Raw genomic sequence first — 72,089 nt, forward strand, 5'->3', positions numbered from 1 at the left:
GTATTTGATTTTGTACTGAGTAGTAACACAATTACCCTCAAGTGAAACTCTAAAATATTTATCAAGTGCATTGTTCATTAAAATAATAATTACCATCCAATTTTAGCATGTACTCAAGTATCTCACGACCCACATATCCAACAAAACTAGATTCGTTTACTAGTTCCTTCTTGATGTATGCACGTGTATATACTACTGTCATTTATGATTGATGAAACAATTTTACTATTAAATTGACGAAAGAAAATCCTATAGGTACGATTCTCAATCATTTAATAGAAGCAGTGCCTTTTTATTATAGCATTACCATGTGAAAAAATAGTTTAACATTAGAGGACAGAGTAGTGATGAGCAGTGGCCAGTAATAACTTTAGTTACATTACTATATTTTGACAAAACTTTATCATAACTAGTGATGGGGATCTGGTAAGACGACTTTTAATATCATTACCATGTAAGATGTCCTTTTTACCATCATCACCAAAGTTGTGGTCGAACGTTACGAGGCGGACGTGCGGCATGGTAATGGATTTTAATCCCATTACTATATATATGCTAGCCTTTTACGACCATTGACCACAGGTGAGGGTGAACCGCACGGGAGCGAGAGATTACACAGGCAATCACCGACCGGCGCGCACGATTAGGCATTCTGCGCTCCCGCTCAGTTTAGCGCCACCGTATATATATATATATTTCACAAATATAACAAAAACTATGGGCTCATATGCAATTTTTTCATGTAACTTGTTTTGAAATATCTTAGATATAGTATATGAACATATTTAAAATAATAAAATAGTATATATATATAGTACCACATGGTAGTATATGAGACATGTGGGGTAATTACCACCGGGTGGTAGGATGGATTTTCCATATATATACACACACACACACACACACACACACACACACACACACACATAAACACTATTCTGATCACGGGATCAGAATATTATTCTGATCACAACATGAACTTCCTGAGTTAGACGCTTGAACTTCCCTCTGTAGCAACCCGACCTTCGGGCTATCTTCTCAACCGTGTCTCCCCGCGCGAATTTTTTTGGTCAGTCATGTTCTATGTGATATAAGTGTAATCTACAAACGGTTTTTAGCAACTAAATGCCCGTTTTAAATAGGAATCTCGCTCAATGACGGGTTTGCTCTCGGGTCGTGATAAAACAAGCCTCTATTGCAATTTTACTGCCTGAGTTGTTTGACCTGAACTTCCCCCTGTGCCAGGTTGAACTTCCGCCAACATTGCCCAAATGGGGCTTGCGATATACCGTTGGAAAACTATGGACACCAGTATCATGACCCAAGTTAAATTTTTGGCAAAATGTAAGCGGTTTAAGAGCAGTTTTGAAAACCGTTTTTTCTTCATACAAAAAACGTGAATCGTATTTTCAATCGTATTTTAAATGGTTTATCGGAATGAGACAAATAATATGGCATTGGAAAGCTGCTGCAAAACCGTTTGTTCCACATGTTTAAAGTTTTCTCTAATTCCCTATGGTTAAAAAGGAATTTGGAAAATCGTAAAATTTTACAAACCGAACAGCCGAGTTCGTATTTTCGATGTTATTTCAAAACGGCTAATCCAATTGAGGCAAATGATATGGCGTTGGAAAGCTTATAAAAATGCGCTACTTTTTTATGTTTAAAGTGTTTTCTAATTTTGAACGGTTTAAAAGTAATTTAGAAAACGGTCCAAGTTGCACCGAGTTTGTATTTTCGAGCTAATTTTTTAACCGTACGTTCGAATGCAGCAAATGATATGGCATTGGAAAGCTTGAGTAAATGCAAAACTTTTTGGTATATATTGTTTCTCCCAATTCCTTACTGTTTTAAGTAAATTTTGAAAATGGCTAAAAATGTATTTTTGTCGTAATTTTTACAAACTTTACCGGAATGGGGCAAATAATATAACGTTTAAAAGCTACGGAAAATGCGAAACTTTTTCATGTTGATGGTTTTCTCTGGTTCCTAGCCGTTTTTAAGTAATTTCGAAAACGGAGGGATGATTCGTTCTGCCTTTATCGCGAAACAGATTCTTCGAAAATGCACCTCATGAAGAACTTGAACTTCTCAACATGTCTACTTGAACTTCACTCTGTTTGTCATGTGTTTTTTTGCTTGTAGATCTCCATCCGCTGCTCCTAACTCTCCATCCACTCACCGGAATTGAGCAAATAATATACCGATGGAAAGCTGCTGTAAACACGCAACGTTCCCGTGTTGATCATTTTTTCATACCCGCGACGATTTTAAAAGTTTTTCATCTGAAATTCATTCAGCGTAGTAGTTGAACTTCCTGCTGTTTTCACGTTGAATTTCTGTGACGTATTTTCGTTTGTAATTTTCTCATACATTCGTAAGTGTTACACAAATGATATTCCTTTTGTACAAACCTCTCTCACAATAATTTTTCTAACTTTTTCCGAGTGAGGACTTGAACTTATAACAACAAAGAAATTGGACCTTGCCTTTTAATTTATTTTTCTCATATTAAACACACACCATGTAGTACATGAACTTTTTCCATTTTTATAATTTGAATTTTTTATTTTCTTTTTGAAATCAAATTGCTCCCAAATAATAACTGAACTTCTTTGTGGATTGAGAGAATTATTTTAAAACGTAAAAAAAAACAATTTATTTTTTGTGTTTTCGAACATGGAAATACAAGGTGAACCTCTCTCACAAGAATTTTTGAACTTCCCCAAACGGAGCACTTGAACTTCTTTCAACAAACCTTTGAAGCTTTTATTTTTCTATACTTTTATCCTCAAGTGAAATGCATTCCTTGTAGTACTTGAACTTCTCGTTGTTTTCACTATGAACTTCTGTCACATTTTTGTGTATACGTCGAATTACACACAATTGAAAGTCACACATCATTTTTTTGCCATTTTAAAACATGTAATTGGAGGTCGAACGTCCCGCAATATAAATTCTGAACCGTGCACGAAGGTGCACGTGAACTTCTTGCAACAAATCTGAGTTTTTTATACACTTCGAACTTCTGTGTTATTTTAAATTAAACTTCTTAGTCTTTATTCTTAGAAAAAAATATGTTTTCAAATAAGCATCAAACATTTTTTTAAAATTGAACCCCATACTTTTATTTTTCCTATAAATGGAAAGAATTTGAGTTTTTCATAAACATCAAAGTACTCCTTTTTTTTAATTTGAACTTCTTTAATTTTATTCTTTAGTAATGAAGAAAACCTATGTTTTTTTAATAAATATCGAACTTCTCTATTTTCGTAATTTGGACTTCTTGGTTTATTTCCTTGTAGTAGCGGAAAAATCCTAGTTTTCTAATAAATATTGAACCGGCCCGTTATTTAAATATGAACTTCTAGAGTTTTTTTATAAGAAACGGTGAAAATCCTTTTTTATGAAATTTGTAGTGCTCGATTTTTAAAAGTTGAACTTCTTGTTTTCATTGTTTAATAAAGAGTAAAATCTGAATTTTGTATAACCATCGAACTGTTCCGTTTTTTAATTTGAACTTCTTGGGTATTTTAACGGATAAAATATTTTTTTATATAAATTTGTGTTGAGATGCTTTGTTTTTTTGTTTGACCTTCTTGGGGTTTGTAATAATCATTGGACTTCTTTGTCTTTTAAATTTGAAACTCTAGGTTTTCTGGAAACAGGGAAACCTATGTTTTCGTTATAATTTTTGAACTGATCAACTTTTTAAATTTGAACTTCTTGGTTATTTTAGAAATGAGGAAAATCCATTTTCCAAAGACGGGAAATCCATGAGCTTTTTTGTACAAATTTATGTGTCTCTATTTTGTTTTCTCATTTTTGTTGAACTCTTCAATTTTATTAAATATGGACTTCAAGAGTTCACACTATTCTAGGTGAGCGTTTTTTCGTTCTTCCTATAAAAATATCGTGGTGCTTTGGTTTTTTAATTTGAACTTCTTGGTTATATTTCTAGAAACAAAAAAAATCCAATTTTTTTATTAAGATCGAACTACTGTATTAGTTTAATTCAAACTTCTCAGTTTAACAACAAAAATGAAATGCTCTGTTATTCTAATTTGAGCTTCTAGGTTTTTATTTATTTCGAAAATGATTTATTTAATATCAATTTTTTATGAACGTCAAATTACTTTGTTTTTTTTTATAAAAATGAACTTCTTTCTTTTCTTAAACTTCGAGAGTAAACAATTTCTGGGTGAGGCTTTGTTTATTTTTCGTGTTTTTCATGTCATGTATGTTGTGTGTTCTTTTTCTCCTTTTTTGGACTTCCTTCTCTTCTAGTATTTGAACTTATTTGGTGTTTTGCAGTTTTTGAATTGAAACTAACATATCAAAAAAATACTTTTTTTTTGCATCCATACATACCGTTGAACTTCAGGAAATAATACGGAACAAGAAATTGTAGAACATTTGTACATGATGTTTTAGACCAATGTTTTTCTGTTTTGTGTGGGTCAACTAAGTCCTCTCTTTTTTGTACACCACATACTTTAAAATATAGAGAACAAAATCACCGAATGCTTTTTGCTATTGCTTACGCACGTGGGTACTAGCTTGGCAAATTCTATCAACTAACCGATGTATGTAGCAGACCTCGGGGTGAGATAGCTTTTGTTAGCTACTACGTGCTCGCCCTGCCTCGATCAGAAACAATCGATCAACGAATCCATTTTGTTCAACGTGCGTGCCCTGCCTCAGACCTCGGAGTGAGCTAGCTAGCATTTTGTCTGAACTTTTGATGACTGTACACATGTATCTGAAAATCTGCAAGATGTTTCAACCTCAGGTTTTACCTCTATGCACCATGCCCGAGCGGACGTACGTCGTGTTGAGTACATAGGCAATTTCTCGATTAAATTAATCCACGAGTAAATCACTAGCATGGCATTGACACATATAATCGCATACTGATATTCAGTCAAACTAGCACATACTACGCTAATTGCAGAAAGATCTACGTATAACGCTAGCATGGCTAAAACAGAAAACAGTAGGAGCGGGATAAACGAGTTATACCCTCCAGTAGGCCATGCAGAGGCCGCGGCTTTGGTAGCAGCAGCGGCGTCCTCGGCGGCCTTCTTGTCAGCTTCAGCTTTCTCGGCGGCGGCACGTTCGGCGTCGGTGGACATGGTGATGATGAAGGCGACGCGGACGTAGAGGAAGTAGACGATCGGAAGTGAGCAGTCGCGTAATCGCATCCCAAAAACCTATTCACCCCTCACCCCGTACAGGAACCAGAAGGGCGTGGTTTCGGAGACCTGCTCTCCCGTCGACTGTGTACGCGGCGGACGGGATGGAGTCATCGGTGGCAGCAGCAGCAAGGGAACGACGGTGAGCGTGCGCGTGGAGCAGATGTGATCTGTTCGTGGCGGCTAGGGTTAGGAGAGACCGCACACTTATATAGGCGCAGCCGCATGGAGAGACGTGGGCTCGACCCACGTCCGAGTCCGTGGCAGCCCACGATCCGACGTCTCAGATCGTGGCCCAGCTGTTAGAGTCCCGCAACCCGCGTCGCGTCGCGTCGCGTCGCGTCGTGACGAGGCGGGTGGCGGAGGAGGAGTGCGCGAGGGCCTCTTCTCTTCTCAAGCTCCAATAGCATGTAGAAGAGAAACCCTTATAAGGAGGTCCAACTCCTTTTCCACTTCCGGGATGGGACTAAACTTCCCACTACACCTAGTGCCATATAACCCACATGGGCCCTTAGAGATTTTTCAGAAATTGCTACATGGGCCTAGAGCCCATCTCAAATTTCAGCACGTCGTTTAGATTCTAGAACAAAGACAAGATAAATGACTAATGGGAACCAGCTTGACATAGCACTTAGCTGGAACATAGAGCGGGCAACAAAAGCGTGCAGGAAATACTCTATTCTCTCACGGTTGACACAACTAGCAGCAGAAAAAAGCAACCAAGCAGCGCCAAACTCCGGGAAGGTTGACGGCGTCGGGTGAGTTAGACAAATTCTGCTCGGACGGCATCGGGTGAGTTTGTTGAACGACACCAGTTGGTGTAGTTGAACGGCGGCCCAACAGGGTGCTCGAGGTGGCCCATTTGAACGGCGTCCCAGCAGGGTGCCCCCGAGCGGCGTGCTGTGTGGCGGAGTTGACCGGAGTAGTCTATCGGGTCTGTCCTCGATGCGGGTAGCAGCGGGTGGAGTTGACTAGGTGCGATTGGTGGTAGTCTTCTTCCACGGCCATGGGGATCGACGGTGACGGGTGGAGGCGATGGGGAGTAGCAGGAGCGGGAGGAAGTCAGGGTGCAGCGGCGGGTGGGATGCCGTGGTGCTCGTGGTGGAGTGAGGCGATGAACTCGGCGTTCCTGGACACGACGTCTGAGCTCGTCAAGGATCCAGGGGAGGGGATGGCGCGGGGATGCGTGGAGCCGGGAAAGGGAGCGCTCGCGTTGCCAGGGTGGAGCACATCGCCGGGATCCGGTCAGATTTGACCGGAAGTTCAGGGCGCGGCTCTCCGGGGGCCGGGGCTTTCGCGGGATGCAGGCGGCGGTGCAGGTTGGGAGGGGCAGCGCCGGAGGGATGCAGGCGGCGGTGAAGTTTGGGAGGGGCGGCGCCGGGCGCGGTGAAGGTTGGGACGGGCGGCGCCGGCGACGGTGAAGGTTGGGAGGGCGGCGCGTCTGAACTTTCGTGTGTACGAACCTGAACTTCGGTCTATCTTCGCAACCGTGGCTTCCCTCGCGAATTATTCCGGCCGGTTGTGTTGTCTGAGATGTGACTGTAATCCAGATACCCATACCTGCATCTAAATGCTCGTTTTTATTCGTAATTTTGCATTTTGGCGGATTCACTCTCGGGGCGGATGAACTGTGTCTGTTTACAAGTTTAATGCATTCATTGGATGTTCTATAACCTCTAACATGATGGGAATTTGGTGTAGGTACGAGTTTCGTGGACAATTTGTCGTTAATTTCAACGGATTTGATTCCGGGTTCTGTGTTCTTCGTCCGCGGGAGTGGTTCCGCGGCTTCTGTGGATTTGTTGTTTTTATTTGAATATAGAGGGCTGATTTGATTGCAGTAGTGAGATTGGACCGTTCATGCGTTGTTAATTTGGTCGGGCAGGCGAATACACCCCTGAAATCGGGCGATTGGATCTCGCGTCCGCCCGTGTTGGTTCCGGTTCTTCGATGAGACAACTTGGTGGCTTTGTCGTTTTGATGTTTGGACGTAGTAGGATATCGTTCGAGGTCGCGGACTGAGAAGGTGTAGTCACCCAAGTGATTAAATCTAAAAAACAAATTCGACAGCGTGTATTTTTCCAATAATTCTACTGTATGTCTTACGAATTGGACTTCTGCACCTTTTGTGCTAGAACTTCCGTCGTTTTTATGCATGTTTTTACTTCCGTCGTTTTTGTTTTACAGAGTACTCATAATACGTAAATGTGGAGCTGGTCCATAGACAGACAAATCATCTTTTTTATATTTATTCTGTCTTTGGGATTAGTTTTTTTGGATCATCCACATTCTGTGGTATTGGTTGGACTTCTATGGTACCAGTGATTGAACTTCCCGGTTTCCACATTGCAAGGCGGTGCAGCATCGCGCTCTTTTTTTTCTTTTTCCTTTTTGTTTTTTTGTAATTTTCAAATTTCTAATTTGGGTTTGAGTTTGTTCCGTGGGCAACTATGGGATTATTCCCAAATATAAATGCGTATCTTACTTATTTTTTTGTAACATGATTGCATAGTTCGAACAGTGGTAGAACTTCAGTATGTGTTTAACGTGAAACTTACAAGATCTTTGCCCAAGTATGCATGCACTTTTTCCAGATCATGTAAGGGTCGTTGTAGAAGCTGGACTTCTATGTTGTTTATACGTGAACTTCTGCTTTTCCTTCTTTGCAAAGTAATAAAGCAAGTCCTCTGTATTTCCTTCTTTTTTATGTTACTTTTCATTCTTTGCATTGGTTTGGATTTTTTTGACTTAGTCCCATGAATAGCCATGTAATTGGGCGATGGATATGCGTTTTTTTATTTTTTCTAGTATGTTTTTGTACTTATAATTGTTGTTGTTCTTCATTGAATAACTATCCTGAACTTCTGTGTGATAATCGTTTTTAACATGTTAATTTGAGGTTGTTATTTTTTGGATTTAAATATTTTGTAGACATTGAAATCGGCATTGCGCGTATTGACAAGTGCGGTAGCGCGAGGCCGAGCAGGTGGGGAGGGGGGAGGGACCCCCTCCCCTCCCCCTGCGAGGCCGAGACAGGAACGAGCCGGTGCAGGCGACGACGCAGCGTGCCGCGTCGTCGCATGCGGAGGCGAGTCCGTCACATCCGTGACCCCACTATCTATCTTAGGGTTTTTAGGGTTTAGGGTGCGTGCGGTGGGGGAAACAGAATAACCGCACTGCGTCCTGTCAAATCCTAGCGCGCAGCAATGCGGTAGCGTGAGGCCGAGCAGGGGGGAGGGGGTCGGGACCCCCTCCCCTCCCCCTGCGAGGCCAAGACAGGGACGAGCCGGAGCAGGTGACGACGCGGCGTGCCGCGTCGTCGCATGCGGAGGCGAGTCCGTCACATCCGTGACCCTACTATCTATCTTAGGGTTTTTAGGGTTTAGGGTGCGCGTGGTGGGGGTGGAAACAGAATAACCGCATTGCGGCCTGTCAAATCCTAGCGCGCAGCAATGCGGTAGCGCGAGGCCGAGCAGGGCAGGAGGGGGGAGGGACCCCCCTCCCCTCCCCTTGCGAGGCCGAGACAGGAACGAGCCGGAGCAGGCGACGACGCGGCGTGCCGCGTCGTCGCATGCGGAGGCGTGTCCGTCACAGCCGTGACCCCACTATCTATCTTAGGGTTTTTAGGGTTTAGGGTGCGTGCGGTGGGGATGGAAACAGAAAAACCGCATTGCGTCCTGTCAAATCCTAGCGCGCAGCAATGCGGTAGCGCGAGGCCGTGCAGGGGGGGAGGGGGGAGGGACCCTCCCTTCCCTCCCCCTGCGAGGCCGAGACAGGAACGTGCCGGAGCAGGCGACGAGGCGGCGTGCCGCGTCGTCCCATGCGGAGGCGAGTTCGTCACATCCGTGACCCCACTATCTATCTTAGGGTTTTTAGGGTTTACGGTGCGTGTTTTAGTTAGATATGAACTTCATCTGTTTTTGTACTTGAACTTCTTCTTTTTGTTTCTTTGGGTTTATTTATTCTTATTTCTTTACTTCTTTTATTAGAGTACTTGAACTTCTGTTCTTTATTTTTTGAACTTCTTTCTCTTGTTTTTTAGGTGCATATTTATGTATGTATTTTTCTTCCTTTGGTAGTGTATTTGCCCTCTGTTTTTGGTTTTAAGGATATCAGCAGTGCTGTTGTGTGATCTTATCTCATTATAATAGATGCATTCAAATGTTGCATTCATTTGTCTATAGATGTATTTACTTTTTTAGCTGTTGGGGGGGGGGGGGTTAAACTGTAATTTCTCCTGCGTTGCAAGTCCCACGACAGAGAGGCATTAATTGACCATCTCCCTCGCCACCACCTGTCAGAAAACCCCTCGTCCCCTGTCGCTCGCTCTCTCCCCCCTCTCCGTCGCTCCGCTGCCTTCGTCGCCTGCAACTCCTCCCGATTTCTCCGCCCCTGTCCCCTGCACTCGTGAGTGGAGTAACCGGCGCACGCCCCCGCTCCTATTTCTCCCCCAGGCCCCGCTCTCCCTCGCCCAGCCCGCTCTCTCCTGCTCTGAAGCGAGGGCGGCAACTTCCTGCGTGGTTGCAAGGTGCGCGTGGCGTCATGGGGAGTTGAAGAACCGCCGCGGATTCGTGCGTGCGGGGGTCGTCTGGAGAGGTACAAGTGCTGCCCCGCCCTAATGCTTGCTTCTAGTTTCGCCAGATCTGTCGAGTCCGCCTCCTGTGTGCTCTCGCGTCCGCCTCTCTACCCCCTTCTTCTGATGGTTTGGTGGTAGATTAGGTAGGGTTCTTTTGCGTGTGGTGGGTGGATTGCATTCCCCCGTGGTCAGATTTGTCTATGTGATGCTTGTGTGTGCTATTTGTCCCTTCAGGCTTGTGTGGATTTCATTTCCCCTTTCTTGATTTCAGCATTCAGATGCATGTAAGAGAGGGTGTGGTGTGATGCTAGATCTGATGTATCTAATTTGTTTTAGTGTTTTTGATTTCGAAGTCTATATTGTGTCTCTCACATGCTAGATAGTTTATGGATTCTTTTTTTTTGTTTGTGCTTGCCTAGATGTGCTGCTGTTCATCTTTTTATACTTGTTGGTATGTTCTGGTTGTTTCATTCTAGGGTTTGATTCAGTTTCTTTTTGTATTTTGTTGTATGATTTTGTACTTGCTAACTATATGCAATCAATCCCCTATTTTTAGCAGGTTGTTCTAGTGTTTGGAGTTGCATTCATCAAGGCGGTTGTGTTGTCATGGCTTCAAAACCTTCTCCGAGTATCTTAATGTAGTTGTATCTTGTATTTTAAATAGCATTATTCTTATATATGTCTGCCCATATCTTCACTTAGTATTCATGTTGGACTGCCATTCTTAATAGTGTGAACTTCTAGGAAAGGTTATGTGTATGCTTTTTACCATTAGTTTGAGTAAGAATAGTGTTTGCTTACTTTGTAGTTGATGATTTTGCAGGTAAAACTATGTCACCAAGTGTTGTTGGACTTCCCAGATATTTCATATTTGTAGTGTATATCTTTGTTTTTTTGTTATCATGTTGATGGTATTGATATTTAGTTTGCCTGTGAAATACTATTTGTGGTCATGCTACATCTTTTTTATGTGCTACTTGCTTGGGTCACATAGTTGAACTTCTGGTTTTAATTATTGTTTGTTTATAATGAAATTTGGTTGAACTTCTGTTATGCACATTTTGTTTTACTGCTTTGTTATATATCGTTGAACTTCTAGACATTCATGTTATATGTAGTAGCCCCTCTGGTGTAGATTGTTTTTATATTTAGTTTCTAGATTTTTAGTTAGTTTGTTGTGTTTACTGCTTTGGTAGGTATTGTTGAACTTCTGGGTATTGGACATTGTTGTCAAAGTAGAAGTCCCTTTGGTGTAGGATTGTGCATTAGAACTCAGCTGCCTTTTTACTTGCATTTTTTGTAGTTGGTGATGAGTTGAATAATTCTGAAAAAAATGCCTGCGATCAAGATGGAGCTTCAGAGGTTAATACTGATGCTCCAATATCTGATGCGGCTAAATCACCCATTATCCCTTTGACTGTGATTGCCGAGGTTACTTCGAGCCTTGAGAATTTTTCAAGCCTCGAGGATCTTGCTTCTGCAGCTCTTGCTTCACCTAGTATGTGAAACCCCTTTTCTTTTCATTTTAAAGTTTTGAGCCATGTCTTTTTAGCTTGTTCATGTCGGTTGTTTTTGTTTTTGTTCCTGACTTTTTTTTATTTTTTGCTTCGATTTTTTGTGTTCTTTGCAGATGTGTCCACAGAGGAGGAAGCTGTGAACACCATCAACGATGTTTTATCTGAGTTGGGTTTATCAGAAACCCTTGTTGCTGCTGAGGAGGGGGCTCTGTCAGTCAAAGGTTGTGATTCCGTTCCGGATCCTTTGTGCTCTCTTCAGATGTCAGAGACGCAGTCACAGTCTGTTGATGGCACTGAACCTGTCATGCAACCCGAGGATGTGCCTCTTCAGCTTCTCCTGGAGGACCAACGTAAGAGGAAGAAGCAAGAAGATTTTGACAAGAAGAGGGCGGCCCGCCTTGAGAAAGGTTCTGATGTTACTGGATCTGTTCATGCGGCTGAGCTCACTGTTGAGGAAGACGTGCCGTGTGGCAGTGATGGCACGGTTGTCCCTGTTAAGAAGAAAATCAAGAAGACCGCTGCGAGGAAGTTAGTAGTTGGTGAAGTTACTCCTCGGAGGAGCCCACATGTTTCAAGGCCTGCAGAAGTTGTTGAAGATGAAGGGCTAGGCCTTGGTGGTACGCCACGCCGTAGTCCTCGTGTGCTTGCCACTTCCACGCCTACACCTTCTCCGCTTGGTGCTGGTGCATCTGGTAAGGGGAAGAAATGCGGCGTGAAGCGCAAGGTTCCACCTGCAAAGGTCAACAAGGGTGTGAAGAAGCGTTCTCGTGTTAATCCAGAGGACAAGGATGATGCTGATTTCAATGCTGATGATGAGGACGATGACGATGATGATGATGCCGCTAATCAGGTATGAATGTCTCATGTTTACTGTTTTTAGAGCATTTGTCGCTATTGCTGTAGTTTTATTGTTTTTAGCACTGCCTTGGCGTACATAGCTGACCTTCTACTCCATATAGACGAATAAATTAGCCGATGTGCTTTGCTTTTATGGTATTACTGCCTTTGTGTACATAGTTGGACTTCTGGGTATATACATGAAGAAATTAGCTTAACTTGTTGGTATACATGTTTGATTACTGCCTTAGTGTACATGGTTGAACTTCTGCTTTTTAAATTTCCAACATTTTTGAAAGCATGTTAACTTGTGGTCATACATGGTTGTACTGCCTATGTAGACATAGTTGGACTTCTGAGATACATGTTTGATTACTGCCTCAGTATACATGGTTGAACTTCTGCTTTGTAAATTTCCAACAATTTGAAAGCATCTTTACTTCTGGTCATACATGGTTGTACTGCCTATGTAAACATAGTTGGACTTCTCAGATGTAGTGCGTATGTAGGCATTAGTGGAATTTTGGTGAAGCTTGTGTGTCTCATTGTTCTGCCTTTTTTCCTTGTCAATGTATTTTTTTTCAGTATCAGCTTGTGGAGCGGCCTGAGAGGAGGAAGAGAGGAGGCAAAGCGCCCGAAGAAGGTGGCCAAGGAGGAGGTGAGGCGAAACGTTTTAACAAGACGGTTCGCTGCTCACTAGGAGAGGTCAAGACGTGTGCGAAAATGCTACAAGCTAGGCACAAGACGAGGGTTATCAAGGCTGGTTTTGGTTGTGTGTTTGACTTGAAGGTTGATTCCAACATTTCTCGTCCTTTGATGGGCAACATCTACATTAGGATTGACCCTTCAACCATGATTTTGGACATGGGTGAGGCGAACAAGGTTATACGTATTACAAGTGATGCTATTCACCATCTCTTTGGGTTCCCTCAAGGTAATCGTACCCCCCCAGGCCCTCGAATGATGGTTTCGATGATGCTGTTATGAGGTTGAAGGGAAAGCTTGGGTATGCTAGGAGTGACGACATCAAGACAAAGGATTTGCGGAATATCCTTGCTGAACTTGTGAAGGATGAGACGAAGGATGATCTTGCTGTGTAGGTGTTTTACCTTATTGTTTTCGTGAAGGTGGTTATCCCTGGAACGTCTACACGAGTGTCCAGGGAGGCAGCAATGGCCGAGAACCTTGTGTTTGAGGATATGGCAGACATTGACTACTGCCAGTTGGTTGTTGTAGATATTCGGAGTGCTGTTGTTAGGTATCAGCAAGGTACTAGCAGAGGAAAAGCTGTCACAGGTTGTGCCATCGCGCCGCTTCTTATGTATCTGGACTGCCTTATCATTGGCAAGACGCCTAATATTGACTTGAGGACCCCTCGCATCAATTTCATGGATCAGGCCAAGCTTCTTGAGCTTGCTGCGGCTGACTTGGTCATGAAGGGTGATGATGACCCAGCCAACTGGGTGTTTGGGAGACTGCATGTGAGTATTTCTATGCATTATTCTTTCCTGTGTAGTTTAACTTGAACTTCTGGTATTGTCTTCTATATTTTTTGTTCCCATGTTCCTTCATTTGTTTTCTGACGCGTTGACTTTTGTTTTTGTATGCAGTGGAAGACACAGGCTGAGGTTGTGTTCTTTAGGGTTATTGAACGTCCTGTTCTAACTATGCCTCGTTCTGCCGGCCTAGGGAGTGGAACTTCCCCAAGATTTGAATTCTCCCGGGATGTTAATACCGGTGCCCCCTGTAGATCCAGGAGGTTCTTTTGCCTGTGCGAGTGCTGCAGGTGGCGTTTCTTCCGAGAATTTGTTTGAAGCTGCCAATGTTTCTCTGGTTAGGATTGACAGTCTTCTTGAAACTGTTTGTGGGGAGTTGGCTCGTGTTCCTTCAACTGCTGAGCGTCTTAGTCGCGTTGATGGGATTCTTCCTCCCGGACACGGTTTTGATGCTGAGTCTTCGAAGGAGGCCTTGTCTATTGAAGCTAGATTTCTTGAAGAGCTTTGTCAGAGCACTTCCCACCTTCGGACTAGCGTTGGGCTGTTCAAGGAAATGCAGGATGCTCGTTGCAAGCCTTTTGAAGATGAGGCAAGTGTTGTTGTGAGACAGATTCAGAGGCAGGATTCTGTTCGTTCGGGTCGTGAAGGAGGCCACGTGGAGCATACCAAAGAGGTTTGTTTATGTTGGCTTTTGATATTTCTTTGCACTAATGTTCAATGTTAGCTTTCAGTTATTACTGTTTGTAGTCATAGGCGATCGTTATTGATTTCATGTGTCGTAAACTGTTTCTTTTTAGCACTAGTGTTCCTAGGTGACCTTCTCTGTTTATAGAACCTGAACTTCAACTGCTACAGCACCTGAACTTCCATGACTGGCCCTTTTTTGTTCCCTTTTGTATCTTAGAGTAGTTTGATATCTGACCTGCTATGTTTACTGTATTTGGACTTCCATTATGTGTCAGTTGTGATAGCTGACCTTTTCTGATTATGCAATCTGAACTTCTGCTGATTAGGTATTTGTTTTCTACATGATTTTTTTGTAGGCTGTTGATGATGATGCTAGGGTTGAGGAGGATGTTTTACCTACGCATGAAGCTGCTCCTGTGCATGAGGCTGCCCCTGTGCATGAACCTACTCCCTCTAGTGGCGTAATAGTTGATGAGGTTCATGGTAGTGAAAATAAGGTACCATTTTTCTTGTCCATTTGTCTTGTTGCCCCTGAGACGGACTTGCTGCCCTTGTGCATGAGGTTCAGTCAGCCCTTTGTAATGACTTTCTATTTCTTTTTGCAGCAGCAGAATGATGATGTTAGTGTTCCTCCAGAGAAGGTTGCAGACATGTCCGTCTCAGGCACCGGCTGCTCCGACGGGGTGGACCTGACTGAACCTCAGTCATCCATTGGCGCTGAGGTTTCTGATGCTGAGCAGGGCAAGACAACTGGAGACATCATTTTGGAGAAAGATCCTATTGAGTCTGCTGTTGAAACTGGTGGTAGTGCTGCTGCAAACCCAGAGAAGTCTCCTGCAGCAGAGCCATCAGTTGATGTTGATGCTGTACAGGCAGCACCAAAAGTTTTTCTTGTTTCAGATTCTCCAGTTGCTCCAGCTGCTGCTGGTGTCCTTCCCGACGACGCTGCAACGTCTACTGGAGACGACGATGAAGATACTGAAAGCGATAGCTATGGAGAGGAGGTTGATCATTCCAGTGCTGCCACTGGTCTAGGCAAGGATCCATGAAGAGAGGAGCATGCTTCTCTCTTCTTTCCCCATCCCCTTCCCTTTTTGTTGTTTGGTTTAGTCCATGATATCTCTTGTGAACTGCCTGTGTGGTCTAAGTTGAACTTCTGGTTTTGTTGTTTGTCGTGTGGGTTGTAAAGAATGTTAAGTGAACCTGTTTTCTATGTGGGTGGATGTTTGTAATGCATGGGTTGTGATGTCTATGATGCTGTGCTTTTATCTTTTCTGATGTAGCAGCTAAGATGTGCTTATGTTTTGAATGTTTGTGCTTGAATGTTGGTCTTAATTGAAACTGTCGTGAATCTATGTGCTTGAGTGTTGCTCTTAATTGCTATTTCTTTTTGGTGAGCAGATAGCGACCTTGCTGTTGTCCGAAAGAAGGTTGATGCCTTTTATTACAGTGTAACTAGGCTTAAGAATGATCGTTCCAAGAGTTGAGTGCAGCTGCTCAATATTTACATCATCCATGTACCCCCTGTGAACTGCCTCTGGTTGCATCCTGAACTTCTCAACTCTATGTACCTGAACTTCTTATTTTACTTCTCCGGTGCTGAACTTCTGGCCTCTTTTGTACTGTACTGCCTGTTGTGATATAGCTGAACTTCTGTGCTAACATGTGTTATGAACTTCCCGAGTTACTGCTGCTGAACTTGTTTTACTTTCTATTTGCTTGTTTTAGAACAATGATTATGTTCCAAAACAAGGAGTGTGAAGCTTTTGTCGAAGAAGTTGCAATATCTTTTGGTCGTCGTGGAATGCTTCGATCTAATGTGGCTGAGTGTGCACTCTACTGTCTACGTGCGAAGTACCAGGTATCGGATAAACTCATCCTGCCGTATTGGGTTTGTGTAAGTCAATCATATAGTGATTTCTTTTCTGTTTTGTTCCTTACCATTTTAGGTAAAACTTGTTTGTCTCATTTTTGTATTTTTTCATATGTTGGTGTTGTCTGCATTATTTTAGGACAAGATTTTCAGAGGTCAATTTGATTCCCGTGTGAGGAAGTACTTCATGGCGAGTGGTCCAGATAGCATGGATGCACATGATTCGGTATGCAATATCTTGTTCTTTGCCTCTGTATTAGTTTTGCAGTGCGACCCACTGTTTTAATATTTGTTTTATTTTTCTTTGTACCGTTTGATATCAATTCTCAGTTTCTAATGATTCGTGTGTTTATGATGCTTCAGGTTGTTTTCCCCACTTTTGACCCGCCTGAGATTCCTGCTTCCATGGGTGGTGTTGGTCATTGGGTTTCAATATTTCTTGACCTGAAGAATTCAAGGTTCCAGCTTCTCGACTCCTATTATGGACCAGAAGATGAATGTGCGGTACGCCTGTTTCGGCGGATGACCGACAACATCAAGAGGCTTTGGAAGGATGCCAACAACGACAGGGAGACACCCTTCAGTCCTCTTACCATCGACCATTTCCCTCTGGATTGGATTGATGTCCCCCAGCAGCAAAACAAGTATGAGTTCCACTTTTTCTCTTTATCACATCTGTTTAACTGTAGTTGTACTTAAGCTGCGACGTGTTTAATTCGTTGGCTTTCTTTTTCTGTTCTACCACTATTCTTTTACTGCGTTTGATGGCAGTATTGACTGCGGATTCTTCATGCTTATGAATGTTAATTCGTATCATGACGGGGTTCTTGCAAATTATTCCCATGAGAATATCGCGGATATCAGGAAGACGTGGCTATACTCAATCGCTTCTTCTAACCTGTTTGAGACAGACTTCCAAGCTATGTTTGGCTACTACACATGTAAGTATTTGGAACTTGGACTGCTTACCTGCACTGCATCTTTTATTCTACCTGAACTTCGTATTTTTCTCTGAACTTGGACTTCTGCTTGAGATCTGGCTGGGCTGCTGGTTTCGGAAGGAGAGGAGCATTTTCTTTGTACATGAACTTCATTTCTATCTTTTTAATTTTGCTTGTGTGTTTTGTTTCAGTAATTTCTGTCCTTCCATTGCTTAAATGGACATGAGCATTTTCTTTCTGATTGAACTTCAGAGATGATGCCTTTCTATGGTTTTGTTAGCTGTAGTTGAATGATTTCCAGTTCATTGGTTTATCTTGAACTATGCCTTTGGTTGTGCCTGAACTTCATTTAGTTTTTTACTGCAACTAATTTTTTAGGTCAGCTTGAGTAATAACCATGTCATCTTTATTAGTTGGACTGCACATTGTGCTGTTCCTGAACTTCAGTTGTATTTAATGGTGATGTTTTCTCTTCCTTTTTTCTTTGACAGTGGATCCGTTGGAGTTGACCGATTACCACTACTCATTCCTCGGGTCATAGGAATACCAGCCTAGGGAGGAACTGATGAGTACAGCTCTGATAGAAGATGATAGACCTCGGACCCTTGCTCCTTCCAAGTTGGGGAAGCAGGCTGGTGGTATTTGTGGTACTCCAAAAACCCCTTGCTACAGGAAGGCTGATGTAGTCGAAGCAGCCGAAGTAGAAGTGATTTCGTCCGATGATGATTTTGAGAAGATTGCATACCCGAAGAATGTTAAATGTGCTGCTGGTACTATTGCTGGTAGAGGTGGGAAGAATGTTGTCATCACCAGGAGGAAACCGGCAGTTGAGTCTCGGAACATAACTTCCTCCAAGAGAGCATCAAGATTGCCTTTGAAGTGGCGTTCTCCTGTCGCTCCCCTGAAAAAATACAGTTAGCCTCATCTATCCGAGGCCCGGAGGTTGAAACAGTATGTGCTGAGTAAAGACGGTCTGGAGAAGTATTATGAGTGAGTTTTCTTCTTCTTAACTTTGTTGCTACCATAGATGCTACTCTGTGTCTGAAACTTCTGTTGTTGTAGTTTGTGGGCTTCTGTTCATTTCTCCCTTGCCTTGGAGTTATAGTGTCTGAACTTCTGTTGTTGTATTGTCTGAACTGCCGTTGTTGTAGTATCTGAACTTCTGTTTTATGTCTCCTCTTGCCTTTTGAGTTATAGTATCAGAACTTCTGTTTTGTTGTTGTATCTGAACTTCTAATATTTTTTTACCATCCTTTTGTATTCTGCAGGACAAGCTACTACATGTTTACCATCCCTGCGAATGTGATTGACCTCACAGGACATGTCCTTTATACACTTTTCGGTGAGGGGCAGCAGATGGAAGGAGACATAATGGATTATCTCATAAATTTGTGGAAGGATAAGCCGGAGACCTCTGAGATATTCACTAGTGCTGACAGGGTTGTACTTAGTCCCTACTTCATACAGGTTTTAGTTCTTTGCACCCCTATCTCCTTTTTTTTGCCTTAGTTTTGTTGTAGTGGCATTTGGGAGGTGTTTTAATTGTGTTTTTGGGAATGCACAGTACTGCCTGGAGTATGATTTCTACGCTGCAACAGTTCCAAAGTTTGATGCAAAAAAATCTGCTGGTCTCCTCCCAATGTTTGTTCGCAAGGAAGAAGACCTTCTTAACGCAAAGCTGGTTAGGTTTTCATAACTCTTGCTTTTTTTTAATTTCATGTGCATCCTTTTGCTGAGTTTGTCAAGAAGTTTTTGTTCATGCCGGTTCTTCAGTACATATGCTTTTATAGTTTGTGTTCACCGGTCCTTTCATTCTTAGCAGGTTTTCTTGATTCTATTCAAGCTAATTGGCACAATGGCGCACTATAGTGTGTACGTGGTGAATAGATATCGTGGGAGCATTGACATCCTTGATTCACTTCCTTACGCTAATATGCAAACGTTGCGAACGAGTTTCCTCGGGGACTGTCAAAATATCGTGAGTGTTTCTTAGTCTGAACCTCCTTTCACATTCTCTTGTTTGACATGAAGTTTATTATACCTTGTGTTGACAAAATATGTTGCTGTCTCTGTTTTGGTAATACTGCTTGAACTGAGAATCATTTGGAAGTTGAACTTCTGCTATTTGTTTAGGTGGATCTTATGCAAGTGTCGCTTTTTTATGTACCTGAACTTAACTATTTTGGTTAACATGTTTTTGACTTCATCCAAATTTGTTATTTCTGGCAGATCAAGAGATTTGTTGGGTTGCTCGAGGAGGTGTACGGCAAGGCTGCGTACAAAGCGAGCAAGCAGCCTAACTGGGTGACTATTACAAAGAGGCCAACCTTTATCGATGTTCCAAAGCAGAAGAATAATGATTGTGGTTTCTTTGCCGTGAAGTTCTGCTGTTCATATGATGGCGATGAGATTGTTGAAGATTTTGGTGATGTGGAAGTATGTTCTGTCTTTGTTCTTGTCTCATCATCCTTTAATTTTTCTTGTGTGTTTTTGCTGAGACGCTCCTGCTGTGGTTTTAGATATCCGTTACTAAACCATTGTTTCATTTTCTTTGTTTGCAGGCTGCTGCAGATGACTGGAAGGCTGAGTTCATGCACACTCTGATTTTTAGCGAGAAGAATCTCATGCGTTCAGAGCTCCCAAAAGAGATCCAGTCCTTTGGTGTGACGCCCCCGATTTGACCGTACACTAATCATGCACGCAAATGTGTACGATCAAGATCAGGGACTCACGGGAAGATATCACAACACAACTCTAAAACATAAATAAGTCATACAAGCATCATAATACAAGCCAGAGGGCTCGAATACAAGTGCTCGATCATAGACGAGTCAGCGGAAGCAACAATATCTGAGTACAGACATAAGTTAAACAAGTTTGCCTTAAGAAGGCTAGCACAAAAGTAGTAACGATCGAAAAGGCAAGGCCTCCTGCCTGCGACCTCCTAACTACTCCTCGAAGCCGAACTCCATGTAGAATCATCCTCGGGATCTCCAGCTCCTGGACTCCAGCATCTGGTTGCGACAACCACGTATAGAAAGGGGAAAAGAGGGAGAAAAGCAACCGTGAGTACTCATCCAAAGTACTCGCAAGCAAGGAGCTACACTACATATGCATGGGTATATGTGAAAACGGTCATATCGGTGGACTGAACTGCAGAATGCCAGAATAAGAGGGGGATAGCTAATCTTGTCGAAGACTACGCTTCTGGCCACCTCCATCTTGCAGCATGTGGAAGAGAGTAGATGGTAAGTTCACCAAGTAGCATCGCATAGCATAATCCTACCCGGCGATCCCCTCCTCGTCGCCCTGTTAGAGAGCGATCACCGGGTTATATCTGGCACTTGGAAGGGTGTGTTTTATTAAATATCCGGTTCTAGTTGTCATAAGGTCAAGGTACAACTCCGGGTCATCCTTTTACCGAGGGACACGACTATTCGAATAGATAAACTTCCCTGCAGGGGTGCACCACATAACCCAACACGCTCGATCCCATTTGGCCTGACACACTTTTCTGGGTCATGCCCGGCCTCGGAAGATCAACACGTCGCCGCCCCACCTAGGCTCAACAGAGAGGTCAGCACACCGGTCTAAATCCTATGCGCGCAGGGGTCTGGGCCCATCGCCCATTGCACACCTGCACGTTGCGAGGGCGGCCGGAAGCAGACCTAGCCTAGTAGGCGTTCCAGTCCAATCCGGCGCGCGCCGCTCCGTCGCTGACGTCAAAAAGAGCTTTGGCTGATACCACGACGTCGAGTGCCCATAACTGTTCCCGCGTAGTTGGTTAGTGCGTATAGACCAAATGGCCAGACTCAGATCAAATACCAAGATCTCGTTAAGCGTGTTGAGTATCCGCGAACGCCGACCAGGGCCAGGCCCACCTCTCTCCTAGGTGGTCTCAACCTGCCCTGTCGCTCCGCCATAAAGTAACAGTCGGGGGCCGTCAGGAACCCAGGCCCACCTCTACCGGGATGGAGCCACCTGTCCTTTCAGCCACCTCATCAGAATCACTTGCGGGTACTCAACGAGCCGACCCGACTTTAGTCACCACAAGTGTCATGTATATAAAGTATATAGTATATACCCGTGATCACCTCCCGAAGTGATCACGGCCCAGTAGTATAGCATGGCAGACGGACAAGAGTGTAGGGCCACTGATGGAACACTAGCATCCTATACTAAGCAGTAGGATAGCAGGTAAGGGTAACAACTGTAGCAACAATGACATGCTATGCAACAGAATAGGATTAACCGAAATCAGTAACATGCTACACTACTCTAATGCAAGCGGTATAGAGAAGAATAGGCGATATCTGGTGATCAAGGGGGGCTTGCCTGGAAGCTCTGTTGTACAGGAAGAAGGGTCGTCGGTGACGTAGTCGTACTCAGCGGCATCAGCGCCGGTCTCGGGGTCTACCGGAGAAGAAGAGCGGGAAGAAACAGTAAATACGGAGCAAACATAAGCATGACGATGCGTGACATGACAATGAGCGGTGCTAGGTGTGCCCTAACGCGGCAGTAGGTGGTACCGGCGAAGGGGGGAACATCCAGGAAAGTATTCCCGATGTTTCGCGTTTTCGGACAGACGGACCGAAGGGGGAAAGTTCCATGTTCGCTATCCTAGGAACGTGTGGCTGACAAACGGACTACTTATTCGGATTCGTCTCGTCGTTCTGAGCAACTTTCATGTACAAAGTTTTTCCATCCGAGCTACGGTTTATTTTATATTAAATTTTAAACATTTAAATCATTTTTAGAATTTAATAAATTAATTTAATTCGAAATTTAATTAATGCATCAGCATGACGTCAGCAGTCAACGTTGACCGTTGACCTGGTCAACCTGACAGGTGGGTCCCACCTGTCAGGGGCTGTTAGCTAATTAACAGTAGTTAATTAGGTTAATTAATCTTAATTAGTTAATATTAACAGGGTTAATTAAGTTAATTAATTATCTTTATTATTTATTTTTATTAATTTAATTTTTTTAATCATCATTTTTTTATTAAAACGTTCCAGGGGGGCGTGGGGCCCAAGGTCAGTGGCTCACGGGAGCCCTAGCGGGCGAACGGGCACGGGTCTCGGGCGCGGTTGCAGGCGCCCATCGAGGGCAAGGCCGTGGCCTTGGCTGGGCACGCCCGCGTAGCGGGTGGGCCTCGGCCAGGGCAGGCGATGGAGCAGGGCGGTCGCCGGGAGCGGCCGCGGCCGGGTTCGGTGGGGGTGCCGGCGGGACTCTGTCGGCGAGGTCCGGCGACGAGGTGTCCTCGGCGAGGGGGCCAGTGTGGTGGCGGGAACGGGAGGCGGCAGGAGCATGGCCACGGGCAGCCGCGGGCGCAGCCAAGGCATGCCCTGGGTGCGGCGAGCGGAGACGGGGCGCACGGGGAAGGTCGCGGTGAGCGAGACACGGGGGCGGGGTGAGCACGGGCGTACGCAGACGGCGACGGTCAGATCCGGCGACGGGAGCAGAGGGGAGAGGAGGAGCGGGAGGTGCTCACGGCGGCCGTAGGGGATGGGCAGTGGGGCTCGGGGTGGTTGACGGGGACGACGGTGACGTGGAGGAGGCAGTCCGGTGAAGAGGCGGTCGGGGCGGTTGCGGATGGGGCGCCGACTCGGTGTCGGGGAGGCGACGGAGCGACGGCAGCGTCGGTGAGGTGGCGCCGGCGATGGCGAGGCGGACGGCGTTGAGCAGCACTCGGCGGCGTCCAGATCGAGCGGGGGCGGGAGGGCGGCGGCGTAGTCGGGGGTGCGGGATCGGGCGTTCGCCCAGATCCGGTCGGAGGGGAGTGGTGGGGAACGAGGGGAGAGGGGTTCGTGCGGGGGGGGGGGGGTGGGGATCGAGTAGGTTAGGGTTTTCCCCCGGTGGGGTGGATAAGGGGGAGGGTGTGGGGTGCGGCTGGGCCGGCCTGGCGGGTGGTGGCCCAGTTGGGCCGGTGGCCTGCTGGGCCGGAGCCCAGTGGCGGGGGTTTGCTTCTTCTGCTATTTTTTTATCTTTTGTTTTTCTTTCTTTTCTGTTTCTTTTAATTTTCATTTTATTTTAACTCTATTAAAACATATAATTAGCACCTAAATTTAGTATGTTAAATAAACCACTGCCACCTAATTTTGGACAACTAAATAAAATAGTTTAATATTTTATTAATTGAAAAAGGTACTCAATTAAAAGTTTTGCTGTTGTTTTAATTATTTTGATGACCTTAAATACTTTTTAATAAGGTGGTTTCCTCACCAATGTTAATCAGGATTTATTTGCTTCAACTTGAACATTTTTGTTTTGACATTTGAATTTTTTTTTGCTTGCCTTTATTTTGAACTTGAATTCGAACCGGTTTCGAACTAACGCAAGATTATCAACAGTAACCGTGGTGACGTGGCGTCATTAACGTGGGATTACTGTAGCCTAATTATCCGGGCGTCACATTTGGCCCGTGAATTCGAAGCATTAGTTTCATTGTAGATTTGATTTCGTACAGATTTTTAGGTTTGATAATGAGTGGAACAATTCCGTAAAGATTTGGTTGTAAGAATGTTTTAGCGATTTGTGTATCTATAGGTGTAGCACTATTACTTATGATATTGTTGACAAATGTATTTGGTGTGAAGAATGATTTGTCTTTGTGAATTTCAATGTACTGCGTCGTTTTCAGTATCCATGTGTTGAATGTTTTTGCCCCAACAGATGTACCTGAACTTCTCCCTCGGTTATGGTTGAACTGCTTGATTTTTTGTGTTGTTTATTTTTGGGCCCCAACATATGATCGTAGACTTGAACTTCTGCTTTGAGATGTGGTTGGGCTGCTGGTTTCAGATGGAGAGGATATTCTGTGTTGTGTAATGTATTGGTAATTTTCAACCCAACCAATATGTATGCTTTTGCATAGAATCTATATTTGTTTTTTTGTGTTTTTTCAAGTGCGAATGTATTTCAGCTGTAACTTTGTGCAGAAATATTGTTGACGTTTCTTTATCTTTTGTCGGCATTGTACATGAACTTTTGCACGTATCCAAGCAGAACTTCACATTTGAACGCGTTGTCTTAGGCTTGCTAACCTTAGTTTATGCGGTGAAACTTTATTTTTAAGCATATTTTTTCCTACATCGATTTTATATACCAGAACTGCTTCTGTAAGCTGACCTGAACTTCAAAACTGTATGATTATTTGCTGGTTGCTCTTTTATGGAATACAACACGAGCACCTCCTGCCATAATATACCATAACTTCCACGGTAATCTTACTTGAACTTCACAATGTATGTTTTTCATTTTTGTTCTTGCTTGCACTCTGCATGGAATACATGACCAGCACAGCACTTCCTCTCATAATATACCAGGACTTCTGCAGTAAGCTTACTTGAACTTCACAATGTATATTTTTCATTTTTGTTCTTGCTTGCACTTTCATGCAATACATCACCAGCACATCACTTCCTCTCGTAACATACCAGGACTTCTGCAGTAATATTACTTGAACTTCACAGTGTATGTTTTTCAATTTATTACTGCTTGCACTTTCATGCAATACATCACCAGCACATCACTTCCTCTCATAACATACCAGGACTTCTGCAGTAATATTCTTGAACTTCACACTGTATATTTTTCAATTTATTACTGCTTGCACCATGCAATACATCACTAGCACATCACTTCCTCTCATAACATACCAGGACTTCTGCAGTAATATTACTTGAACTTCATAGTGTATATTACCAGGGGATGACATAATATTCTGCACATTGACATGACATAAGTTTGCATTGTGTTAAGTGACCTATTCTAACTGTTCATCAGCCTTGCGCTCCTCCTAGGCTTTGGTGGTAGAGGTTTTTGCTTGACATGTACCTCTTCCTCTTCATCGCCCTCTTCCTCTTCATCGTCCTCTTCCTCTTCATCGTCGTCTTCCTCTTCCTCTTCGTCTTCCTCTTCTTCGACGGTGTCTTCATCTTCGTCTTCCTCTTCATCTTCCACCACTTTCTTGTTGATGGCTCTCGGTTTTGCTTTATGTTTCTTCTCTGTCTTTTTGCTTGTCTTTTCATCATTTGCGCGCTTCGGGCATGTTCTTGCATTATGTGGTTCATACTCCTTGCATATGCTACAAAGTCTGCTGCCTGCTTTCTTTGGGTGCGGTCCCTTCTTTTGTTCCATAACTTTGGGCTGCTATTATTGAGATTTGGGTTGCTTGACCTCCTCGGCATTATTTCTTTCCAAGAGTGTTGGACAGGTCAGCTTGTTGTGTCCTGCAACCTGGTTGCACACACTACATTTCCTGTGTCCAAGTGGCACTCCGTTCTCATCGAGCACGACGACTCTTCCTGCAGGTGGTGTCTTTATTTGAGCTCTCTTGTCACTTTTCTTTGCTGCAGTAATTTTCTTCCTACCCTTTGTTTTAGAATACAGCGGCAGTTTCATCGTCTCTTGCTGTCGCTGCTCCATTGATTGGCCATCACCCTGCTTGCATTGGTTGGCTTCAGTGGCGGCGTTGAGCATTTCAGCTGCATAATAATGAAGGTCATCTTCAATTTCAGCATCCTCTTCAGCCATCCTTTCATCAGCATCCGCTTGATTTGCTGAATGTATTGCATCAAGCTCTTCCACGAGCCTCTTGAGAACACAGTAGGCTCTGTCATATTGCTGGTCACATCTCATCGCTTTCTTGTTAACCATCAAATTCAGCTGCAGCAAGATGTCTTGCTTCGATAGCCTTGAGCTGCCATCCGATGCGGTTGTGTTGTAGTCCCTTGTATCAAAGGTTGGTTGTGATTTTGCAGTCTTTGTGTACTGTTTGAGGATATACTTGTTTGGAAATTTGTCAGGCTTGAGGTAGTCCACTATGTTCATGATGTGAAGGCAGAACAGGCCTGCATTTTGTGATGAATGCAGAATACATAGTTTGTGAGCCAGCAATGAGTTTCATAAATTTTGATATGATACTACTAGTCTAGCTATTTAATGAGTTTGTTTTTTCGCTCACCTGTGTGTGTCCAGAGCTTGCATTCACACTCGTAAATTTCATTCTCTGGGTCAGCTACAACCTGGAATTCATGCTTTGACCAGGAAAATCTTTCTTCATCATCATGGCCAAGCTTGTTGTGGTAGTACACAAGGTACTTAGTGGGCTCTGCTGTACGCTTTGCGCGAAATAGTGTGGCCTTTCTCATCCTATTCCTCATCTCGGTGTACACGGCTCTCGTGTACTTGATAGACATGTCTTCCTCGTAGCCGTAAGTTGTTTTTGTCACAGGATTGGTCTGCAAATGTCAAAAAGTGAGATATTAGTCGAAGCAGAGTCATGGGTTTCATTTTTTAAATTCAAAGTGCACATGTTGAAGGTAAACAGAACATGATGGGGGTGTTTTGTACTTGTCATCATACCATGCTGGTCATTGTTTGCTCGTTCTCCTTCTGCATCCGAGTTTGTATGCAAGCATTGACCCACCTAGCAAACTTGTGTAGGTTCTAGGTCCCCTTGACAAACCCTTTCTTTAGCACGTGGTTCATGCTCTCGCTTCGTTGTGTGGAAGTCATTCTAGCACAGAAAATGTTCTTGTAATATGCTGAAATCCACATCTTCCTATCACTCCAGAGCTGCATCATCATCTGGTCGTTCTCCAGGTTGTACTTGTGCACGAGTTCAGCCCAGGCATCTTCAAACTCCGTTGGCATCAGCGGCCAGTTTAATATAGCTGTGAACTCCTCTTTGAATGTTTTATACTTTTTGTACAGCAACGCGAGGTATTCCCTGTACTTCTTCATGATGTGCCAACGGCATAGCCTGTGGACGGTGTTTGGAAATGATTGTGGTATAGCTTTCGCCATCGATGGGCATTGGTCTGCATGAATTAAAAAATGAAACTTGATTCTTTTTTGTACTGATGGTGAACTTATGTTGTACAAGTACTTGAACTTCACATCTAGCAGTATGGTATCTAAGAATGTCAGATGTATTTTTTCTTTACAGCAGTGTTGTTGAACTTCTGTGGTACCAGTGCTTGAACTTCACAGTTAGTAGTAGGACAAACTAGTAGTGTCACACTCAAAATTTTTCTTAAAGCATTGTTGTTGAACTTCTGTGGTAGCAGTGCTTGAACTTCACATAAATAACTATATTTTTCTGAACATGCTACATATATTTATCTTACAGCTTTGTCCTTGAACTTCTATGATTCATGTATTTGAACTTCACATTCATAACTAATTTTTTTCTAAACATGTGATAGATAATTTTGCTTTCTTGTACTGCTAGTTGGACTTCTGTGCTAACAGTGGTTGAACTGCATTGTTTACATTTTTTTCAGACAAAACCAATGTACCCAACACAGACCCATAGACTAAAAAGATGATGAAACTTGAAGAGTTTTTTTGAACTCACCTGTTAGAATGCAAGTTGGGTGCTTGTTGTTCATGCACCATACAAATGTATCGAACAGCCACTTGAATGACTTTGCATCTTCGTCTCTTATCAGGGCAACAACAAATATCGTTGACTGCAAGTGATGGTTTGTTCAAACAAACACTCCCAGAGGCATATGAAATCTGTTGGTCTTGTAAGTTGTGTCGAATCTTATGCAATCGCCAAAGTCTTGATAGGCTCCTCGGCAGCTTGCATTGGACCAGGAAATGTTTTTAATTGACTTGTCCTTGTCCACTTGGATGTCATAGAAAAACTCATCATTTATTGCCTTCATGTCTTTGAAGAATGAAACAAGTTTCAATACATCATCCAAATCATCTTTCCTTGCATTCATGGCTTTCCTGCAAATCACATGCAAACATGCATTTGTTATTTTTTGCTAGCAAAGGGTTGTGAGCTAGGATGCTATTTTACATTGCAGTATGTGGGTGTTTGAATACTTATTGGTTTAGTAGGTTTCGTCCGGTCATGCTTAGGAAGTAGCTTCCATCTTCATTTTCAGATAGCATGGACATGATTGTTGTGCGCTTGACATCATGGTACTGCAGGAGCTTTACGTACTCCAAAATAGTGGGGTCATAATTCTTGTGTGAGTGCAAAAATACCAGCATGTCATCAGTTTGCATGAGTTTGTGATTATGATTGTACTCAATGTCCACTGCCACGCATGTGTCATCCTCCTGCACCTTCACCCTCATTCTTGCATTGCAGGCCGTCCTCTGCGATGTTTTGTTTCGCTTCCTGCTGGCCTCTGAAACAGAAGATGTGTGTATCCCTTGGAAGGCGCAAACAAAATACTTGTGGTTGTCATTTCCCCCCGTCTTCCTGATTCCAAAACCAGCGTGTCTGGCGTATCTGTTATAGAATTCCCTTGCTTTCTCTACATCTTTGAATCGCATCTTTAGTCTTGGTATTAGATAATCCAGTAGATCCGGTGTCTGCAGAAAAAGAAAAAAATAATCCAAACAACACGTTAAAATGCAGTTTATGAACTTGATATCCTGGAGGGAGCAGAAAATTTGCAGATAATACAAGGTGCGTATATAAATATTTTTTGTTTCACTTACGTGCGTGTATGATCGCAACTCCGCCGGTGTCGGCTGCTGTCCCTCTGTGATGGGGCATGGCGGAGTAATCATAGCAGGATGCAGAAGTGGATCACGAGGAGGAAGGAGGGCTGAAGATGGCCTCTCTCTTGTTTGTGTCCTTTTTGCTTGAGGTGGTTGTGGAGGTATTGCGATCCTGGTCTTGGTTTGCTCTTTTGTTTTGTGAAGCAATCCATCTACCTTATGCCCCGTACAATTCTGACTTGTAGCAGCAGCAGCAGGATCCAACGGTGGTAGTGTGCAGAGCACTCTCCTCCGTGTGTGTGTTGCTGTTGGATTTGTCCTGGGATCTGGTTTAGTTGCTTCGCTTTGGCATTGATGAGGCACACCAGGATAACCTCCAGAGTTACACGCAGGACTTGAGCTAACCCCCTCCTCCATCGGCGTGTTTGGGAGTCTGCTGGTGGATACAAAGAATCCGCGGGGGATTTCCAGCGTCACCCAATTAGGTGGAGGCGCAAACTTGTGCGGATAGGGCTGTGACCCAGCATCTTGGAAGTCTCCGTGTGTTTCGGGTGTCATCCATTTTTGGTATGGAGCAGGTTGGTAATGCTGTTGGTATTGAGGGGGTGGTGCAACGCCTACATGCTTTGGATTGTGTACTTGCTGCTGGGAACATCTAAGCTTCTTCATGCGTCTCTCGTCTTGCTGACATAAAAGAAAAAAATGTCTATTAGCACACAAGTTATATCTTCCTATACCTTTGTAACTGAACTTAGCATTATTCATAGCCTGAACTTCTCATATAAAAGTGGTGAGAGCCATCACACTATGCACTAAGCTGAGCATCTGCCAATACTTTTGTACCTGAACTGAGCACCCTTCACTGAATGAACGTCACATCCTGTTTAATTCTACAATATTTGATTACTTATATGTACCTGAATTGAGCACTCTCCACAACCTGAACTTCTTGTTTTGCAAAGGGGAAATACTGTCTACAGTTAAAAAACCTGAACCTTCATGAGTTTGAATGGTTGGACTGCTAGTGCATACCAACCTGACCTTCATGTGATATCACATGCATGTTCTATTTTCCTTTTATTTTTTTTGCACAGAACCAGATACATACCAACCTGAACTCTAGCACACTTACTAGTTGAACTTCACATGGCTTTTCCACATGTGAATGTGAATGCAGGCAGATTTTATAGTGTTTGTAGCCTGGACTGAGGCTCACACACTACCAGAACTTCACATGGCTGTAAGCAGGCATATTTTAAAAAAGCTTTTGTAGCCTGGACTGATGCTCACACACCACCTGAACTTCACATAGCTGTAAGCAAATAACAAACCAAAGGAAGGAAGAAGTTCAACCATACCCTGGCTAGAAGTTCGGCCAACCTTTTTCCAGCAGCTGATAGGCCACCTTGAGAACAATTCGTCGTGGAGGTAGGAGAGGAATTCCATGGCAATCCATGTCTTGCAGGGGGCGCGAAGTTCATCTGCACGAAGCAAGAAGGTCAGAGAAGGCAAGATTGAAGAAGAAGGCAAAATTGGGAGGAAGTTCATGTACTTTTGCCGCTGAATTTGAGGGCGCAGCCGATGCCGCCTCCACGGAGGAGTTGCTCCGTTGGTCGCGCCGTTCGCCATAGCTTGCGTCGGGGCCGTCATCTGGTCTGCTAAGGCTTCGGGTGGTGACGATGGGATGAGGATGGGGCTTCCTTAAGTCCATGGCGGCTTCGCCGCGTCCAGGCGACGCGGGCTCCCTCGCGCCGGTGGTCGGCCAGGAGCTGGAGACGGAGGGGAGGCGGCGGATCCGGCCGGCCAGGAGCTGGGGACGGAGGGGAGGCGGCGGATCCGGCCGGCTAGGAGCTGGGGAAGGAAGGGAGGCGGCGGATCCGGCGAAGATCGGCGGCGAGGAGGGGGATGTCGGGGGATCGAGGGGAGGAGGGGGGCTGGGGCGGCTCGGGATCGGGATCGGGATCAGGTGGATCCTATTGGGGGGGCCTCGGGATCCAGTGGATCCTGTCGGACCGGCGGCAGTTCGGAAGTTCGGGAGGGCTGCTGTGATCCAAATAACTATTCTAATCCTGGGATTAGAATAGTGCTGATATATATATATGATCGGTTCTATGAGAAATTCTATTTATATATATATATATATATATATATATATATATATGCATAACGTGTACAATATGTAGTATCGTAAAATACCAGCAAACAAAAAAATATTAAATGGAAAACAAAAAATTAAAGGAAAAATAAAAAATAAAACCAAAACCCCCTCAAATATTGTAGTACCGGTTGGTGTTACCAACCGGTACTAAAGGGCTCCCCGCCCCCCGGCGCTGGCTCATGCCACGTGGGTGCACTTTAGTGCCGGTTCGAGCTGAACCGGTACTAAAGGGGGGGCCTTTAGTCCCCACTATTTAGTGCCCGTTCCGGTTGCGGAACCGGCACTAAAGGCCCTTACCAACCGGTGATACATCCCGGTTTTGCACTAGTGAATGCGAAGTGAGTAGCCTTGTGCCACCAATCCATGATCCAAACTCCAACAGTGATGAACGGTCGATTGTATTCAGGAAAGGACGTAGTATCAAAGGGTGCGAGAGAAAGGGCACACAGCGATTAGGTGGTCCATTGACTCCTCCGCCTAGTCGCAGAACACACGACACGGTGGGTGAAGGAGACCGCACTTGGCAAGTCTCTATTATCCATCATATGTATTCCACGCGAGAAGCCTAAGTCTTCTAGTTCAGCTTTCAGAAAATGAATCCACGGCATCCTGGAAGTATATATGAAAACGGAGGGAAAAGTTTCCACTTTTCCAACGAAAAAAATGATACGAAGGGAAAATACAAAAATGGAAATGGAAATTTGGGGAACGGGAAAACTAAAACAATGCGACGTTTTTCTGGCAGAATTTTTCTCTAAATATGGAACCTTTTGATTTTACTGTAGGTCTATGACAGTTCTATAGCCCAACCACTAACCAACCCACAATGACACAATAAGAAAAATAGTCTATTTGTACTCTCTCCGTCCTAAATATAAGTATTTTTTTAGATTTTAATATGGACTACATATAGATGTATATACACTACCGGAATCGCACCCTATGCCGACGGCCAGGGCCGTCGGCATAGCCCTGACTGGCCGTCGGGACAGGCCTATGCCGACGGCCCCCGTCGACATAGGGCCGTCGGCAACATATCCGTCGGCGTAGCCCGGGTGGCCGTCGGCATATAAAGACCGTCGGCATAGGACCTATCCCGACGGTGTCCGTACATCTATGCCGACGGCCCTGGCCGTCGGCAACGTTACCTCCTAACGGCGGCCGCCGTCAAGTACTGACCAATGCCTGCTCGCCACGTGGCAGGCCTATGCCGACGGCCTGGCCGTCGGCTTAGTTTGAAACTATGCCGACGGCTAGGCCGTCAGCATAGGCCTGCCACGTGGCGAGCAGGCGTCACCCCTGGGGCAGGTCTATGCCGACGGCCTAGCCGTCGGCACAGTTTCAAACTAAGCCGACGGCCAGGCCGTCGGCATAGGCCTGCCACGTGGCAGCAACTGGGCTCTCCTGGGGCAGGGCTATGTCGACGGCCTGGCCGTCGGCTTAGTTTGAAACTGTGCCGACGGCTTAAGGACAAAGTCAGCATCTGGGGCAGGGCTATGCCGACGGCCTGGCCGTTGGCTTAGTTTGAAACTATGTACTCCCTTACTTATATTCGATGCATAACCATCGGTGAACTTCAAAATTTGTTTCAGCCAGATAAGTACTTCCTCTTTTTCTCGTGGTTTAAGGACAAAGTCAGCATCTGGCTTGAAACAGTTTTTTCGACCGCCTGTGGGAGGCTTCATGTTCAGGCGTGGTCTATCACAAATTCTCTGTTGATCTGCTCTAGCTTTAACGTTATCCTTCGTCTTATCAGGAATGTTGAGGATCGTGTGGAAAAGGGACTCTGCCACATTCTTTTCGGTGTGCATCACATCAATATTGTAAGGAAGTTTGAGGTCCTTGAAATAGGGAAGCTGCGAGAAGGGGGTAATGTGAGTCCAGTTGTGCATCTCACCATATCCCTCAAAGCCTTTGGCTTTGCCTTTGCCTTTGCCTTTGACTTTAGGCTTGAGAGCTTTTAGCTGAGCAAGAACATCTGCCCCCAAAAATGTTGGAATCTCGGTTACTTCATGAACAACCCGGCCTTTCGTGAAGTTCTTTTTGTCTTCCCTGTCTAGATGGTCTGGAGGGAGGAACTGTCGATGCAGGTTAAAGGCTACATACTTGCCACCCTTACTCAGCCAAATCATTCGCAGAGCCTGCATGCACACTGGGCATGGCATCTTCCCACTTGTACACCATCCGCAGAATAGAGCATAGCCGGGAAAGTCATGCATGCAATTGTGCAACCAAACTTTCATCAAGAAATTTCTCTGCAGATACCGGTCGTATGTCAACCTCGGAAAGTACCAAGAATGGTGCAAAGCATCCACCAGCGGCTGCATAAACACACCCAATTGCTTCCCCGGGTATTCAGGCCCCGGAATGATGAGCGACAAGAACATGGTCTTCCGTTGCATTAGGGCACCGGGAGGGAGATTGAGCGGAATTACAAACACGGGCCAGCAGCTGTATGGATTGGACGACATACCATATGGATTCAACCCATCACTTGATATGGCTATTCTGACATTCCCAGCATCGGCTGCTTCCTCGGGGTATTCTTCATCGAACGACTTCCATGCTTCCCCTTCCGATGGATGTACGATTTTTTTGGATTGTACCTTATACCTTCCTTGTGCCACTTCATCATTTTGGCAGACTCCTTCGTGATGAAAAGGCGCTGCAGTCTTTTTATAAAATCAAGATACCGAAGAACCTTAACGGGGATGGTTAGCTGCTTTTTCTCACCATCCTCACCGACCACCTCAATGTACCGAGACGAACCGCACTTCCTACAGTACTTGTCATCCGCATACTCGTGGCTAAACAAAAGGCAATTCTTCGGGCAAACATCTATTTTCTCATAATCCATAGAGAGTGCCTTCATGATTTTCTTTGTATCGTACATGCTTTTCGGCAGTTCATGACCCTCAGGGAGGCTGTTAGCCCATACTCCCAGGAATGCTTCGAAGCATTTCTGGCTACAGCCGTACTCAGCCTTGACTGCAATCAGTTGCGAGATGGCATCCAGCTGAGATATTTTCGCACCCGCATAAAGAGGTTTCTTCGACGAGGCCAAGACCTCCAAGAAGGCCTTTGCGGTTGCCTCCGGCTCCTCCGGTTCATTCTCTGAAGGTGTCGCATTTGCCGTTTCTGCAACAATGACATCATCTAGCATGTCCCTGACCCCGTCGTCCTAATAGCCATCGATGCGTTGTCGCATCACCTCCTCTCTACCACGGTCCTGCTCGGCTATATGTTTATCGGATGCATGTCAAAGTTTGGCATATATCCGTGCGTGCGAAGGTGCTCACTCATGTCCGTCTGATTTCTACGGTGACGTCTGGCACATCTCGCACAGGGGCATGGTGGGATAATTCTCATTGGACGACGGAATATCTCCTTCAAATACACATCGGTTTTCGCGATCCACTCTGATGTTACTCGATTCCGACGGATAAAACCATTGTACATCCACTGATTATCTGCCATCCTCTGCTTTTTTGCAAGCCACACAACATAATTAAGGACTCACTTAAATTAATCACATCAAATTTTCAGTTTCTACCGCGTTGAATCCACCTACATCTCTAATAGGTAAAGATGGGTCTAATCCCACCCGAGGATGTGTAGATTGAGTACGTTCTCCATTCTACCCCGTCCCGAGACAAAATTTCGGCAGCACCTCCCCGTTGTTCTCCAGATACACGTCTCGGCAAATAGCCGAGAGAATGTGCTCCGGAGAACAATGGGGAGGCGCCACCGAAATCCTGTCTCGGAACAGGGTAGAACATGGAGAACATACCCAATCTACACATCCTCGGGCTGTCCATGGAAAACGCTGGACAATCCGAAAGAGCTGTGGTGATAAATATGCAATTGAATGCATATTTATCGATGCAACCCTTTCGGACGGGAGATGCCTAGGTTACGCCAGTTGACTTGAGAATGAAATCTAGTGATATTAAAAAATGGAGGAGATGGACTTGTAGCTCACCCTCGGCTGTAGAGGAAGTAGTCGAACTGCAGAGGGATGCTCATGGGGACCAATGCGTCGGACAACGGTCACTCCGATGAAATGCGAAACCACAAAGCCTTAAAATTCCATCGCTACAAAAAATTAGAACATCACAACTCATAGAGCATATTTAAAACATTTAAACATGCATTCATTTATTTTTGCATCATGTAGGCAAAAAAATAACAACATTAATAATATATTCATCATCGTCATCACATATTCATCATCATCATTATCACCTATTCGTCATAATCATTGATTCATCTCATCGAACCAATTTTTTTCAAGATATGCAACATATAGCATCTCATCTAACCAAATTTTTTTACTACCTATCTCACTATCTATCTAACTATCTAACTATCTATATAACTATCTATCTAACTATGTAAATACCTATCTAAATACCTACCTAAATACCTATCTAACTATCTATCTAACTAGCTACAAAATTACTAAAAAACACTAAAAAAAATACATAACATTTTCACCTTCGAGAGGGCCGGCCGGAGTTCGGGCGGGGAGGCGCGGGGTCGGGGCAGGGCGGCCGGCGCGAGGTCGGGGCGGGGCGGCTGGCGCGGGGTCGGGGAGGGGCGGCGCGGGGTCGGGGCGGGGCGGCGCGGGATCGGGGCGGGGCGGCGCGAGCGGCGGAGGGCTCGGGGCGGGGCGGCGCGGGGTCAGGCGAGGAGGTGGTGGGCGGCGGCGCGGGTGTGGGTCGGGGGAAAGGGGGAGATGGGGAATGGGTGGTCGGGGGCGAACCGCAGCGGATAAGGTCAACCTATGTCGACGGCCTGGCCGTCGGCATAGGCCTGGCCCTTTCCCACATCATCAAACCGTGGCTGTGTGCGCTGCTATGCCGACGGGTAAGCCGTCGGCATAGATATTTTCCTTTTTTTGCGGCATATGTGTGACTCTCAGCACAATGTAAAAAATAGTCCCACCTGGTCCAAAGACAAGCAACATGACTTGTTTAAATAGTTGGCTAATCCATACGACGTGAGCTCCGGTATTCATTAGACTTCTGTTAAGAAAATGCACAATTACGGTGAAACGTTCAGGTACCAGCCCGGTGCCCGGGTCTGAAGGTTTCACCGTGATAGTCCATTTTCCATGATGGATGCCGGTGTTTTTTATAAATTCAATTATTACTTTGTGTCAGTTTGTCGTGTGTAAGATGTGGTGGCCGTTTCCCCCCTCCGAGACATGGCGGCAACGACGCCCGTGAGGTCTACACGGTGGGACGGGGGCCCGGGGGGTAGCAATGCCGCCAAATCATGTGTAGGCGGCCTCTCACAAGTCTGGGAAGTGTTGTGGCAGTTGCAAACGCCCGGCACACGTCTCTGGGGTGTGCCCCCCCCCCTCACGGACAGCGCCGTCGCCGGCACCTAGAGGGGAGAAACGGACGCCTCGGGTCTACACGGAGGGGATCTTTCTGTGGGTCTGGCCCGAATGTTGCTCCAAAGTGTTCCTATGGGCTGACCTACCACAACCGGGTGGATAGGTCCACTGCTCAAAGCCCGTCCGTGCAAAGTCAAAGGGCTAGATCCCGTGGTCAAACGCTACAGGGTTAGGCGGGACGGGGGCCCTGGGGGGTAGCAATGCCACCCGAGCGTCGCACCGGGCCCTCATACATGCGGGGTGGTGTGGTGGCATGTCCGAAGAGGCGGCACGCGTCTCCAGGGTGTGCCCCCCCTCACGAACGGCGATGACACTGTAGTAGACGTTCTGCGGTAACGATGCGGCGTGAATATTATTAAATACTCGGAGCGCGATAAAATCATGAGTTTTTTAACGACGTGGGCACATGTGCTGTAGGACTGATGGTAATTTTTCATAATTGTTCGTGATGGAGTAGTATCTGAACAATTCCCTCTACGCGGATTGCTCTTCGCGTGTCTACGACTGTGGCTGGCGGCCTCCGGGGGCTAGCATGCCGCCAAATCTTGCGTAGGCGGCCTCTCTAAAGTCTGGAAGTGTTGTGGCGGGTGCAAATGCCCGGCACGCGTCTCCGGGGTGTGCCCCCCTCATGGATGGCGCCGCCGCCAGCACCTGGAGGGGGGAAACGGACGCGTCGGGTCTACACGGAGGGGATCTTGCTGTGGGTCTGGCCCGGATGTTGCTCCAAAGTGTTCCTATGGGCTGACCTACCACAACCGGGTGGATAGGTCCACTGCTCAAAGCCCGTCCGTGCAAAGTCAAAGGGCTAGATCCCGTGGTCGAACGCTACAGGGTTAGGCGGGACGGGGGCCCTGTGGGTAGCAATGCCACCCGAGCGTCGCACCGGGCCCCCATACATGCGGGGTGGTGTGGTGGCATGTCCGAAGAGGCGGCACGCATCTCCGGGGTGTGCCCCCCTCACGAACGGCGATGACACGGTAGTACACGTTCTGTCGTAACGATGCGGCATGAATATTATTAAATACTCGGAGCGCGATAAAATCATGAGTTTTTTACACGACGCGGGCACATGTGCTGTAGGACTGATGGTAATTTTTCATAATTGTTCGTGATGGAGTAGTATCTGAACAATTCCCTCTACGCGGATTGCTCTTCGCGTGTCTACGACTGTGGCCGGCGGCCTCCGGGGGCTAGCATGCCGCCAAATCTTGCGTAGGCGGCCTTGTTGGGAATCGTAGCATAATTTTAAAATTTTCCTACGTTCACCAAGATGCGTCTATGGAGTATACTAGCAACGAGGGGAAGGGAGTGCATCTACATACCCTTGTAGATCGCGAGCGGAAGCGTTCCAGTGAACGTGGATGACGGAGTCGTACTCGCCGTGATCCAAATCACCGATGACCGAGTGCCGAACGGACGGCACCTCCGCGTTCAACACACATACGGTGCAGCGACGTCTCCTCCTTCTTGATCCAGCAAGGGGGAAGGAGAGGTTGATGGAGATCCAACAGCACGACGGCGTGGTGGTGGATGTAGCGGGTCTCGTGCAGGGCTTCGCCGAGCTTCTACGAGAGAGAGAGAGGTGTTGTAGGGGAGGAGGGAGGCGCCCAAGGCTGTTGTGTGCTGCCCTCCCTCCCCCCCTTTATATAGGCCCCCTGGGGGGGCGCCGGCCCTGGAGATCAGATCCAAGGGGGAGGCGGCGGCCAAGTGGGGGGGAAGGGGTGCCTTGCCCCCCAAGGCAAGGGGGAACTCCCCCCCCCTTAGGGTTCCCAACCCTAGGCGCATGGGGGGAGGCCCAAGGGGGGCGCCCCAGCCCACTAGGGGCTGGTTCCCTTCCACTTTCAGCCCACGGGGCCCTCCGGGACAGGTGGCCCCACCCGGTGGACCCCCGGGACCCTTCCGGTGGTCCCGGTACAATACCGATAACCCCCGAAACTTTCCCGGTGGCCGAAACTGGACTTCCTATATATAATTCTTCACCTCCGGACCATTCCGGAACCTCTCGTGACGTCCGGGATCTCATCCGGGACTCCGAACAACTTTCGGGTTTCCGCATACATATATCTCTACAACCCTAGCGTCACCGGACCTTAAGTGTGTAGACCCTACGGGTTCGGGAGACATGCAGACATGACCGAGACGCCTCTCCGGTCAATAACCAACAGCGGGATCTGGATACCCAAGTTGGCTCCCACATGTTCCACGATGATCTCATCCGATGAACCACGGTGTCGAGGATTCAATCAATCCCGTATACAATTCCCTTTGTCAATCGGTATGTTACTTGCCCGAGATTCGATCGTTGGTATCCCAATACCTTGTTCAATCTCGTTACCGGCAAGTCTCTTTACTCGTACCGCAATGCATGATCCCGTGACTAACGCCTTAGTCACATTGAGCTCATTATGATGATGCATTACCGAGTGGGCCCAGAGATACCTCTCCGTCATACGGAGTGACAAATCCCAGTCTCGATCCGTGCCAACCCAACAGACACTTTCGGAGATACCCGTAGTGCACCTTTATAGTCACCCAGTTACGTTGTGACGTTTGGCACACCCAAAGCACTCCTACGGTATCCGGGAGTTGCACGATCTCATGGTCTAAGGAAAAGATACTTGACATTGGAAAAGCTCTAGCAAACGAAACTACACGATCTTTTATGCTATGCTTAGGATTGGGTCTTGTCCATCACATCATTCTCCTAATGATGTGATCCCGTTATCAATGACATCCAATGTCCATAGTCAGGAAACCGTGACTATCTGTTGATCAACGAGCTAGTCAACTAGAGGCTTACTAGGGACAGGTTGTGGTCTATGTATTCACACATGTATCACGATTTCCGGACAATACAATTATAGCATGAATAATAGAAAATTACCATGAACAAAGAAATATAATAATAACCATTTATTATTGCCTCTAGGGCATATTTCCAACAGTCTCCCACTTGCACTAGAGTCAATAATCTAGTTACATTGTGATGAATCGAACACCCATTGCGTCCTGGTGTTGATCATGTTTTGCCCTAGGGAGAGGTTTAGTCAACGGATCTGCTACATTCAGGTCCGTATGTACTTTACAAATATCTATGTCTCCATTTTGAACACTTTCACGAATGGAGTTGAAGCGACGCTTGATATGCCTGGTCTTCCTGTGAAACCTGGGCTCCTTCGCAAGGGCAATAGCTCCAGTGTTGTCACAGAAGAGAGTCATTGGGCCCGACGCATTGGGAATCACCCCTAGGTCGGTAATGAACTCCTTCATCCAGACTGCTTCCTGTGCTGCCTCTGAGGCTACCATGTACTCCGCTTCACATGTAGATCCCGCCATGACGCTTTGCTTGCAACTGCACCAGCTTACTGCTCCTCTATTCAAAATATACACGTATCCGGTCTGTGACTTCGAGTCACCCAGATCTGTGTCAAAGCTAGCGTCGACGTAACCCTTTACGACGAGCTCTTCGTCACCTCCATAAACGAGAAACATATCCTTAGTCCTCTTCAGGTACTTTAGGATATTCTTGACCGTTGTCCAGTGTTCCTTGCCGGGATTACTTTGGTACCTTCCTACCAAACTTACGGCAAGGTTTATATCAGGTCTGGTACACAGCATGGCATACATAATAGACCCTATGGCCGAGGCATAGGGGATGACACTCATCTGTTCTATATCTTCTGCCGTGGTCGGGCATTGAGCCGTGCTCAATTGCATACCTTGCAATACAGGCAAGAACCCCTTCTTGGACTGATCCATATTGAACTTCTTCAATATCTTGTCAAGGTATGTACTCTGTGAAAGACCAATGAGGCGTCTTGATCTATCTCTATAGATCTTGATGCCTAATATATAAGCAGCTTCTCCAAGGTCCTTCATTGAAAAACACTTATTCAAATAGGCCTTAATACTTTCCAAGAATTCTATATCATTTCCCATCAATAATATGTCATCCACATATAATATGAGAAATGCTACAGAGCTCCCACTCACTTTCTTGTAAACACAGGCTTCTCCATAAGTCTGTGTAAACCCAAACGCTTTGATCAACTCATCAAAGCGAATGTTCCAACTCCGAGATGCTTGCACCAGCCCATAGATTGAGCGCTGGAGCTTGCTTACTTTGTTAGCATTCTTAGGATCGACAAAACCTTCCGGCTGCATCATATACAATTCTTCCTTAAGGAAGCCATTAAGGAATGCCGTTTTGACGTCCATCTACCATATCTCATAATCATAGTATGCGGCAATTGCTAACATGATTCGGACGGACTTCAGCTTCGCTACGGGTGAGAAAGTCTCATCGTAGTCAACCCCTTGAACTTGTCGATAACCCTTAGCGACAAGTCGAGCTTTGTAGATGGTCACATTACCATCTGCGTCCGTCTTCTTCTTAAAGATCCATTTGTTTTCTATGGCTCGCCGCTCATCGGGCAAGTCAGCCAAAGTCCATACTTCGTTTTCATACATGGATTCTATCTCGGATTTCATGGCTTCTAGCCATTTGTCGGAATCTGGTCCCGCCATCGCTTCTTCATAGTTCGAAGGTTCACCGTTGTCTAACAACATGATTTCCAGGACAGGGTTGCCGTACCACTCTGGTGTGGAACGTGTCCTTGTGGACCTACGAAGTTCAGCAACTTGATCTGAAGCTTCATGATCATCATCATTAACTTCCTCCCCAGTCGGTGTAGGCACCACAGGAACATTTTCCCGCGCTGCGCTACTTTTCGGTTCGGAAGGGGTGACTATCACCTCATCAAGTTCCACTTTCCTCCCACTCAATTCTTTCGAGAGAAGCTCCTTCTCCAGAAAGGACCCGTTCTTGGCAACGAAGATCTTGCCTTCGGATCTGAGGTAGAAGGTATACCCAATAGTTTCCTTAGGGTATCCTATGAAGACGCATTTTTCCGACTTGGGTTCGAGCTTTTCAGGTTGAAGTTTCTTGACATAAGCATCGCATCCCCAAACTTTTAGAAACGACAGCTTAGGTTTCTTCCCAAACCATAATTCATACGGTGTCGTCTCAACGGATTTAGACGGTGCCCTATTTAAAGTGAATGCGGCAGTCTCTAAAGCATAACCCCAAAATGAGAGCGGTAAATCGGTAAGAGACATCATAGATCGCACCATATCCAATAGAGTGCGATTACGACGTTCGGACACACCATTTCTCTGAGGTGTTCCAGGCGGCGTGAGTTGTGAAACTATTCCACATTTCCTTAAGTGTGTACCAAATTCGTGACTTAAATATTCTCCACCACGATCTGATCGTAAGAATTTTATTTTCCTGTCACGTTGATTCTCAACTTCACTCTGAAATTCCTTGAACTTTTCAAAGGTTTCAGACTTGTGTTTCATTAGGTAGACATACCCATATCTACTTAAATCATCAGTGAGAGTGAGAACATAATGATATCCTCCGCGAGCCTCAACACCCATTGGACCACACACATCGGTATGTATGATTTCCAATAAGTTGGTTGCTCGCTCCATTGTTCCGGAGAACGGAGTCTTGTTCATCTTACCCATGAGGCATGGTTCGCACGTGTCAAATGATTCGTAATCAAGAGACTCCAAAAGTCCATCTGCATGGAGCTTCTTCATGCGCTTGACACCAATGTGACCAAGGCGGCAGTGCAACAAGTATGTGGGACTATCATTATCAACTTTACATCTTTTGGTATTCACACTATGAACATGTGTAACATCACGTTCGAGATTCATCAAAAATAAACCATTGACGAGCGGGGCATGACCATAAAACATTTCTCTCAAATAAATAGAACAACCATTATTCTCGGATTTAAATGAGTAGCCATCTCGAATTAAACGAGATCCAGATACAATGTTCATGCTCAAAGCTGGCACTAAATAACAATTATTGAGGTTTAAAATTAATCCCGTGGGTAGATGCAGAGGTAGCGTGCCGACGGCGATCACATCAACCTTGGAACCATTCCCGACACGCATCGTCACCTCGTCCTTCGCCAGTCTCCGTTTATTCCGTAGTTCCTGTTTTGAGTTACAAATATGAGCAACCGCACCGGTATCAAATACCCAGGAGCTACTACGAGTACTGGTAAGGTACACATCAATTACTAGTATATCACATATACCTTGGGTGTTGCCGGCCTTCTTCTTGTCCGCTAAGTATTTGGGGCAGTTCCGCTTCCAGTGACCACTTCCCTTGCAATAAAAGCACTCAGTCTCGGGCTTGGGTCCATTCTTTGACTTCTTCCCGGTAACTGGCTTACCGGGCGCGGCAACTCCCTTGCCGTCCTTCTTGAAGTTCTTCTTACCCTTGCCCTTCTTGAACTTAGTGGTTTTATTCACCATCAACACTTGATGTTCCTTTCTGATCTCTACCTCAGCTGATTTCAGCATTGAATATACCTCGCGAATGGTCTTTTCCATCCCCTGCATATTGTAGTTCATCACAAAGCTCTTGTAGCTTGGTGGAAGCGACTGGAGGATTCTGTCAATGACCGCGTCATCCGGGAGATTAACTCCCAGCTGAGACAAGCGGTTGTGCAACCCAGACATTCTGGTATGTGCTCACTAACAGAACTGTTCTCCTCCATTTTACAGCTGAAGAACTTGTCGGAGACATCATATCTCTCGACCCGGGCATGAGCTTGAAAAACCAGTTTCAGCTCCTCGAACATCTCATATGCTCTATGTTTCTCAAAACGCTTTTGGAGACCCGGTTCTAAGTTGTAAAGCATGCCGCACTGAACAAGGGAGTAATCATCAGCACGCTGCTGCCAAGCGTTCATAACGTCTTGGTTCTCAGGGATTGATGCTTCACCTAGCGGTGCTTCTAAGACATAATCTTTCTTGGCTGCTATGAGGATGATCCTCAGGTTCCGGACCCAGTCCGTATAGTTGCTGCCATCATCTTTCAGCTTGGTTTTCTCTAGGAACGCGTTGAAATTGAGGACAATGTGGGCCATTTGATCTACAATACATAGTGTAAAGATTTAGACTAAGTTCATGATAATTAAGTTCATATAATCAAATTATTTAATGAACTCCCACTCAGATAGACATCCCTCTAGTCATCTAAGTGAAACATGATCCGAATTCGACTAGGCCATGTCCGATCATCACGTGAGACGGACTAGTCAAGATCGGTGAACATCCCCATGTTGATCGTATCTTCTATACGACTCATGCTCGACCTTTCGGTCCTCCGTGTTCCGAGGCCATGTCTGTACATGCTAGGCTCGTCAAGTGAACCTAAGTGTATTGCGTGTGTTCCGAGGCCATGTCTGTACATGCTAGGCTCGTCAACACCCGTTGTATTCGAACGTTGGAATCTATCACACCCGATCATCACGTGGTGTTTCGAAACAACGAACCTTCGCAACGGTGCACAGTTAGGGTGAACACTTTCTTGAAATTATTATAAGGGATCATCCTACTTGCTACCGTCGTTCTAAGCAAATAAGATGCAAAAACATGATAAACATCACATGCAATCAAATAGTGACATGATATGGCCAATATCATCATGCTCCTTTGATCTCCATCTTCGGGGCACCATGATCATCTTTGTCACCGGCATGACACCATGATCTCCATCATCATGATCTCCATCATTGTGTCTTCATGAAGTCGTCATGCCAACGATTACTTCTACTTCTATGGCTAACGCGTTTAGCAATAAAGTAAAGTAATTTACATGGCGTTTATTTAATGACATGCAGGTCATACAAAATAATAAAGACAACTCCTATGGCTCCTGCCGGTTGTCATACTCATCGACATGCAAGTCGTGATTCCTATTACAAGAATATGATCAATCTCATACATCACATATATCATTCATCACATCTTCTGGCCATATCACATCACATAGCACTTGCTGCAAAAACAAGTTAGACGTCCTCTAATTGTTGTTGCAAGTTTTTACGTGGTTTGTAGGTTTCTAGCAAGAACGTTTCTTACCTACGTATGACCACAACGTGATTTGCCAATTTCTATTTACCCTTCATAAGGACCCTTTTCATCGAATCCGTTCCGACTAAAGTAGGAGAGACAGACACCCGCTAGCCACCTTATGCAACTTGTGCATGTCAGTCGGTGGAACCAGTCTCACGTAAGCGTACGTGTAAGGTCGGTCCGGGCCGCTTCATCCTACAATGCCGCCGAAACAAGAAACGACTAGTAGCGGCAAGAAGAATTGGCAAACTCAACGCCCACAACTGCTTTGTGTTCTACTCGTGCATAGTAACTACGCATAGGCCTGGCTCATGATGCCACTGTTGGGAATCGTAGCATAATTTTAAAATTTTCCTACGTTCACCAAGATGCATCTATGGAGTATACTAGCAACGAGGGGAAGGGAGTGCATCTACATACCCTTGTAGATCGCGAGCGGAAGCGTTCCAATGAACGTGGATGACGGAGTCGTACTCGCCGTGATCCAAATCACCGATGACCGAGTGCTGAACGGACGGCACCTCCGCGTTCAACACACGTACGGTGCAGCGACGTCTCCTCCTTCTTGATCCAGCAAGGGGGAAGGAGAGGTTGATGGAGATCCAGCAGCACGACAGCGTGGTGGTGGATGTAGCGGGTCTCGTGCAGGGCTTCGCCGAGCTTCTACGAGAGAGAGAGAGAGAGAGAGAGAGAGAGAGGTGTTGCAGGGGAGGAGGGAGGCGCCCAAGGCTGTTGTGTGCTGCCCTCCCTCCCCCCCCTTTATATAGGCCCCCTGGGGGGGCGCCGGCCCTGGAGATCAGATCCAAGGGGGAGGCGGCGGCCAAGTGGGGGGGAAGGGGTGCCTTGCCCCCCAAGGCAAGGGGGAACTCCCCCCCCCTTAGGGTTCCCAACCCTAGGCGCATGGGGGGAGGCCCAAGGGGGGCGCCCTAGCCCACTAGGGGCTGGTTCCCTTCCACTTTCAGCCCACGGGGCCCTCCAGGACAGGTGGCCCCACCCGGTGGACCCCCGGGACCCTTCCGGTGGTCCCGGTACAATACCGATAACCCCCGAAACTTTCCCGGTGGCCGAAACTGGACTTCCTATATATAATTCTTCACCTCCGGACCATTACGGAACCTCTCGTGACGTCCGGGATCTCATCCGGGACTCCGAACAACTTTCGGTTTTCCGCATACATATATCTCTACAACCCTAGCGTCACCGGACCTTAAGTGTGTAGACCCTACGGGTTCGGGAGACATGCAGACATGACCGAGACGCCTCTCCGGTCAATAACCAACAGCGGGATCTGGATACCCATGTTGGCTCCCACATGTTCCACGATGATCTCATCGGATGAACCACGGTGTCGAGGATTCAATCAATCCCGTATACAATTCCCTTTGTCAATCGGTATGTTACTTGCCCGAGATTCGATCGTTGGTATCCCAATACCTTGTTCAATCTCGTTACCGGCAAGTCTCTTTACTCGTACCGCAATGCATGATCCCGTGACTAACGCCTTAGTCACATTGAGCTCATTATGATGATGCATTACCGAGTGGGCCCAGAGATACCTCTCCGTCATACGGAGTGACAAATCCCAGTCTCGATCCGTGCCAACCCAACAGACACTTTCGGAGATACCCGTAGTGCACCTTTATAGTCACCCAGTTACGTTGTGACGTTTGGCACACCCAAAGCACTCCTACGGTATCCGGGAGTTGCACGATCTCATGGTCTAAGGAAAAGATACTTGACATTGGAAAAGCTCTAGCAAACGAAACTACACGATCTTTTATGCTATGCTTAGGATTGGGTCTTGTCCATCACATCATTCTCCTAATGATGTGATCCCGTTATCAATGACATCCAATGTCCATAGTCAGGAAACCGTGACTATCTGTTGATCAACGAGCTAGTCAACTAGAGGCTTACTAGGGACAGGTTGTGGTCTATGTATTCACACATGTATCACGATTTCCGGACAATACAATTATAGCATGAATAATAGACAATTACCATGAACAAAGAAATATAATAATAACCATTTATTATTGCCTCTAGGGCATATTTCCAACAGGCCTCTCACAAGTCTGGAAGTGTTGTGGCGGGTGCAAACGCCCGGCACGCGTCTCCGGGGTGTGCCCCCACTCACGGACGGCGCCGCCGCCGGCACCTGGAGGGGGGAAACGGACGCGTCGGGTCTACACGGAGGGGATCTTGCTGTGGGTCTGGCCCGGATGTTTCTCCAAAGTGTTCCTATGGGCTGACCTAACACAACCGGGTGGATAGGTCCACTGCTCAAAGCCCGTCCGTGCAAAGTCAAAGGGCTAGATTCTGTGGTCAAACGCTACAGGGTTAGGCGGGACGGGGGGCCTGGGGGGTAGCAATGCCACCCGAGCGTCGCACCGGGCCCTCATACATGCGGGATGGTGTGGTGGCATGTCCGAAGAGGCGGCACGCGTCTCCGGGGTGTGCCCCCCTCACGAACAGCGATGACACGGTAGTAGACGTTCTGCGGTAACGATGCGGCGTGAATATTATTAAATACACGGAGCGCGATAAAATCATGAGTTTTTTACACGACGTGGGCACATGTGTTGTAGGACTGATGGTAACTTTTCATAATTGTTCGTGATGGAGTAGTATCTGAACAATTCTCTCTACGCGGATTGCTCTTCGCGTGTCTACGACTGTGGCCGGCGGCCTCCGGGGGCTAGCATGCCGCCAAATCTTGCGTAGGCGGCCTCTCACAAGTCTGGAAGTGTTGTGGCGGGTGCAAAGGCCGGCACGCGTCTCCGGGGTGTGCCCCCCCTCACGGATGGCGCCGCTGCCGGCACCTGGAGAGGGGAAACGGACGCGTCGGGTCTACACGGAGGGGATCTTGCTGTGGGTCTGGCCCGGATGTTTGCTCCAAAGTGTTCCTATGGGCTGACCTAACACAACCGGGTGGACAGGTCCACTGCTCAAAGCCCGTCTGTGCAAAGTCAAAGGGCTAGATCCCGTGGTCAAACGCTACATGGTTAGGCGGGACGGGGGGCCTACGGGGGTAGCAATGCCAACCGAGCGTCGCACCGGGACCTCATACATGACGTACGGTGTGGTGGCATGTCCGAAGAGGCGGCACGCGTCTCTGGGGTTTGGCCCCCTCCAAGTGACGGCGGCACTGCCTTGCGTGCAGGGGGGCACACCGCGGAGCTCCAAGACGGGCGTCTACGCATGCCTGAACACTTTCACATATGCATCGGGACCCGTGCGATGTTTCGGTGACATAGCTACACCCCGAATCCCCCCACCAACCAGAATTCCCTCCGTGTCGACCGTTTCCCCCCTCCGTGACACGGCGATAGCGACGTTCGTAATGGGGGGCAATCGATATACCATCGGGGTATGTTTTTTTAGATAATGCATAATTATCTTATGCAAAAACAAAAACTAAAATAAAGTAAAAATAAAAAATAAAGTAAAATAAATGTATGCCGACGGCAAGGCCGTCGGCATATCTGTGCACACACGGAGATGCAGTCCCACGGATCGATGACGTGGCATGGCACACGGATCGATGACGTGGCAGAGGGGCCTATGCCGACGGCTATGCCGTAGGCATACCTTTGCCATAGATAGTATAAAGCAAAATTAAAAATAAAACTAAATAAACATATGCCGACGGCAAGGCCGTCGGCGTAGCTGCGCACACGGATCGATGACGTGGCAGAGGGGCATGGGCCAGGTCTATGCCGACTGCTATGCCGTAGGCATACCTCTGCCATAGATATGCCGACGGCCGCCGTTACCTCCCGTCGGCGTAGTTTCAACGCCGTCAAACGGTCAGCGCTGACCGGGTAGGTGGGCCCGGGCTATGCCGACGGCCGCGCCTATGCCGACGGTCCCCGTAGGCGTATCTCGAGCGGTCCCGACGGCCTCGTCTATGCCGACGGCCCCGTCGGCATAGATGGATGTATGGCGACGGCTTTTCTACGCCTACGGCCTGTCCTTGGCCGTCGGCATAGGTCCATCTATGCCAACGGGGGCCCTCGGCATAGATGAGGCCGTCGGCGCAAGCAGTTATCCTGGTAGTGATAGGCATACTTTAAAGTGTAGATTCACTCATTTTGCTCTGCATGTAGTTTATATTGAAATCTCTAAAAAGACTTATACACCGTATTTAGAAACAGTGGGAGTAGCCTAACTTGTACTCCCATGTCAACACTCAACTACATACTATACTATCCGCAGTCGTCTATTACTACTACAGTATTAGTATTCTTTTAAGAACAAGTAGAATAGAGTGATTTAGACGGGCTATAAGAGACGCCACATCACATTTGTGTCTAGTTGAAAGTGAGAGTAGAGATAGTAAAGGGAAGAGAAACGGTCTACAAACTTACACTTGGATGTAGCGGAAGCTCCAACATCTTTATGTGAGAGCTCCGAGTATATTAATGCTACAGCATACTAGTATGACAAACTAGTACTCCGATTATTAACCATGCTCTAAAAAACACTACAAAACCACTGCGCTAGATCTAAAAAGAACACTAAACCTATTCCATCGCCGGCAGCCCAGCCCACACGCGGCAGCCGTGGTGCCGTCCTCTACGCCCCTCCGCCACCGCCATCCTCCGCCGCCGAAGCTCTCCACGGCAACAACCCTCTCCGCCGTTGACGACACCCCGTTGTCTTGCACGCCTCTGACTTCTGCACCCAAAAACTATTATCCGACACATACGGTATGTCAGGATTTTATTTGTACTTATGGTAGCCATGATTCTTCAAAGCAGGCCTAATATGTGAACTATGTGAACCGTGAAGTGTGAAACTGTGACTACTACCAGTCTAGTAATGTGAGCCTGTGACCAGAGCACTATTGTGATTTGAGCTGAACTACTATGTCTATGTTTTTGGTTCTTTGATAGTTTTTGTGTTGCTGAAGTTGGAAATATCTGCGCAAATGGGTATCTTATTACATAACCATGATATCATAATATTTTTATTTGCAAATTGAACAAGTTTGTTGGTTTGCTTTTTTTTTCTATGGCTGGTGGCTGACTCTTGTTTTGACTTTCTTGAATGCTTGATGGAACTCTTCTCTTCCAGAGACAGGCTGAGACTGTTAAATGGCAAAGAGAAAGATGGGTTCAGAAGAGGACATACATGGGAAAACGGTGAAAAGAAAGAGACCGGGGCTTCAGCTGACTAGCCTGCCAACGGTATGGGAAACTTGTATGGGAGTATCATCAAGTTAGAATCGCGTAGAATGTGTTGCTATTCTCCTTCCTCAGCATTTTTCTCTCTTGAACATCTCCTACGTCGGCATGATCTTCCACACAACATGGCAAAATATATATTGTTGCTCAGTCCAAAATTTCATTGATGTAGGAAATTCTTTGTTGTATCCTGTCGCAACTGCCGATACAAGAAGCTGTGCGGACTAGCATACTGTCGGAACAGTGGAGCTATCTTTGGCGTTGCCACTCGAATCTAGCATTCAGTCTTGGATTAATGTTGCCAGCAGTTCCTCGTAATCGTATCATTGGACCGTTAAAACTTGATGATAATAAACTGAGGAAACAAGAGTTTATTCAGAGAGTTAATGCAGTCCTAGAGTAACACAGCGGTTCAGGGGTTGACAGGATTCAGTTTCGTGCTCCATTTGATAATAAGCATAGGGATCAGATAGAAAGATGGGTGGACTTTGCTACTGCATGGAAGGCGAAGCAGATTATTTTCGATTTCTCGACCGCCAGCGATATAACACCATGTAACTTTGATTTGCGTCGTCTTGATGATAGTAAAAGTTTAGGTTTGCGGTCTATAAAACTCTGCTCTGTTTCTCTAAAGGTGCCCGCGGACTTCAAGGGTTTTCAAAACCTTAAATGGATTTACCTAGCAGACACAAATATTACTGATGATTTTTTTTCTTTTTTTTTAGAAAAGGAGGAAGACCCCCGGCCTCTGCATCTGAACGATGCATGCAGCCTCTTTGTTAATTATTCACACAAGACCTTATAAAGTAATACAAATATTACTGATGATGGTCTTCAACATTTGATGTCCAATTGCAGTGTTCGAAAGATCCTTGGAATTGCAGGTTGTGCAATGCTTACAACGTTGCAAATATCTCACCCTTCAAACACACTTAAGCATTTGCATGTATATGACTGCTGTTTGCTTCAAGAGATGGAGTTAAACTTTGGTCTGGTAAGACTTGAGTACAGAGGTCTGCCGATGGTGTTATCGCCTCCTGGAACCTTGCTTCTAACAAATATGTGCATAAAGTTGGAGGGTATTTGTACTTCTCTAGAATACATCTTCACCAAACTTCGTGATAATGTGCCTCGTCTCGAGATTCTGAATCTAAAATGCCAGGAGTACAAGGTTTGGGATTCTCTGTTTTTTTCCATCAGTTTTCAATGTCGGTTTTGTTGTTTGTTTTCTTATTTGTCTGTGTGGTTCAGATGACTACATTGCCAGGAAAGCTGCATGAGTTTGCTTATTTGAAGCACCTGATATTGGAGTTAACTTTTGAGAGCTGACAGAGAAGGAAGACTGATATCCTTCAACTTGCCTGCCTTCTGGTTGCTGCTCCTTGCTTAGAAAAGCTGGAATTTCACGTAAGTTTGGCAGTTTCAACTTTCATTCAAGTAACCATTAGAAATCCAAGCATTGTTCTTAGCCGACCCTGCTTATGCTTTTGAAATAAAAATATGACAACTATCTATCAGAAGCATGTGTCAAATAGTTTGCCTTTTATCGATTATGCATGAGCTACTTCAGATTGCTAAGGAGTAAGCACAAAGTATTCACATCCTTGATTTTATCTACAGATGTGGCTGCGCTGGGGTCGGGAACGGTATAGAGCCAAGGACGGGAGTCTCCGGAGCCTTCCTTCCCAGCCACACTCCCATCTCAGGTCGGTCGATATCACGGGGTTTTACGGCGAGAAGGACCAGCTGGAGCTTGCGCTCCACATCCTCAGAGACTCCGTTGTGCTGGAGTCGATGAAGGTAGATCCATGCCCTGTGGTTGCCGCTGATGTTAACCGACTGGGGGGACTGGGGAGCATGCATGTTCCTCATTTTGTGGATGGCTATGAAGTCGCCCTTGAGTTCCTCTGCAGTAGAGACCGCCGCAATGTTGTCCATGTCGTGGAGCCTCTCGCCGGTCTGGGGGTGCTTAGGCTCGGCGCGAGCGCCGATATCAGTGAGAGGGTCCGACGTGGGTCTTCCCCCCAGAGTCTGCGCAACAGTAGTGCAAAGGCATGCCTCCACCGCGTGAAGAGGGTGAGGAGAGTGTCGCAGCCTGCCTCCAGCCGAGGAGCTTCCTGAAGCTGCTCTATATACCGGCGAGTACCTGGAAATAGACGAGAAGCAAAAGAATCCAGCTCTGCCGAAGTAATAGAGCCGCCGTGTTGTGGGTTCCCTGAGGTTGCTATGTTTTCTGGCTTTGTTGTGTTCAAAAAACTTCAATGATTTCAGCAACTTTTGAGATAATTTCAAGGGACGTGCGTTTGAGAAACACAAATTTCAAGTTCATCTATTCTGTACATATTTCAAAAATTCAGTAATAAGTTCACAAATGTTGCAGGCGTAGAGGAAAACATTAATAAGTATTACGCATAGTTTCAGTTACGATGGACCAAAATTACAGTTTAAGCGGGATTGGACGGCCAGTGGAGGCTGGTTTGCCCCTCGGCCGCCTGACAGACGACTAGCGCAATTAGGTAATGCGCGCAGGGGAGGCCAATGACACGGAGGTCAATGATCTTTACCTAGTCTCGCATCACGCATGTGTTTTCTTCTCTTTGGTCTTCTTGGCCAAGGTGATAACCATGTTCTTCTGAACATGCAGTTGATCCAGGTGATAATCATGTTATTCAAGACTATTTTTTTACAGCATTTTGAAAATAACGTTTTTTTGTCCAGGTCTCCACGAATGTCGCTCCATCACGATTTATTGCACATAAGAGAAAGCATTCGTCGATATTTATCACAAAAGGATACATTTTTAATTGTTACTTTTTGGATTTTACTATTCACCCAAGTGGATGTGAGCTAGAATAACATTTTTGAGATAACCTTTACTTTTGGAGTCGGGTTTTCGAAGTAACTGGGAGTCACCTAAGCACTCTTTTTTTTTTTTGCATGGCTAATCTTACAAGGTCGCTTTTGCAGCAACATGGTATGATTGCATGTTGCTTAAAACCTTCAGAAGCCTCTAGGGACCTTTTTGGAGGCGTCGTCGTTTGAGGATCTACACCCTCCTCTCTTGCAGTCCAGGGAACCTTGGTTGTAAATTCTTGGAACGGGTGATGACAGTGCTCCAATGTCGAGGTCCTTTCTGGAGGCACTGTCTTAGATTGGTCTTGGTTTGCGGGTTCTGCCATTGCTTGTTGCAGGGATTCTAAGGTGGTGACCCTAGATCGTGTGGCGTGCTCTTTTGCTTGACGATGACAATGACTCCAAGTGGAGTTGGGTTGCGCATGAGTTTTGGTGGCCGGTTTCATCCGGCGTGTTCCGCTCAGGAGGGGGGGGGGCTTTGTTTCTCACAGTGCGCTTGGAAATGCGTAGGTAGCAGTGCCGGTATGTACGGTTGTCTGCCTCGTGGTGAGAAGGATAGATAGCATGGCGCTCGATGTGAGGATGGGTTGCTTCTTCTATTGTTGTTTCTGTGCTTTGCCATTTGTGTACGCTGCCTTCATGATGATGCTGCCATTCGCCACAATCCACTTCAAGGCTCCGTGGAAGGACCTGTGGTTGCACCCGCCGTCGTACTGGTCACAATCCACCGGTTGCTACTTCGAGAGGGACAATAGATTCCTTGTCTTGATCCACTTTAGAGCCTCGATCGTGGCAACCGTCACGAACGCCCAACAACTAGTTGTATTCATTCATCTAAGACAAAATAATTGGTAACCACTGTGCATGCTTAACAATGTAAGGTTCAAATGGATCAGGTTTGGGACTTAACCGGCACGACGACGCCCTTTGCCCTCTATTCCATGTTGGGCGAAGGCGGAGTCTCAAGATGCTTTCGGCATCGATGCTAGACGGCCACACTTCGGCGTCGCTGCTGCTTGCGGGCATAGTACTGTGCGTACCATCACCAGCATCGTCGTAGGACGACCCGTATCTGACTAGAAAATCCTCCTGGTCGAGGTCAGCGAACTCGCTCTCGCTGAGCTCGTAGGCGAGGTCCTCCTGCTGGTTGGTGGCGGATTGTAAATAATGATGTCATGAAAATTTTGCAATCTAATTAATTTATACCAATTTTTTCTACTTTGTTTAAATAATAATGTGATGAAAATTCAATTTCTTGGGAATACAACCTTTGATATATTGTCTCTAATAATATTTTTAGTATAACTAGCGAAGTCGCAAATTTAACATATTTACATATATTAAGGTACACATTTGTCATATTGTTCCAATATTTATAATTGAAAATACATTCTCTAGGGCCAATGAAATAAAATGTTTTGTATAGAAAGGATTTTGTTTAGTATGGAAAGCCTGAAAAAAATCTCTTGTTACAATAGCTTTTCTAGTATAATCTCTAGTACTAATAAACAATCCAACATTATCTTTTCTACGCACACCCAAGCAAACGTCCGTGGACACATTACCACCACAGGATTAAGCTCAGACGACTCAATCTGACAGCCATCATTAATCTAATCGCGATCTGGTGTACGCTTAGCAATTTACCTAGGCTGACCGTACTCCACCAGGCTGAAAACCACCGCGTCCGCAACCAAGGAATAAATTGATTCGCGTGATTTGTGGCCTGCATGCAGCGGCGTTATAAAGGAATGATTACATACCACGCAAAAAAAAAGAGAGAAAAGATTAGATGGAGAGAAGAGATAATGAACGCATGGGCATGCATTGGCGTATTTAAAGAAATAATTAGATTTTGAGTAGTACTAGGAAAGAGCGAGGCAGATGCATGTGATTAAGGGCTGATTAATTACGCGGACGGTTTGTATTCCCGGATTATGTGAGGATCACGAACAGACTAATAACCTGACTGGAGGAGTGCTAAAATTACGGGCCTGCTATTCACGTTACGTTGTGCAAAATCATGGATCAGCTATTCACGTGACTATTCGAGGAAAATGACTCCTCTGAGTATATCTCTACTGTGATTTTTGTATTACCTTGTTCTTTTGGGCACCATCAATAAAGAGTACAGCAGCCCAAGAATATTACCGTTTTTTGAAACGCAGGTATCAGCTCATTGACTGCATCTTAATATATTTTGTACCTCCTCTTTCACTGCTATCGAATATTTAGATTGTTATTAACTAATGCCCATACCATCATAAGCTATGAGCAGACTCACCGGTGATTATTTCCTGTCTGCTCTAGCCCCTTTAGTCCATGTATTTGTATCATCCAATGTGGCTAAGTATATCTAGCAAATGAGTGCGACTGGGTTATTGAAGGCGGCCGAAGAAGCACATCCACCTTACACCTCGGCTCCGGCTGCCTTGGCTATCTTGTGAAGTATGGGTTTGTATCCTTGTAAGACTTCTTTCTATATTGCTTTTCTTGGTTTGATTTTTGTGGTGTCCATCCTGCATGGTATCAGATGCAGCTAGGAAAAATAAATGTTGCTCCATGCTTGGAAACGCTGGCGTCAAGAAGCTCAATTAGGATATAAAATAACATGCTAATCAGTCGTGCGTTGCACGTGCATGCTTACTACTAAAAATATAAGAAAACCAACATTACCACATTACTCCACAATATAACACGTACATGTTTTTTTACGAAACAATATGTGCATGTATTATATGTATCATTTCTGTAGAATCCTTATAAATATCTAAAGAACAATTGGTAAAGTGCTTTGGAGTGTTTGGATCTGGCAGTACAAGTCTATTAAATTTATGTGTAACTAGTTCAATAATCCTAGATTATATGAAGTGCCAATGTTGTCCTTTAATCTTACTATCACAACCGCTTGCTGGCGGTATTCATTTCTGGTCAAATTGTGGGAGTATGTAGAATTTAAACATTTGTAAATTGGAAAATTTGCACTTGATTTTTTGCTTTGGTTTCCTCAAAACAAAAACTCGTGTAACTTCTCTAAACCGTGTACCCATATACCTTCTAACTGACTTGAAACCAATCCAGTCCTCCAAAGCCTACCTATTCAATAAGATTCCTGTATCATACGCTAATTTTATAAAAGATCATGTACTCTCTCTCCGTTTCAAATTAACCGTTGTTCTAATTTTGCCTTAAGTCAAACTTTTTAAAGTTTGACCAAGTCTATAACTATACAAGAAAAGTCTATAACTTTCCAGAGTTGCCTAGGGTGTATAGAAATAAATCACCTAACCGAACCAAAAACAAAAGTACTATCTGAATCTGAACATTAGATCAATCATAGAAAATGGTGCCATACTTTATGAGCGCTGGAAGGGAGCTGAGTTTTTTTTCGAAAAGGGGGATTCCCCGGCCTCTGCATCAGAACGATGCATACGGCCCTCTTATTAAACAAATAAATATGTTCCAAACAAGTCTAAAGGTCTAAAAGTCTCCAAAAGACAATAAAAGGAGCTCACGCAGAGCCAGAAGAGCTAGAATACAAACTAGCCAAAAAGAGGACGCCACAATCGGCTGGCAAAGATTAGAGATAGGTAAACTAATTGCCTATCCTATTACATGACCGCCATCCAAACCGGTTGAAGATATCCCGAGCTACCATCTCCCAGCGGATAGATCCAGTAACCAAATGCTCCCTGGCCTCCGTCGGAGTGAGTAGCGACCACGAACGGATCAACGCCGTGGCTCGGAAAATAACCTGCAAAAAATGAATGTGTGTTGTCCTGTTAAAAACCAAATCATTTCTGCAATTCCAGATTGCCCACAGCAAGGGGCAGACTCCTACGCGAATATGTCTCGCTAAGTCGGGCTCTATCCCGTTAAGCCACGTCCCAAATAACGTGTTGATAGAACTCGGTGGAGTAATATTAAAAGCAATACGGACCGTCCGCCATAGAACTTTGGCTAGCGGGCAATCAAGAAAAAGGTCTTTGATCGTCTCATCCCGATCACAGAAACTACACCTAGTAGGACCTGTCCAATTACGCTTTGTCAAGTTGTCCTTGGTTAAAATAACTTGTTTATGGAGAAACCACATAAACACTTTTATTTTCAAAGGAACTTTGACCGCCCAAACATGTTTGGATCTAGGAATGAAGCTCGAATTGATAACATCCATATACATTGATTTAACGGTAAATACTCCAGACCTAGTTAGCTTCCAGCGTAATTCATCGGGTTGTTGAGAAAGCTGAACCTCCATCAGTCTACTAACTAGAAGGAGCCATTCTTCCCAACGATTGCCCGCTAGCGCCCTTCTAAACTGAATATTAAGGGGGATAGATTGAAATACCGTTGCAACAAACACCTCGTGTCGTTGAACGATACGATATAAAGACGGGTATTGAATGGCTAAGGGTGTCTCCGAGCCAAGTATCCTCCCAGAATCGCGTACTAGCACCGTTACCAATAGTAAACTTTGTCCTATTAAACAGGGATTGTTTGACTTTCATAATCCCTTTCCAGAAAGGCGAGTCAGTCGGCCTTACTGTCACCTGAGACAAAGTTTTGGTCTGAAGATACTTGCTACGGAGGATTTGCGCCCAAGTGGCATCAGTCTCACTCGATAACTTCCACAGCCACTTACTGAGAAGGCATCTGTTCTTAACTTCAAGATTCTCAATACCAAGACCCCCTTGGTCTTTCGGTCTACAGATGATATCCCATTTAGTTAGACGGTATTTTCTTTTTAGTTCATCACCCTGCCAAAAGAATCGCAATCGATAGAAGTCCAGTCTTTTCCTGACTCCAACTGGGACTTCAAAGAACGATAAGAGAAACATAGGCATACTCGTGAGTACCGAATTTATCAGAATTAATCGGCCTCCATATGACATAAGCTTGCCCTTCCAGCAACTCAGTTTCTTCTCAAATCGGTCCTCAATGCAGTGCCATTCTCTGTTTGTCAGCTTACGGTGGTGGATTGGTATACCTAAGTAAATGAAAGGTAAAGCCCCCAACTCGCACCCAAACAATTTCCTATAAGCCTCTTGTTCATCATTGGCTCTACCAAAGCAGAACAACTCGCTTTTGTGAAAGTTAATCTTTAACCCGGTCAATTGTTCAAAAAGGCATAACACCAGCTTCATATTTCTCGCTTTTGCCAAGTCATGCTCCATAAAGATGATTGTATCATCAGCGTACTGAAGGAATTATATTAGCAGTTACTGCATTATTTATGAAATCTTGCAGATAGGATGTCAAAACATTGTTTCCTCGACGATTTTCTTGAGGAAAGGTTGTATGTGATACAACCAGAAGGTTTTGTCAATCCTGAACGATGCTAACAAGTATGCAAAGCTCCAGCAATCCTTCTAAGGATTGGAGTAAGCATCTCGGAGTTGGAATGTACACTTTGATGAGATGATCAAAGATTTTGGGTTTATACAAAGTTTATGAGAAACTTGTATTTCCAAAGAAGTGAGTGGGAGCACTATAGAATTTCTGATGAGTATATGTTGTTGACATATTGTTGATCAGAAATGATGTAGAATTTCTGGAAAACATACAGGGTTATTTGAAAAGTGTTTTTCAATGCAAAACCTGGATTAAGCTACTTGAATATTGAGCATCAAGATCTATAAGGATAGATCGAAAACGCTTAATAGTACTTTCAAATGAATGCATACCGTGACAGGATTTTGAAGGAGTTCAAAATAGATCAGCAAAGAAGGAGTTCTTGGCTGTGTTACAAGGTGTGAGTATCGAGTAAGACTCAAGACCTGACCACGGCAGAAGAGAGATAAAGGACGAAGGTCGTCCCCTATGCTTTAGACGTAGGCTCTACAGTATGCTATGCTGTGTACCGCACCTGAAGTGTACCTTGCCATGAGTCAGTCAAGGGGTACAAGAGTGATCCAGGAATGGATCACATGATAGCGGTCGAACTTATCCTTAGTAACTAGTGGACTAAGGAATTTTCTCGATTATGGAGGTGGTGAAAGAGTTCGTCGTAAAGGGTTGCGTCGATGCAAACTTTGACACTATCCGGATGACTCTGAGTAGTAAACCGGATTTGTATAGTAGAGCAGTTATTTGGAATAGCTCCAAGTAGCGCGTGGTAGCTGCATCTACAAGATGACATAGAGATTTGTAAAGCACACACGGATCTAAAAGGTTCAGACCCGTTGACTAGTAACCTCTCTCACAAGCGAGATATGAACAAACCCCATGGGTGTTGGATTCATTACAATCACATAGTGATGTGAACTAGATTATTGACTCTAGTGCAAGTGGGAGACTGTTGGAAATATGCCCTAGAGGCAATAATAAAATGGTTATTATTGTATTTCCTTGTTCATGATAATTGTCTATTGTTCATGCTATAATTGTATTAACTGGAAACCGTAATACATGTGTGAATACATAGACCACAACATGTCCCTAGTAAGCCTCTAGTTGACTAGCTTGTTGATCAATAGATGGTTATGGTTTCCTGACCATGGACATTGGATGTCATTGATAACGGGATCACATCATTAGGAGAATGATGTTATGGACAAGACCCAATCCTAAGCATAGCACAAGATCGTGTAGTTCGTTTGCTAAGAGCTTTTCTAATGTCAAGTATCGTTTCCTTAGACCATGAGATTGTGCAACTCCCGGATACTGTAGGAATGCTTTGGGTGTACCAAACGTCACAACGTAACTGGGTGGCTATAAAGGTGCACTACAGGTATCTCCGAAAGTGTTTGTTGGGTTGGCACGAATCGAGACTGGGATTTGTCACTCCGTATGACGGAGAGGTATCTCTGGGCCCACTCGGTAATGCATCATCATAATGAGCTCAATGTGACTAATGAGTTAGCCACGGGATCATGCGTTACGGAACGAGTAAAGAGACTTGCCGGTAACGAGATTGAACGAGGTATTGGGATACCGACGATCGAATCTCGGGCAAGTAACATACCGATAGACAAAGGGAATTGTATACGGGATTGATTGAATCCCCGACATCGTGGTTCATCCGATGAGATCATCATGGAACATGTGGGAGCCAATATGGGTATCCAGATCCCGCTATTGGTTATTGGCCGGAGAGGTGTCTCGGTCATGTCTGCATGGTTCCCGAACCCGTAGGGTCTACACACTTAAGGTTCGGTGACGCTAGAGTTGTTATGGGAAATAGTATGTGGTTACCGAAGGTTGTTCGGAGTCCCGGATGAGATCCCGGACATCACGAGGAGTTCCGGAATGGTCCGGCGGTGAAGATCGATATATTGGACGAAGGGTATTGGAGTCCGGAAGTGTTCCGGGGGTACCAGGCTATGGGCAGCATGACCGAAAGGTGTTTCGAGAGCCCCGGCAAGTGTTGGAGGGCCTCATGGGCCAAAGGGGAAGGGGCAAACCAGCCGACTAAGGGGTGGTGCGCCCCCCACACCCTTTCCCACGTTACTTGGGGAGGTGGGGCGCCTCTACCTGGCTTGGGAGGCAAGCCTCCACCTGCTTGGCTTGGGGGGCAAGTCTCCCTAGGATTTTCCCTAGGAAGATCCAATCTGCTTGGCCGCCGCCCCTAGGGGAAACCCTAGGGCGCCTCCCCTCTCCACTTGCCCCTATATATAGTGGAGGGGTGGGAGGTCAGTTGCACCTCTTCCCTGGCGCAGCCCTCCCTCCTCATACACCTCCTCCTTCTCCTCCGTAGTGCTTAGCGAAGCTCTGCCGGAGAACCACGAGCTCCATTGCCACCACGCCGTCGTGCTGCTGGAGTTCTCCCTCAACTTCTCCTCTCCCCTTGCTGGATCAAGAAGGAGGAGACGTCCCCGGGCTGTACGTGTGTTGAACGCGGAGGCGCCGTCTGTTCGGCGCTAGATCGGATCTTCCGCGATTTGAATCGCTGCAAGTACGACTCCATCAACCGTGTTCTTGTAACGCTTCCGCTTAGCGATCTTCAAGGGTATGAAGATGCACGCCCTCTCTCTCGTTGCTAGCATCTCCTAGATTGATCTTGGTGACACGTAGGAAAATTTTGAATTATTGCTAAGTTCCCCAACAGTGGCATCATGAGCTAGGTCTATGCGTAGATTCTATGCACGAGTAGAACACAAAGTAGTTGTGGGCTATGATTTGTTCAATTTGCTTGCCGTTACTAGTCTTATCTTGATTCGGCGGCATTGTGGGATGAAGCGGCCCGGACCGACCTTACACGTACACTTACGTGAGACAGGTTCCACCGACTGACATGCACTTGATGCATAAGGTGGCTAGCGGGTGTCTGTCTCTCCCACTTTAGTCGGATCGGATTCGATGAAGAGGGTCCTTATGAAGGGTAAATAGCAATTGACATATCACCGTTGTGGCTTTTGCGTAGGTAAGAAACGTTCTTGCTAGAAACCCATAGCAGCCACGTAAAACATGCGACAACAATTAGAGGACGTCTAACTTGTTTTTGCAGGGTATGCTATGTGATGTGATATGGCCAAAAGGATGTGATGAATTATATATATGTGATGTATGAGATTGATCATGTTCTTGTAATAGGAATCACGACTTGCATGTCGATGAGTATGACAACCGGCAGAAGCCATAGGAGTTGTCTTAATTTATTGTATGACCTGCGTGTCAATGAAAAACACCATGTAATTACTTTACTTTATTGCTAACCGTTAGCCATAGTAGTAGAAGTAATAGTTGGCGAGACAACTTCATGAAGACATGATGATGGAGATCATGATGATGGAGATCATAGTGTCATGCCGGTGACGAAGGTGATCATGCCGCGCCTCGAAGATGGAGATCAAAAGGCGCAAGATGATATTGGCCATATCATGTCACTTTATGATTTGCATGTGATGTTTGTCATGTTTACATCTTATTTGCTTAGAACGACGGTAGCATAAATAAGATGATCCCTCTCTAAAATTTCAAGAATGTGTTCCCCCTAACTGTGCACCGTTGCGAAGGATCGTTGTTTCGAAGCACCACGTGATGATCGGGTGTGATAGATTCTAACGTTCACATACAACGGGTGTAAGCCAGATTTACACATGCGAAACACTTAGGTTGACTTGACGAGCCTAGCATGTACAGACATGGCTTCGGAACACAAGAGACCGAAAGGTCGAACATGAGTCGTATAGAAGATACGATCAACATGAAGATGTTCACCGATGATGACTAGTCCGTCTCACGTGATGATCGGACACGGCCTAGTTGACTCGGATCATGTATCACTTAGATGACTAAAGGGATGTCTATCTGAGTGGGAGTTTATTAAATAATTGGATTAGATGAACTTAATTATCATGAACATAGTCAAAAGGTCTTTGCAAATTATGTCGTAGCTTACGCTTTAGTTCTACTAAGATATGTTCCTAGAGAAAATTTAGTTGAAAGTTGATAGTAGCAATTATGCGGACTGGGTCCGTAAACTGAGGATTGTCCTCATTGCTGCACAGAGGGCTTATGTCCTTAATGCACCGCTCGGTGTGCTGAACCTCGAGCGTCGTTTGTGGATGTTGCGAACATCTGACATACACGTTTTGATGACTACGTGATAGTTCAGTGAGTAATGCTAACGGTTTAGAATTGTGGCACCAAAGACGGTTTTTTGAAACGTCGCAGAACATATGAGATGTTCCGAAGACTGAAATTGGGATTTCGGACTAGTGCCCACGTCAAGAGGTATGAGACCTCTGACAAGTTTCTCAAGCCTGCAAACTAAGGGAGAAAAGCTCAACCGTTGAGCATGTGCTCAGATTGTCTGAGTACTACAATCGCTTGAATCGAGTGGGAGTTAATCTTCCAGATGAGATAGTGATGGTTCTCCAAAGTCACTGCCACCAAGCTACTAGAGCTTCGTGATGAACTATAACAAATCAGGGATAGATATGATGATCCTTGAGCTATTCGCGATGTTTGACACCACGAAAGTAGAAATCAAGTAGGAGCATCAATTGTTGATGGTTAGTAAAACCACTAGTTTCAAGAAGGGCAAGGGAAAGAAGGGATACTTCATGAAACGGCAAATCAGTTGCTGCTCTAGTGAAGAAACCCAAGGTTGAACCCAAACCCGAGACTAAGTGCTTCTGTAATGAGGGGAACGGTCACTGAAGCAGAACTACCCTAGATACTTGGTAGATGAGAAGGTAGGCAAGGTCGACAGAAGTATATTGGATATACATTATATTAATGTGTACTTTACTAGTACTCCTAGTAGCACCAGGGTATTAGATACCGGTTCGGTTGCTAAGTGTTGATAACTCGAAATAAAAGGCTACGGAATAAACGGAGACTACCTAAAGGTGAGATGACGATATGTGTTGGAAGTGTTTCCAAGGTTGATGTGATCAAGCATCGCATGCACCCTCTACCATCGAGATTGGTGTTAAACCTAAATAATTGTTATTTGGTGTTTGCGTTGAGCATAGACATGATTGGATTATGTTTATCGCAATACGGTTATTCATTAAGGAGAATAATGGTTACTCTGTCTATTTGAATAATACCTTCAATGGTCTTGCACCTAAAATGAATGGTTTATTGAATCTCGATCGTAGTGATACACATGTTCATGCCAAAAGATATAAGATAGTAATGATAGTACCACATACTTGTGGCACTGCCACTTGAGTCATGTTGGTATAAACGCATGAAGAAGCTCCATGTTGATGGATCTTTGGACTCACTCGTTTTTGAAAAGATTGAGACATGTGAACCATGTCTATTAGTATATATGCATGAAGAAAGTCCATACAGATGGATCGTTTGGACTCACTTGATTTTGAATCACTTGAGACATGCAAATCATACCACATGGGCAAGATGACTGAAAGGCCTCGTTTTCAGTAAGATGGATCAAGAAAGCAACTTGTTGGAAGTAATACATTTTGATGTGTGCAGTCCAATGAGTGCTGAGGCATGCAGTGGATATCGTTATGTTCTTGCTTCACAGATGATTTGAGTAGATGCTGAGTATATTTACTTGATGAAACACAAGTCTGAATTATTGAAAGGTTCAAGTAATTTCAGAGTGAAGTTGAAGATCATCGTTACAAGAGGATAAAATGTCTGTGATATGATCATAGAGATGAATATCTGAGTTACGAGTTTGGCACACAATTAAGAAATTGTGGAAATTGTTTCACGACTAATACCGCCTGGAACACCATAGTGTGATGGTGTGTCCGAACATCATAACTGCACCCTATTGGATATGGTGCATACCATGATGTCTCTTATTGAATTACACTATCGTTTATGGGTTAGGCATTAGAGACAACCGCATTCACTTTAAATAGGGCACCACGCAATTCCGTTGAGACGACACCGTATGAACTATGGTTTAGAGAAACCTAAGCTGTCGTTTCTTAAAAGTTTGGGGCTGCGACGCTTATGTGGAAAAGTTTCAGGCTGATAAGCTCGAACCCAAAGCGGATAAATGCATCTTCATAGAATACCCAAAACAGTTGGGTATACCTCCTATTTCAGATCCGGAAGCAAAGTGATTGTTTCTAGAAATAGGTCCTTTCTCGAGGAAAAGTTTCTCTCGAAAGAATTGAGTGGGAGGATGGTGGAGACTTGATGAGGTTATTGAACCATGACTTCAACTAGTGTGTAGCAGGGCACAGGAAGTTGTTCCTGTGGCGCCTACACCAATTGAAGTGGAAGATTATGATAGTGATCATGAAACTTCGGATCAAGTCACTACCAAACCTCGTAGGACGACAAGGATGCATGCTACTTCAGAGTGGTACGTAATCCTGTCTTGGAAGTCATGTTGCTAGACAACAATGAACCTACGAGCTATGGAGAAGCGATGATGGGCCCGGATTCCGATGAATGGCTGGAGGCCATAAAATCCGAGAGAGGATTCATGTATAAAAACAAAGTGTAGACTTTGGAAGAACTACTTGATGGTCGTAAGGCTGTTGGGTGCAGATGGATTTTAAAAGGAAGACAGACAATGATGGTAAGTGTCACCATTAAGAAAGCTCGACTTGTCGTTAAGATGTTTTCCGGCAAGTTCAAGGAGTTGACTTCGATGAGACTTTCTCACTCGTAGCGATGCTAAGAGTCTGCTGGAATTATATTAGCAGTTACTGCATTATTTATGAAATCTTGCAGATAGGATGTCAAAACATTGTTTCCTCGACGATTTTCTTGAGGAAAGGTTGTATGTGATACAACCAGAAGGTTTTGTCAATCCTAAACGATGCTAACAAGTATGCAAAGCTCCAGCAATCCTTCTAAGGATTGGAGTAAGCATCTCGGAGTTGGAATGTACACTTTGATGAGATGATCAAAGATTTTGGGTTTATACAAAGTTTATGAGAAACTTGTATTTCCAAAGAAGTGAGTGGGAGCACTATAGAATTTCTGATGAGTATATGTTGTTGACATATTGTTGATCAGAAATGATGTAGAATTTCTGGAAAACATACAGGGTTATTTGAAAAGTGTTTTTCAATGCAAAACCTGGATTAAGCTACTTGAACATTGAGCATCAAGATCTATAAGGATAGATCGAAAACGCTTAATAGTACTTTCAAATGAATGCATACCGTGACAGGATTTTGAAGGAGTTCAAAATAGATCAGCAAAGAAGGAGTTCTTGGCTGTGTTACAAGGTGTGAGTATCGAGTAAGACTCAAGACCTGACCACGGCAGAAGAGAGATAAAGGACGAAGGTCGTCCCCTATGCTTTAGACGTAGGCTCTACAGTATGCTATGCTGTGTACCGCACCTGAAGTGTACCTTGCCATGAGTCAGTCAAGGGGTACAAGAGTGATCCAGGAATGGATCACATGATAGCGGTCGAACTTATCCTTAGTAACTAGTGGACTAAGGAATTTTCTCGATTATGGAGGTGGTGAAAGAGTTCGTCGTAAAGGGTTGCGTTGATGCAAACTTTGACACTATCCGGATGACTCTGAGTAGTAAACCGGATTCGTATAGTAGAGCAGTTATTTGGAATAGCTCCAAGTAGCGCGTGGTAGCTGCATCTACAAGATGACATAGAGATTTGTAAAGCACACACGGATCTAAAAGGTTCAGACCCGTTGACTAGTAACCTCTCTCACAAGCGAGATATGAACAAACCCCATGGGTGTTGGATTCATTACAATCACATAGTGATGTGAACTAGATTATTGACTCTAGTGCAAGTGGGAGACTGTTGGAAATATGCCCTAGAGGCAATAATAAAATGGTTATTATTGTATTTCCTTGTTCATGATAATTGTCTATTATTCATGCTATAATTGTATTAACTCGAAACCGTAATACATGTGTGAATACATAGACCACAACATGTCCCTAGTAAGCCTCTAGTTGACTAGCTCGTTGATCAATAGATGGTTATGGTTTCCTGACCATGGACATTGGATGTCATTGATAACGGGATCACATCATTAGGAGAATGATGTGATGGACAAGACCCAATCCTAAGCATAGCACAAGATCGTGTAGTTCGTTTGCTAAGAGCTTTTCTAATGTCAAGTATCATTTCCTTAGACCATGAGATTGTGCAACTCCCGGATACTGTAGGAATGCTTTGGGTGTACCAAACGTCACAACGTAACTGGGTGGCTATAAAGGTGCACTACAGGTATCTCCGAAAGTGTCTGTTGGGTTGGCACGAATCGAGACTGGGATTTGTCACTCCGTATGACGGAGAGGTATCTCTGGGCCCACTCGGTAATGCATCATCATAATGAGCTCAATGTGACTAATGAGTTAGCCACGGGATCATGCGTTACGGAACGAGTAAAGAGACTTGCCGGTAACGAGATTGAACGAGGTATTGGGATACCGACGATCGAATCTCGGGCAAGTAACATACCGATAGACAAAGGGAATTGTATACGGGATTGATTGAATCCCCGACATCGTGGTTCATCCGATGAGATCATCATGGAACATGTGGGACCCAATATGGGTATCCAGATCCCGCTATTGGTTATTGGCCGGAGAGGTGTCTCGGTCATGTCTGCATGGTTCCCGAACCCGTAGGGTCTACACACTTAAGGTTCGGTGACGCTAGAGTTGTTATGGGAAATAGTATGTGGTTACCGAAGGTTGTTCGGAGTCCCGGATGAGATCCCGGACATCACGAGGAGTTCCGGAATGGTCCGGCGGTGAAGATCGATATATTGGACGAAGGGTACTGGAGTCCGGAAGTGTTCCGGGGGTACCAGGCTATGGGCAGCATGACCGAAAGGTGTTTCGGGAGCCCCGGCAAGTGTTGGAGGGCCTCATGGGCCAAAGGGGAAGGGGCAAACCAGCCCACTAAGGGGTGGTGCGCCGCCCACACCCTTTCCCATGTTACTTGGGGAGTTGGGGTGCCTCTACCTGGCTTGGGAGGCAAGCCTCCACCTGCTTGGCTTGGGGGGCAAGTCTCCCTAGGATTTTCCCTAGGAAGATCCAATCTGCTTGGCCGCCGCCCCTAGGGGAAACCCTAGGGCGCCTCCCCTCTCCCCTTGCCCCTATATATAGTGGAGGGGTGGGAGGTCAGTTGCACCTCTTCCCTGGCGCAGCCCTCCCACCTCATACACCTCCTCCTTCTCCTCCGTAGTGCTTAGCGAAGCTCTGCCGGAGAACCACGAGCTCCATTGCCACCACGCCGTCGTGCTGCTGGAGTTCTCCCTCAACTTCTCCTCTCCCCTTGCTGGATCAAGAAGGAGCAGACGTCCCCGGGCTGTACGTGTGTTGAACGCGGAGGCGCCGTCTGTTCGGCGCTAGATCGGATCTTCCGCGATTTGAATCGCTGCAAGTACGACTCCATCAACCGCGTTCTTGTAACGCTTCCGCTTAGCGATCTTCAAGGGTATGAAGATGCACTCCCTCTCTCTCGTTGCTAGCATCTCCTAGATTGATCTTGGTGACACGTAGGAAAATTTTGAATTATTGCTACGTTCCCCAACACAACTAGACTCCGGAGGTCCAAATAACTGCTGATAATACTCGGTTATGTATACTTTTAAGTTGTCCTGTCCTAAAATAGTTCCTTCATCTTGTTCAAGGTGAAAGATTCTCTTCTTTCTGTGCTTACCATTAGCAATCAAGTGAAAGAATTGAGTGTTCGCATCCCCCTGGACAACTTTGCGGACCTTAGCCCGCAATGCCCACTTCAATTCTTCTTCGCGGAGAAGTTCTTTCAACCTCATCTCCGCATCTAGTTTAACCTGGAACTCTGCGGCTTGCAAAATCGTGTTTTCAGCCTTTAAGTCTAGGGTCTGAATAAGAGAAAGGAGCCTTTCCTTTTCAACCTTATAAATTCCACTAGATGCTTAGCCCAGCCCCGTAAGAAATTTCTCAAATGCCTAATCTTATTCTGCCATCGCTCAACAGAAGTCCTACCTCCTGCATCCTTAGCCCATTCCTGGGCAATCAGATCCAAGAATCCTTCTCGTTCAAACCATGCTATCTCGAAAGAAAAGGAGTTTTTGTTTCCCACGTGGTTTGGCTCACCTGAGTCCACGAATAAAGGTGTGTGATCAGAAATTCCGCGCGAGAGAGCCTTAACCGTTACGAGAGGGAACTTCTGTTCCCACTCAACGCTCGCGAGAACTCGATCAAGCTTCTCATATGTCGGGTTAGGCAAAGCATTAGCCCAAGTAAACTTTCTACCCGAAAGCTCTATCTCTCTCAGATCCAAGCTTTCAATAATGGTATTGAACATAAACGACCATCTGCCGTCGAAATTATCATTATTCTTTTCGTCTCTCCTCCTAATGATATTGAAATCACCCCCAACTAAAATTGGGAGCTGCTCTGATCCACAAATTTGAACAAGGTCCGCCAAAAACTCCGATTTAAGCTCGGGCTGTGCGGCACCATATACCGCCACCAGAGCCCAGTTAAAACCATCAGCTTTAGACCTGACTCGAAACTTAACCGCATCACTACAGATCGGACTTCCAGCGAATTGCATCTCACTCCAAGCAAGATCCCACCCGATCTTCCTCGCGGAGGAAGGCAATGCCAATCAAAATCAACACCGCCCGAAAGAGTGCTAAGAAACTGGGGCGCAAAATTATCTCTACCAGTTTTCGAGAGAGCAATAAAATCTAATTTATGCTCCAGAGATGCCTCTGCAAGAAACCTTCTTTTAGCCAAGTCTTTCAGACCTCTGCTATTCCAAAAGATTCCTTTCATGGTTCATCATGAAATTTTTTGGTAGTCCGAATCCTAGCACTCCTACGAACCGCAGAAACGGGATAAATCTTCCGCTTCCACTTGCGTTTGGGTTTAGTATGATCTTCCACCCGGTCCTCATAACCGGGCTCAGCGGGTCTAACTACTGCATCCTCTAGGGTTATATCATCTTCCTCAGACTCAGGCGTGGATGGTGCAAGATCCGCACACAGATTATCGAGCACTCTGACCCCCAATGCCTCAATCTCATAATCATTCATGGGTTGTACCGCTGCTAGATTTCGAATAGTTTCTAAAGCACGCTCCGCTTCCAAATCTAAGAGATCATTCACCGAGCTAGAAATTTCACTATCGTTAGTCCCTAGCGAAACTCCTAATTGGTTTGCATTATTTATAATCTCCTCATTAGAAAAATGCAAAATGGAATGAGATATGTTGACAGACATACCAGTAGTGACCTCAGCGTCACGAAGCTTGGCCGCCCTCATAGCGCACCTCTGCTGCATGTCATCAACCTCCGGCTGCTCCTGGATGCGAGCACTCATCCGTCTCCCCGCAGAGACCGGGTCAGTGATCGCACCAAAAGCAATGACCTCCTCCCAAGTAAAACCTCGCGCTGAATCCCGTAAAGGGTCAACCAAAGTTACCGGAGAAGGTGGCAGTAGGCTCCCATGCCCCACGGACGAATACCCCAAACCGAGGCTCTGGATCACAGGTGCGTCAGGATAGAGAAGTGCGGGGGCCGCCTGCCCGAGCCCTCCTCCCGCTCCATCCCTCATCCCAGAGGGTAGCACCGGCGCCGTAGGAACTGCGGCCATCCTGACCGCCGAAGAAGAAGGGGGGACCGGAGCCACCTGCCCCAGAACCCCCCCCCCCCCAGCGCCACTGGAGTCGTGGCCGCCGTAGCCGCCGCTGGAGGAGAAGAGGCTGAGGCCACCTGCCTCGGGCCGCCTCCCCCACAGCCAGCCGACGTCATCATCGCCGGTGTCGCCGGCACCACTGGAGACGTAGCCGCCGTAGCCGCCGCCGGAGGAGAAGAGGCCGAGGCCACCTGCCTCGGGCCGCCTCCCCCACAGCCAGCCGACATCATCATCGCCGGCATCGCCGGCGTCCGGATAAGAGGGGTGGAAGCCGAGGCCGCCTGCCCCGGACTCCCTCCCCCAAGCACAACCTCTGACTCAAACGTCAACTCCGTGAACGCAACCTCTGGGAGATCTGGGGAAAGAGAAGCCACCACAGGCTCCACCTCCCCACCTCCAACCATAGTCATCGCCGAGGGCGTCCTCACCAAGCCGCCGATCATGGGCCTGTCAGCAGCATCAAACTCCAACATAGGAAGCATACTCTCAAACACATCATCACAATCAACCCGTTCACTCCAAAGTCTGGGAGGAGCAGAGGCTGGCTCAAAAGACCCAAATCGCAGAGAAGTCATAGGCACCGAGGGAGATGATGCCGGCTCAACCCTGGCCCCATCCCCGGGTAGCTGAACAACAAGGCCTGATCCGTTAGACCCCTCTCGACTAGCCTCATCAGTCGGTGCCCCCTTAGCACCCGCACTGTCGTCACCCTCGTGCATATCCACATCAGCCCCATTTATCGCGTCAGCAAACAGAGCTGCATCCTCAAACTCAATCTCGAGGGGAAAAACCTCGCCCCTGTAAGTCCAGTTTACCACATCAGGGACAAACTCAATGTCCAGAACACTCACTAGAAGTCGAGCCACCCCATGAGCACGGGTAAACGCCATATCCACTTTCTCAGTTTTCCCAACCATGATGCCCATACTAGCCACAACTCGAACATCCTGCAGAGGCTTAGATGGAGCCCCGGAAAACCGCAACCAAACCTGAGTAAGAGGCATGCCCTTAGGCTCCACCTTCTCCCACTCGTGAAATTCCAGAATGCATGTAGTGCCAGGAACTCTGCACAGGCCAAAGCTCAGCAATCTCTGCAATCTCTGCAAATCATCCATAGTTGGGAAATTAACCTTAAAAACATTAGCCTCAAGACTAAGCAGATCCCACTGGAAGTCACATGGAGCCAGTTCCTGAAGTCTCTTCACAATCTGAGCCTCAGTCACCTCACCCTGGGTAACTTTCACAATCTCAGTGGTCAAACTCTGCGCCTCCTCCGGAATCTCTCTCGCGGCCGAGGACCCAAAGAACATCAACTCAGCACAATATACTCCATACATTGTAAGAGCCGGAACCTGATCACGCAAAAATGGGCAATCCCCCGTGTCATGTGCTGGCTTACCACAAGAATCGCACAGCTCCGCCACACACTCAGCAATGAAGTGACCCTTCTCACCACATCGATAACATAACATCTTCTCCTTCTTACGCGCCCACTTGGACGCTCTCTCTGAATCAGACCTATCGCCTACCTCAGCTGAAACCCCAGTCCCAGGAACCTACGCATTGGCCAGTGCCGTCACGACCTCCATCGCCTGGCTAGGCAGGTCAGTCGTCTGAACGGGATCGGCAGCGACAGAGGCCGAATGGTCAACAACGACCGGCGGCGGAGGCTGTCTGTTACGGTACCGACCGCGACCACCACCACGACCACCACGATTACCACGGTAGCCACCTCTCTGCCGGTAGTCTGGTCCAGATGCTCCCTCGACAAAACCACCCGGAGGGCCGAGAAAAGGCCTCTCAGCAGAACCATCACTCTGCCAGGCATAGCCACGACCACCTCCCGTGGATGAGGAGCCACGGTGTTGGCCATCCCCATAAGCATCATAACCGTCGTCCCCCCACTGTCCCCGGGGCGTATCAAAGTTCTCACTAGCCACCGAGTTCTGCCTTGTCTGCGTTGGGCCCGAGCGCTTTTGCGCCGGCCTCGCGACATAGTGCGGCGGCGGCGCGGCACGTGGCTGAGACCCAACAGGGGCCTGGGTCTGCTGTATTTGCGTGGAGGCGCCACGCCCGACAGGCGCAGTCATCGGCGGCCTTGGCGGAGCAGCACCACGCCCCACAGCCATCGGCGGAGTAGCAGCCGGCGCCGGCGGCCGGAGTCCATGAGCACCGCGCCCCACAGCCATCGGCATAACAGTAGACGGCGCCTGCGGCCGGAGACCTTGAGCACCGCGCCCTGCGGCTGGCACGGCCCCCACAGCCTGCGCAGGTCGCGGCCTTGGCGGGGCGCCTCGTCCGGCCACAGCCGTAGGTCGCGACCCCTGTGGCGCACCACGGCCAGACGGCAGCACCGGCCGCTGGCCTTGTGGAACACCGCCACCACGGGCTGCCGGAGACGCTCCGGCGAGCGCCTGCTTGTTGGGGCCGGAGGCCGCAGCATCCCCCGGTCCCGCCATCAGGGGAGGGATCCGAGTCGCCCGGCCCGGACCACAGCGACGGAAACCTGATGAACCTTCGCGACGCCTAAACCTAGGGCACTGCGTCGGCGGAGAAAGAACCCACGACGAAACACGATCGCACGTACGCATGCAAAGGCTCTGTGCCTCGTCGCCCGTAGAGCCTGTGGAGACCGGGTTAGCCTGGGCCTCATACCCGGCTAACTCTGGCCCACACGGAGATGACGCCCGATGGGCCTCACACCCATCTGCCTGATCTCCCGGCCCAGCCAAGCCCATCAACGAATTCAAACGCAGCCTCCTGGCTACCCCGATCGGGATCTCACCGGACAGCTGCACCACCGTCAGCTCCAGCCGCCGGTCCTTCTTCCGGCGATTGGGCACAACTTTCCATTCCGAACCGAGAAAATCACCAAACGTAAGGGCCAGAAGACGTACCTTTGGAAGAGGGCCACGCCATGGCCGGATCG

At 46.2% G+C, this 72,089-nt stretch overlaps 1 protein-coding gene and 1 pseudogene across 1 annotated transcript; one reads left to right on the plus strand and one right to left on the minus strand.

Annotated features, from left to right (window-relative positions):
• Positions 1-26,575: 26,575 nt before the first annotated feature.
• LOC141039141 (protein FAR1-RELATED SEQUENCE 5-like) lies at positions 26,576-26,935 on the minus strand. The gene has a single exon (XM_073506453.1). It carries the CDS (start codon positions 26,933-26,935, stop codon positions 26,576-26,578), a length of 360 nt encoding a protein of 119 aa, XP_073362554.1.
• Positions 26,936-30,309: 3,374 nt separating this feature from the next.
• Positions 30,310-51,419, plus strand: LOC109744618 (uncharacterized; annotated as a pseudogene).
• The last annotated feature ends 20,670 nt before the right edge of the window (positions 51,420-72,089 follow it).

This window comes from Aegilops tauschii, chromosome 1 (genome assembly GCF_002575655.3).
Source record: "Aegilops tauschii subsp. strangulata cultivar AL8/78 chromosome 1, Aet v6.0, whole genome shotgun sequence".
NCBI lineage: Eukaryota > Viridiplantae > Streptophyta > Magnoliopsida > Poales > Poaceae > Aegilops > Aegilops tauschii.

What these genes read in the sequence shown, in the direction of transcription:
- LOC141039141 (XM_073506453.1), bottom strand. Translation starts at nt 26,935, where the DNA reads ATGGCGAAAGCTATACCACAATCATTTCCAAACACCGTCCACAGGCTA.